Here is a 72089-nt window from a genome sequence, read left to right on the forward strand (position 1 = left end):
TGTGTTGTATATCTATACTTATTGCAAGCTGTTTTTTTTGTTTACAGCACTGACTTTATTTGCATTTTGTTTATAGTGATAAAGGTGTACGTTTAGTAAACTGAGATGTTTTCTCTCAGTTCACTTCTCGGCAATTCTCAGAGAAAAATTATCAACTCTGGCACCCAGTTTAGGTGGCCGAGAACTTCAATTCCCAAAGGGTGATCAGAGGAGAATTTTTTTCTCTGAAAACGGCCGTGATCCCTGTATAACTGGGTGGACTGCCTGTAATCTCACGAGATTTTGTGAGATTACAGTGCCGCCAAATTTTAAAAGTGAAACCAAAGTTAGAAAAGCACTCGTAATGACATGTTCTGACACATGGAAACTAACTGAATATCTATCTATCTACACACACACACACACATATACAGTGTACATACAGTGTATATACATATGTACATACAGTATATATATATATATATATATACACATACACCAGTACATACAGTGTATATATATATATATATATATATATATATATATATATACACACACACCAGTACATATATATATATATATATATATACCAGTACATACTGTATATATATATATATATATATATATATATAGTGTGTATATATATATATATATATATATATATATATATATACACCCATACATGCATACCATTTATACATATATTTTTTTTATTTTTTAATTTTGAACCCACTGGTGCTGATATATCAGAAGAAAGAAGTCTTCTTCCTCTGATCACACAGCTTCTCCCCCTGATTCTCCACCTCTGAGCTGGAGAATCTGGAATGGAGATATTTCAGAATAACGGCTGTGTGATCTTCAGATCTCACTTTTCTAAACTGGCCGTTTGTGACAGAAACGGTCATGTACTGTGATGAGAAGAGAAGAACATGTTCTCTGCTCCTCATCTCAGCAAACTAAACGGTAACTCATCAGAGATCAGTCGTGATCCTCAGGATCACGGCTTTTCTCTGTTTATTAAAAGTACACCAAAGAGAGCACACTTGTTGGAGTTGGAACACCATTCTTCAGGAGACCACTTGTAACAAAGTTAAAAGGAAGAAAAGGCAGGTTCTTCTATCTCGTGTAAAATATATAAAGGTCAATACAGCAATAGTTCTGGTCCCAAACTCTTCAGGCAGTTTTACATTGAAAGATTCACAAATGCATCTTTCACATGAAGTCATTCAGAATGGAGTCTTTAGAGACCATTATAAGGATAGTGTCAAGGGGGGATTTGTTATAATCGTCTGGAAGACTTTGGGGGAGGCAATTTTCAGCAGACAAAGGCTTCTTTCACACGGTCCGCCTCCGCAGGCGGATCCGTGTTGCTCAGCGGGGATCGATCCGCGATCCCCGCTGAGCCGAGCGGATGACAGCTCTGTCTCCGCTTGCAGAGCGGAGAGGGAGGTGTCTCAGCACCCGCTGCCCTCTATGGGGGATCGGAGGAGAGCGGACCGCTTGTCCGCTCTCATCAGATCCGCTCCGCTCCGATTACTGAACGGATGGAAAAATAGGGTTTCCATCCGTCCAGATTTCAGCACAGGATCGGATGCGGATGGCAGCGGGTGTCAGCGGAGGTGACCTCCGCTGACACCCGCTGCCCCATAGAGCTGCATGGAGGATCCGATCAGATCCGCCTAAAAAAACTGACAGGCGGATCTGATCGGACCGCCCGTGTGAAAGAGCCCAAAAAGTCCTGACATATCCAAAGTTATTTGAATGGCTTATAAATACTAAGAAAACTAAGTTGATCCCCTTCTAAAAAATCAAGCATCTCGCCATGGTGTTCGACACAAAAAGGGTAATAGTCACTCTGTGTTATTGGTTCTGTGATTTTCAGACTTAAATAAATACATTTGCTGTTTTAGGAGTAAACAACATCCGTTTTCTTGTGGGAAAATTTCTCAAAGAAATGCCAATGGAACAATGTTTGAACAAGACTAGTTCCGCAGTCTTCTAATACAATGGGGAAATACATGCTATCTTGTATATTTGGGCAATGTACAAATTTCTAACTATTGCCATTGTTTTAGAGGAGCTTTTTCAAACATTGGACCCAAAGCTGTGTCAATAAGGCTGGCCATACACTATACAATTTTCTTATTCAATTTCCTTTAGATTTACCTTAAACTATGTAGTGCAAGGGCCTGCCTGACTGCATACAAATTGAAAGTGTTTAGGTTTGACCCTATATTACATGGTTTTGGTAAATCCAAAGGAAAGTTGAACAAGAAAATTGTATAGTGTATGGCCAGCCTAAGTATTGACGATATGTTGACCTTTTAACATGTTTAAACCATGGCATGTATGATACTACAGTGACATTTACATAGTGTTTGGAGTTCAAAAATGCTTCTCTCATAGAAATCGATGTAGAAACAAAAAGTTTATAGGGATTCCCCTATGTGGGAAATGGCTACCCAAAGTTGCTAAAATAAAAGGTCATCAGCACAAGCTGAAAAGCAGATTCCACAAGACCAAGCAAGATTCTGCCAGAGGGGATAACTCTAGAAGTCGCACTACAAAAGAGAAATAGCCAGAACCCAGTCTTCTGCAATTACTTGAGATGCCTGGAGTCCTGCTTGCTATGAAAATCATGGAACAGCTTTAACGAAAGCTAACTGACTTTTTAGTGTATTCCTATAGCATACAAACTATTGTCAATATTCATTTGGTAGGAAGGTTAGATAGCATATACATGTGTGTTGTATGCATATTTGTTATACATTGTATGTTCTGTATTGTTTTCCTAAAACTGTAAGTGCCGGTTCACACTAGGTCGCTCCGACTTCGGGGGCGACCTGTGAAGTCCCGTACACTGCGACTTCGGCACGACTTGCACGGACTTCATATACAAGTCGCTCCGAGGTTGCTCCGAAGTAGTACAGGACCCTTTTTCTAAGTCAGAGCGACTTGTGTCGCTCCTATTAGAATGGGCCCTGTAGCACTGCATGGAACGCGACGGACCGCGACTTGTCAGGCTGACAATTCGCCTGACAAGTCGCGGTAGTGTGAATTTGAGGCTAAGTAGTTTGTATATGCAACATTCTTTAGTAAAAGCACAATAATATACTACAGGGGTTTTCGTTTCCTTGCTTTACTGCAAAGTAACCACAAATTTACAAGAAAAACATTCTTTCATCCACAAAGAGTGTTCTTCTTTAGGTGAAAGTGGAGTGGGTGTTGGATTCACACTTCCTGAAGTCCTGCCAATGTCTCTAGCTTCTGGGTCTTTTCTCCCTTTTGATGCCAGCTGTTCCCTGGGACAGGAGGCATTTTCAGGTAGCATTCCTGAACCAATGGGGCCACGGGTGTCTATCTCAAGTAGTCTGGATCTTGATGACAGTGACGAACAGTCTTCTTTAGTGGTTTTCAGAGGTACATCATTCCAAGGGCAGGCTTCTCTCTTACAGTGCCTTGAAAAAGTATTCATACACCTTGCAATTTTCCACATTTTGTCATGTACCAAACAAAAGCATAAATTTATTTTATTGGGATTTCATGTGATAGACCAGCACAGTAGAACATAATTGTGAAGTAGAAGGAAAAAGATAAATGGTTTTCAAAATTTTTGCACATTCTTCTTCTCAAAATAGCTCACTCACAGATTGAATGGAGAGCATCTGTGAACAGCAATTTTCAAGTCTTGCCACGGTGTCTCAATTGGATTTAGGTTTGGACTTTGACTGGGCCATTCTAACACATGAATATGCTTTAATCCAAACCATTCTCAATTCTTTTGCAGACTATAACAGATTTTATTCTAAGATCGCCCTGAATTTAGCTCCATCCATCTTCCTATCAACTCTGACCAGCGTCCCTGCCTCTGCTATAGAAAAGCATCCCCACAACATGATGCTGCCACCATCATGTTTCACAGAGGGAATGGTGTGTTCAAGGTGATGTGCAGTGTTACTTTCCTGCCACACATAGCATTTTGCTTTTAGGCTAAAAAGTTCAATTTTGGTCTCACCTGATCAGAGCACTTTCTTCCATATAAAAAAATATATAGATTCTGCACTAGGATATACAAGGGCTGCTGCCTACCTCAGATATCCCAATAGGATATAACAATATGGAAAGAAAGGGAAGGTATGGTGGCGCTGCCTAGAAATAAAGTGTCATATGTGCAAAGAAATTGATATGGTGGCATTACCTGTAAATATATATATAAGTGTCATGTGTGCTGAAATGTAAAACATACAAGGATAATGTGCAATGGTGCAAAATAGTACAATAAAATTCAAAATCCTCACTGATTATAAAATATACACTAAAATACCTAAATAATACAGTTAATTCAGTGCTAATAATATTAAAGTATACAACAAATCATAAAAATTTCAAAAAATTCAAGAAATATCCAAGAAAAATTCAAGAAATAAAAAAAAACAATTAAAAAAATTATAAAATATTATAAAAATATAATAAAAAAATACATAGTCCAATAGTCCCAATAAGCATGCAAAGTGCAAATAAAAAATGTGCAAAATATAACTTGATTGTGTAGAAATCATTCCGTGCAAGCAAGTGTAATCGTGCTCCCCCAATAGAACCGCACTCACCAAATAGAAGTACCCCTGTAGGGGTCACAGGTATGTAGCCAACAAATGGAATTGGATACGATTTTAAGCATCCCAAGCACAGTTTTCTATCTCAGCAGTCAAAGTTTGTATTTTGAATATGAGATGACAAAAAATTTTATCGGAACCGTCATCTGAGTCCTGATGGCTCAGATGCAATTTTCAGTCATCTCATATTCAAAATACAAACTTGACTGCTGAGATAGAAAACTGTGCTGGGAAAGCTTAAAATCTGATCAAATTCCATTTGTTGGCTACATACCTGTGACCCCTGCAGGGGTACTTCTATTTGGTGAGTGTGGTCCTATTGGGGGATTTATTTGTACTTTGCACGATTATTGGAACTATTGGACTATGTCTTTTTTTTTTTATAATACTATATTATTTTTTTTGGGATATTTCTTGAATTTTTTATTTGTTGTATACTTTATTATTATTATTAGCACTTTTTATTTAGGTATTTTATTGCATATTTTATAATCAGTGAGGATTTTGAATTTTATTGTACTAATTTGCACCATTGCACTTTATCCTTGTATGTTTCACATTTCAGCACACATGACACTAATATATATATATATATATATATATATATATATATATATAGTGGGTACGGAAAGTATTCAGACCCCCTTAAATTTTTCATTCTTTGTTATATTGCAGCCATTTGCTAAAATCATTTAAGTTCATTCTTCTTCCTCATGAATGTACACATAGCACCCCATACTGACAGAAAAACACAGAATTGTTGACATTGTTGCAGATTTATTAAAAAAGAAAAACTGAAATATCACATGGTCCTAAGTATTCAGACCCTTTGCTGTGACACATATATTTAACTCAGGTGCTTTCCATTTCTTCTGATCATCCTTGAGATGGTTCTACACCTTCATTTGAGTCCAGCTGTGTTTGATTATACTGATTGGACTTGATTAGGAAAGCCACACACCTGTCTATATACGACCTTCCAGATCACAATGCATGTCAGAGCAAATGAGAATCCTGAGGTCAAAAGGAACTGCCTGAAGAGCTCAGAGACAGAATTGTGGCAAGGCACAGATCTGGCCAAGGTTACAAAAAGATTTCTGCTGCACTTAAGGTTCCTAAGAGCACAGTGGCCTCCATAATCCTCAAATGGAAGACGTTTGGGACGACCAGAACCCTTCCTAGAGCTGGCCGTCCGGCCAAACTGAGCTATCGGGGGAGAAGAGCCTTGGTAAGAGAGGTAAAGAAGAACCCAAAGATCACTGTGGCTGAGCTCCAGAGATGCAGTCAGGAGATGGGAGAAGTTGTAGAAAGTCAACCATCACTGCAGCCCTCCACCAGTCGGGGCTTTATGGCAGAGTGGCCCGACGGAAGCCTCTCCTCAGTGTAAGACACATGAAAGAGAGAGAGAGAGGGCCAAGCGCTGATCTCAGTGTAGCAATACAGGTAGTTTATTGGACACACAAGAAGAATCTTACTCACAAAGGGTGCATAAAAGCAGGCATCTTAAAAGCAGTGGGGGGTCTCTGAAGTCACATCCAGGGTGGACTGTCCGGTCAGGCAGTAGCGCTGATGCTGTAGAGGAGAAGCGGCGATCTCCTGTTGCGAGGCAGGGGACGTGCTGATTCTCAGCGGTGGTGATGCAGCGTGGGTCCGCCGGTCGGATGGTCGTGACGTCACTTCCCGAGACACCAGGGAGATCGCAACGCGTCGCCGTTCTATCTCCCTGGTATCTCGGGAAGTGACATCACGACCATCCGACCGGCGGACCCACATTGCATCACCACCGCTGAGGATCAGCACGTCCCCTGCCTCGCAACAGGAGATCGCCGCTTGTCCTCTACAGCATCAGCGCTACTGCCTGACCGGACAGTCCACCCTGGATGTGACTTCAGAGACCCCCCACTGCTTTTAAGATGCCTGCTTTTATGCACCCTTTGTGAGTAAGATTCTTGTGTGTCCAATAAACTACCTGTATTGCTACACTTAGATCGGCGCTTGGCCCTCTCTCTCTCTCTTTGGATTTATACAGGGTTGCTTCACCCTCTACAAGCCGGCAGCCAGCAAAGTGTTCAAGCAATCTTACTGGACTTACACCATTTGCCCATATCATAGACTATTGCAGCAACCCGCACAGTCCGAATGCGCCAATCTCTCCCCCCCCCCCCCCCTCTAAGACACATGAAAGCCCGCATGGAGTTTGCTAAAAAAACACCTGAAGGACTCCAAGATGGTGAGAAATAAGATTCTCTGGTCTGATGAGACCAAAATAGAACTTTTTGGCCTTAATTCTAAGCGGTATGTGTGGAGAAAACCAGGCACTGCTCATCACCTGTCCAATACAGTCCCAACAGTGAAGCATGGTGGTGGCAGCATCATGCTGTGGGGGTGTTTTTCAGCTGCAGGGACAGGACAACTGGTTGCAATCGAGGGAAAGATGAATGTGGCCAAGTACAGGGATATCCTGGAAAAAAACCTTCTCCAGAGTGCTCTGGACCTCAGAGTGGGCCGAAGGTTTACCTTCCTACAAGACAAGACCCTAAGCACACAGCTAAAATAACGAAGGAGTGGCTTCACAACAACTCCGTGACTGTTCTTGAATGGCCCAGCCAGAGCCCTGACTTAAACCCAATTGAGCATCTCTGGAGAGACCTAAAAATGGCTGTCCACCAACGTTTACCATCCAACCTGACAGAACTGGAGAGGATCTGCAAGGAGGAATGGCAGAGGATCCCCAAATCCAGGTGTGAAGGACTTGTTGCATCTTTCCCAAAGACTCCTGGCTGTATTAGATCAAAAGGGGGCTTCTACTAAATACTGAGCAAAGGGTCTGATATTTCAGTTTTTCTTTTTTAATAAATCTGCAACAATGTCAACAATTCTGTGTTTTTCTGTCAGTATGGGGTGCTATGTGTACATTCATGAGGAAGAAGAATGAACTTAAATGATTTTAGCAAATGGCTGCAATATAACAAAGAGTGAAAAATTTAAGGGGGTCTGAATACTTTCCGTACCCACTGTGTGTGTATATAAAAAAATTTTTTTTATTTATTAGGCCTGCGGAATACAATCGCCGAAGTCTCCTCAGGGATATCCGGGATGTGATATATACATGGCGGTGTATGGAGGTCTCAGGGATATCCGGGATGTGATATATACATGGCGGTGTATGGGGGTCTCCTCAGGGATGTGATATATACATGGTGGTGTAACACCCTGAGGAGACCCCCATACACCACCATGTATATATCACATCCTGGATATCCCTGAGGAGACCCCCATACACCGCCATGTATATATCACATCCATGAGGAGACCGCCATGTATATATCACATCCTGGATATCAATGAGAAGACCCCCATACACTGCCATGTATATATCACATCCCGGATATCCCTGAGGAGACCTCCATACACCGCCATGTATTTATCACATCCCTGAGGAGACCTCCTATATGCTTGCAGTGCACGATGCAGGGCTTGCAGGCCATGACAGGGTCCAGGGAAGTGTCCTTTAAAATCAAATAAAAATAAAATTGATCCTTTAATTTGTGACTGCTTGATTGTAGGTTTGTTTTTTTTATAAAGTTTTGAAAACCATTACTGCCGGTTCACACTGATCCGACTTGTCAGGCGACTTGGTCGCCTGACAAGGAGCTTCCAATGCTGTGCAATGGAACCGTTCTAATCAGAGCGACTCAAGTCGCTCCGACTTAGAAAAAGGTTCCTGCACTATTTTTTTGCAAAGTCGGAGCAACTTGCATTGACTTCTATTATGAGAAGACATTGCAAGCCGCGCTGAAGTCGCGCTGCACGGGCGACTTCATTATTCGCCCGAAGTCGCAGCGACTTCGAGTCGGATTTGTGTGAACCGACTCTACGGCAGTAATCGTGATGCATCGTGGAATCGAATCGTAGCCCTAATAATTGTAATCGAATCGTGAGGTAAGTGAAGAGGCGCAGCCCTAGATTATTTATATATATATATATATATATACATATATAAATAAAATAAAATACACACACACTTTTTTTTTTTTTTAATAATAATGTCACACTAAACTTCCAAGGCACATTTGAATGGCTGCATTTTTCTCGTTAATTTTTTGGTGATGCTGCTGTGCAATACAGAAGCAGTTATAAAAAAATAAAACTAACATCTTAGAATTTAACATCTTCTGGAGGAGTCCATTTATGAACAATAGGATTTCAATATAAAAATAAATAATGTAATTGTCCCTACGCTGGTGGGTGTGGTAAAATAGGGATTGCTAATCAGCAACTACTAGGAGACTACTTCTTGGTGAAGGTGTGGATTCATTTATAAATTAAATGGTAAGTTCTCCTCCTATGATAATGATTTACCGATGGAACTGTGAGGAAAAAATAAGGAATTATATATAAAAAGATACACAGGATCTTGTACTACAGGCGATATTTTCATGGAAAGCTGGCAAACGAGGGCACGACAGAAAGGGGAGCACAGCACTTTCATCAGCCGGTTATATTTTTGCACTGATTGCACCTATAAAGAAACAATTACTGCACAGACGATTCACAGTACTTTATGGACTTTTGATTTTTTAATTTATATGTTAAGATTTTTATTTATGTTTTATGGTAAAAAAAAAAAAATACTGACAGCTCCTGATCTTCATAACCATTGAGTTATACTGCCCCCTACAGGAGTAAGACACTAGGCAGAAAAAAAAAATCTGGCTACGCCTATGGGCAGTCCCAGGGGGTATACTCCCTCTCCCTGCTATAGATACTCAGTTTTGTTACAAGCAGTGTCAGAAGAATTACAACTCCATAGAGGGGTGGGTGCTGTGTCCGTCAATGAACATCAGAGAAATGGATTTTACAGAAAGTCAAAAATCCCATTTTCTCTTTCGTTCATTGACGAACACAGCTCCTGATCTTCATAATCATTGGGACGTCCCAAAGCAGTGTTAAACATGAGGGGTGGGAACAGCAAAAAAAATTCCCAAGGCTAAAAACAGTAGCCAATCAGGCAACAGGCTCTTAACCAAAACAACTGGAGCCCACCTGGAAAAAACAATACACCCTCAAAGAAGATCAAGTCCTCTAAACAGCAGCCTGCAAAACCTTGCGGCCAAAAAAGCACCCACAGATATCAACACATCCACTTTATAGAACTTTGTGAAAGTGAGCACAGACGACCAGGTAGCCATCTTGCAAACCTGCGTCACTGATGATGGAAGGCCCAAATGGCACCGAGCGCCTAATTAGAGTGTGCCTTGATAGGGAAAGGAGGAATCTGACCCTTGATGGAATAGTCCTGAATCCCCATCTGTCTGACCCATTTGGAAATGGCCGCAGAGGAAGCAGACAACCCTTTCCGAGGCCCATCCGTGAGCAAAAATAGCCGAATTCCTAAAAGACCCTGTAGCTGCCACGTACACCCCCCTAATTGCCCGGACAACATCCAAGGCATGCAAGGCAATTTCCTTCGGATGATTCGGCCTTGGACACAGGAAATGTAACACGATGTCTTCATTAAAAATGAGAGACAACCTTTGGGAGGAACGAGGGACAGGAGCAAAGAACCATCATATCTCTGAATCACCAAGTAAGGCGGACAGGATAATGCCCCCAATTCAGACTGCGTGCATAGGTGATAGCCACCAAAAATGCCACCTTCTGAGAAAGTGTAAGCAGGGTAATCTCCTGAAGATTCTCAAAAAGGAGGTGGCACCTGGCCCTTGATAGTACTCAAGGCCAATTTCTGTTCAACCCTCTGTTGAAGGAAGGCCGAAATCTGAGCCACGAGAAGGAGCAAGGATGAACCCCAAGAGACTCACACTACGCAAATGTACACCTTCGTACGGTGGTGGATCTTCCTAGATTTTAACAGTGTTGGAATCGCTGACTCAGCTAAACCTCTATTCACCAGCGACTGTAAAGCATGTAGGTAGATTGGTCCGTGGGACAGCAGGTCCTCCCTGAGAGGAAGCTTCCAAGGAACGTCGGTGACCAGCCACACCAGATCGGCATACCAAGCCGTCCAATGTCCAGGCACAGTCCGATAGCTCAGAGTTCCAAGACATTGATCATCAGTCTGGACTCTTCCAGTGTCCAGATCCCCTGAGCAGAATTCTTGCCGAGGACGCCCCACTGGCTGGCATCAGAGGTGACCACTGTCTTATACAAAGGAATGAAGGATTTGCCAAGCCAAAGTGCCAGAGAATGAAGCCACCATATCAGGGACTCCTAAGGCCGAGTCCAGAGTCGGACCCAGATAGTCCAGCTTTGTGGACCAAAACAGAGCAGACTTCGGAAAATTCAAAAATTGAGTTCAGTCAAGACCTTTTAAGAAGTCTGGTCCACAGACCAGCATTTAAGCCGCAAAAAAGACAGCGAAAGACCACTGCCGAAACAGAGAGCCGAGCCACTAGGGGAGCCGCATCCAAAGAGGCATCGCAGATAAACTAAAGCCCCTAGACCACCTGATTCAACAGCTCAGCAAAGGCAGGGAGGGGGGGGGGGGTTGTTCTCCCTCTAGGTCACAGCATGAAAGCTTAGCCCACTCAGTCAGAGCTTGCGACACCAGGGCAATCCTGTCAGCCGGACCCTTAAAGGCCGGAGACTCTTCAACCAGAATCATGGTTGCCTTGCTCAATCTGGAAACCGGAGGGTCCACCACCGGTGGATCAGTCCACTTCTTAAGAAGGGACTCCTCAAAGGGGTAATGCACAGTATATCCCTTAGGGACCCCAAGGGGATGCTTTGGTCATCCCCACTTTTTTAGCGACAATTCAGCGTCCTCCATCTTCAAGGTCTCATGCAGATACAATCAGTGCTTCCACCAGCTTCTTTTCGTGCGCGGTTGCATATGTGGAGGAATCATGCTCACTATCTGAGGATTCTGGGCGCATGGTCGCAGACCCAGTAGGGTGACCCACGTCCGCGGCTGCTGAATCAGATTCAGGATCTGATGAAACAGATGAAGCAGGGGAAGGTGGGGGGTGATTTTTGCTAGCCCGTCGCCCAAAAACCACCTTCACCCACGACACAAAGGACTCCAGGACTGCCGTCAATGCATCGATAAATGGTTGGGATCCGGAGGGCCCCGCAACCTCAGAGAGGGGGGTCAGGTGGAGAGATGTGCTCCAAAGACTCCACCAGGGGGACCCCACAAAAAGTGTAACACACTGCATAGGGACAACCCCCACCGCTCTGGCAGCACCACCTGGTTGCCAGGCACAAGTACTAAGTGCTCCTCAGCAGAGAGGAAGAGAACCCCACCAGACTCACCACCCAGCAGAAACAGGCACCTGCAGCCACCAGGATAGTCTGCACTCCATATGCAGCCATCAGGAAGTGAAAAAAGATCCAGGAGTCAGCACCAGTGGATGAGGAGGGGCTCCCGTGGCCGAAATTGCCGCCCAGAGGGCTCCACTGTCATGGCCGCCACTATTTTCAATGGCAAACCTATGTTTCTATGCATGGCAGCCATTTTGCAGAAAGGGTACAGCAAAGTGGCAGCACCATGAGGCTTCGAGGAACCCAGGAGGACAGGACCCTGGACAGACCCCCCCCCCAGGACAGACCCCCCCCCCCCACCAGGTACACCCCCCCGCACAGTGGATCATCCGGTGGCCGGCGGCGCGCCCCCATCGCAAGCACGGCACCCTGCCCCCACCCCAGGAGGTGGACCAGACTACCAGCACAGCCCCAGCATAAGTGTGGGGGGGGGGGTAGGGGGATGCCTGACGGGAAGGAAGAGAACCCAGGGTTGTGACAGTCCCACAGAGTGGCCCATGTCCACCCCAAAACCCTCCGGGGGGGGGGGGGGGGAAGAGGAAGGACAGCTACTCTACCAGGAACCAGTCGGGCACCGCTCCATACAGAACGCCTCACCATCTAAATGGGGGGGCTGTCGGGCAGTAGGAAAGCTGCGACTATCGTATGCAAACTCGCAAGGCGGTTAATGCGCAGGCCAGCCCCTGTCCAGTGGGGCTATGTTGCAGCCGATTGATTTTAGATCTCACAGGTAAAAAACAGAAGACAGCTACTCACCATACCAGGAACCAGACTGGCACCCCTCCAGACAGGACCCCTCGCCATCGAAATGGGGGGTGCTGTTGGCCAGGAGGAACAAATGCGACTCGGGCCGAGACTCGGTCGTATGCGACCTCGCGAGGCATTTAACTCGCAGGCCAGCCCCCTGTCCAGTAGGGCTATGTTGCGGCTAACCTAGCGCTGGGCAGACTGGAGAGACCATTGGATCTAGATTCTCCAGCTCGTCGCCCAGTCTGGCAGTTGATTGTAGATCTCAAAGGAAGAAAAAAAAAAACACACACACACACACACACACACGCACGCACGCACGCACGCACTAAAAAGAACAAAAATTGCCAGGACCAGAGATCCCATCAAGGAACTAGGTCCTTACTCCTGTCTACACAGAAAAAAAACTGAGTACCTATAGCAGGGAGAGGGGGGTATACCCTCCTGGGACTGTCCATAGGCGTAGCCAGATTCTTTTTCGGCCTAGTGTTTAACTCCTGTAGGTGGCAGTATAACCCAATGGTTATGAAGAAGATCAGGAGCTGTGTCTGTCAATGAACAAAAGAGAAAAATGTTTTTTGCATAACAGTTTCTCAATGACATTGCACAATATTGGTTGTTCTATTGTTGCCAAATTGTTTGTGGCAAAAAACATATATTGAACACAGACAGCGCAGGGATCTTACCATTTAATATAAAAATATTTGCAAAATAACTTTCACTGAAAGTGTATCTGTAGTAATAGTCTACTCTTCTTTCAAGGTTTTCGGGTGGCTTATCAGCCCCACTCCAAATCCTCTGATTCACTCCAGTCTGCTGGAGTGGGAGGATGGAGTGATGGTGGCAGCTCACAAAGCGGTGGCCAGCCTGGTGGCAGATGGTAGATGGGACGTTCCGATGCAGAGGCACTGTGAAGAGAAAAAAAAAGTCAGTTGGGAGATCATCTCACAAGCACCTAAGTGAGATGCATCTGCCCACTTCATAGTTCATTCTGACAGATGTCTTTGGGTCGAGGTACATTGATTTCTCTGTTAGGCTCCGTTTCCACTACCGCGGCTACAAAGTCGTGCTACTTCTAGCGCGACTTCGTAGAGAAAGTTGTTTGCGGCTTTCAGTGTGACTTGTCCCTCATTTTAGAGGGAAGTCGCACTGAAGTCGGCCCAAAAGTAGTGCACAAACTACTTTTGAAGTCGCCGCAACTCAAGTCGCGGCAGTGAAAACGGGTCAGATTGAAACAAATGGCTTTTGACTTGCTGTGCGATTTGACGTGTCAAGTCGCACTAGTGGAAACCGAGCCTTACCAAAGAACAACACATGCTAAGCTGTTCATAATTATAATGTAACCTATGCAAAAAAAAAAAAACACACATAGGGTTACATACACCAGAAAATATTTTTCTACACATCAGCTGAGATTGAGAAAGACATACTTGAAGGTTGATTTACTATACCTGGAGAGTGCAAAATATGGTGCAGCTGTGTAGGGTAGCCAATCTTCTTCTAACTTCAGCTTGTTAAATTAGGTTGACAAAAAAAAAAAAAAAAACCTGCAAGCCAATTAGTTTCTATGCAGAGCTACACCAGATTTGACACTCTCCCGTTTTCGTAAATCAACCCCTTGGTGTCCTAAGTGCCAAATAATACAACAAGTTTCAAGCCAATGCAATTTTTTCATCATTCAGTTATATTAAAGGAGGTCTAAACGAAGTACATTTGCCATTAAAAGTGTGATTTAGTTAAACTTTAACACAGAACTTTTGGCACAGTTAGTATGCAAGTAATGTGTCTGCAGACAATCTCAGGAAATAAATGATATTTCTCCATATAAAAGTCAATGCATTAGAATATGTAGTGTTTATCTAATTTTACCGATTCCCTACTGAGCTCTTCAGCACAGCCACAGTATTCAATAAATCTACATGACACCTCGCTTCCCGACCCTGTGATTCTTAGGCAGGCACAGCCCTCTATTTACCGTGACTGATGAAAGCAGCGCTTTATCAAGAATGTGCGTTAACTGACTCTTGTGTTAATTGAAATGATGCAGCACAAACCTCTTCACCAAGGGGCAGTGTTAAACAACTACTTCTTGTTTAATCTGAATTTAAAGTAGACTTTTCATTCTTATTGTTAATAAAGCCCAAACCACCACTCTTCACTGCAACAAAAGACGATCTAATGAAAACAGCCTTTAATGTAGAATCCTCTGGCTAGCTGTGTTTGAGGAAATAGACTGGTCTCTCTGGGAAAAGGAGTCCATGAAAGAACTTAGCACAGCAGATAAATAAAATGACTCCCATGAGAGTAAGGGAAGAGTCTCTGACTCAAGTTTAATGGTCACCGCCATTTTTCCTTCACTGAGCGATCAAAATTAAACTTTTTGTTTTACCCAAGACTATCCATAGAACTACAATGGTGGTCTGAGTTGCATGCATCGTCTACTGCTCTTAGACACCATAATTTAGTGGTGCGTAAAAAAAAAAAAAAAAAAAAAAAAAAAAAAAAAAAGGAGAGAGTTAAGTTCTACTAACCACCCCTGTTTATTTGGATGGCAAATCGAATGATTAGAAGTATTGGCCTATCAGATTTTCTAAGCTCCTTGACTAATTATGCTTATTATTTATGAATTATGATTAAATGACCTTAGCATTTGAAATAGACAATGACAAGCAAATGTAACCACTTCTTGACCAGGCTATAGCCAAAAGACAGCTACAGTGCGGCCGTCCCAATTCTGGGAGGGCATCCATGGACATCTTCCCAGAACCACGCCTTCCCCGTGCACCCACTGCGGCACTCATCCGGCATGCTCTGTAAACACTGTCCTTCGGATAAAGCTGATACAGATTGGGATAAAGGGCCAATCACAGTAGCCCTTTACAATGTTTAGTTGTTTCCAATAATAGCTGATCACATGTAAACAAACTTGCCAGTTATCGGCATTCCTTTTCTCATGAGCGGTCATAGCGCAAGGAGGAGAGATGGTAACCGGCAAGCGTAACGGGACATTTACACTGATAATCAGGGCACTGATCATTTGTGTCCTGACTACAGGGCAGCCCCAATAGCGCCAATCAGTGCACATCAGCAAAGAAGAAAAATTACTTATTTGCAACATTTTATAACAGAAACTAATACATTTTTTTTTATTTCATAGTTTGTCTTTTTTTTTTATTTGTTTAGCAAAATATATAAAAATACATAAAAAAAAAAAAAAACAAAGAAAAAAAAAAAACAGCGGTGATTAAATACCACTAGAAGAAAGCCCTAGCTGTCTCAAAATATTGATAAAGATATGTCATAAGTGTATTGTTGCATGACCGTGCAATTGTCATTCAAAATACGACAGCACTGAAAGCTTGGTTTGGGCAGGAAGGGGGTAAAAGTGCTCAGTATTGAAGTGGTTAAAGTATCACCATTTAAACTGGTTATATATGGCTTAAAAGTAATTGAACATCATTTTAAATAGTCTGATGAATTAAAACAGATGTTTAAAAAGTAATGCATTGCAGTTCATTTTTACCAGTAGCAACCAACTGTAACTGAACTCTTTCTGGGTCGCCTTCACTAAGCAGCAATAGTTTACTGAAATTTGCACATGACCATTGCCGGTGCTTTACCGAGAAGTCCAAATACTGCTTGTGTACAGATGCTGAGTAAAGTGTGCATCCTTTCTCAGTGCTTCATTAGCACCCTCTGCTGGACTCACCTTTCACTGTGAGCGCTTTCTCTCTCTGCTCTCTCTTTAAGCCAAGCATCAACCCTGCAAGGAGGGATCTGTCTGTTCTTCTCCTCCTTCAGCTTTCTCTCTGCTATAAGGGGGATAGATTATTGAAAAAAATATCTAGTTTAAACTTAAAAAATACATATCCTAATTACCATTTGTGCATTACTGTTAGCAGTGAAAACATAAAAGCACAGGTGCAGCTTTAAAAAAAAAAACAAAAAAAAAAAAAAAAAAAAACTTGGGATCGTCATCAAAAAGTTATTTTAGTAATTCAATTCAAAAAGTGAAACTCTTGGTTCATATAGATGCATTACACACACAGTGATATATTTCAAGCATTTATTTATTTTAATTTAATCTTGTATGGCTTACAGCTCGTGAAAACCCAGAATTCAGTATCTCAGAAAATTAGATTACATAAGATCAATTAAAACACAAAAGACCACAATACACCCTCAAAGAGGACCAGGTCCTCTAAACAGCAGCCTGCAAAACCTTGCGGCCAAAAGAAGCATCCGCAGATGCCAACACATCCACTTTATAGAACTTTGTGAAAGTGTGCACTGACGACCAGGTGGCTGCCTTGCAAACCTGCGTCACTAGAATGACGGAAGGCCCAGGAGGCACTGAGCATCCGAGTAGAGTGCACCTTAACAGGGAAAGGAGGAACCTGACTCTTGATGGAATAGGCCTGAATCACTGTCTGTCAGATCCATCTGGAAATGGTCACAGGAGGAAGCAGACAACCCTTTCCAAGGCCCATTCGTAAGAACAAATAGTGAATCATATTTCCTAAGACTCTGTAGCTGCCAGGTACACCCTAATCGCCCGGACCACCTCCAAGGCATGCAAAACAATTTCCTTCAGTTGTTTTGGCCTGGGACACAGGGAAGGCAACAACATTTCTTTGTTCAAATGAAAATCAGAGACAACCTGAGGAAGGAACGACAGGGGCAAAGAACCCCCTTATCACTGTAAACCACCAAGTAAGGAGAACAACAGGATAACACCACCTTTTCCGACAACCTGCGCGCATAGGTGAAAGCCACCAAAAAGGCCACCTTCTGGAGGACAGAGCACCAAATTAAGGTCCCAAGACGGCAACAGAGACGGGGTCAAGTGCCAAACTCCCTTAAGAAAAGTACGCACCAAAAAGGAGAGTGTGGCCAAGGGCCCTTGAAAGAAGACTGACAAGGTCGACACTTGACTCTTGATAGTACTGAAGGCCAGTTTCTGGTCAACCACCTGTTGAAGGAAGGTCAAGATCCGAGCCAACGAAAAGAAAAGCGAGGATGAACCCCAATAGACTTCCACCATGCAATGTACATCTTTCACATTCAATGTTAGATCTTCCTAGAAGTAGATTTCCTAGCTTTTAAAAGCGTTGGAATCACAGACTCAGTCTAACCTCTATCCATCAGCACCTGGCGTTCAACAGCCAAGCCATCAAAGCCAGCGACTGTAAATCAGGATGGTAAAACTGGTCCTTGGGACAGCAGATCCTCCGAGAGGAAGCCTCCAAGGAACGTCGGCGACCAGCCGCACTAGATCGGCGTACCAAGCCTGGGGCCATTAAGATGGCCGGAATCCCTTCTGCCTCGATCCTGCATAGAAATCTTGGCAGAAGCTTGAGAGGGGGGGCGTGGAGTCGTAAATCAGATGATACTGACCCCCACAGGGCCACCAGCGCATTTGTGGCGTCCGCCAGAGGATCCCCTGACTGAGCCACAAACCTCTGCACCTTTCTTTTGAGCCGGGACACCAACAGATCCACCTCGGAGATGCCCCATCGGAGACACAACTGATGAAACACCTCTGGATGAAGGGACCACTACCCTTAGTCCAACGCTAGCCGGCTGAAGTAATCCGCCTGACAGTTTTCCACCCCGGGAATGCGTACGGTGGAGAGGGCTGGAACGAACCGTTCTGCCCACCTTAGAATCCGGCTACCTCCAGAGCTGCCAGGACACTTCTTGTGCCCTCCTGGTGATTGGCATAAGCCACGGCCGTGGCATTGTCCGATTAAACGCGCATTCGACATCGCTGAAGATGATCTGTCCAATGTTCCAGGCACAGTCTGATTGCTCAGAGTACCAAGACATTGATTGGTAGCCTGGACTCTTTCAGGGTCCAGACCCCCTGAGCAGAAATTCTGCTGAGGACGCCCCCCCGGCCAGACAGGCTGGCATCCGTGGTGACCACTGTCCAATACTAGGGAAGGACGAATTTGCCCAGCACCCGCATGCAAGTCTGGAGGGATTACCATCTGCTGGACAGCAGGAGACAAAATTACAGACTGCAGTTTCTGGAGTTTATCTAGAGGAAGGAACACTAAGAGGAACACTCGGCTAAGGCCGAGTCCAGAGGCATACCCAGATGGTACAGCTTTTTGGGACAGAACCAGAGCAAAACTTTTGAAAATTCATAATCCAGTCAAACACCCTCAAGCTCGTATGGTGATTTCCAGGTTTTCCACAAGAGCAGTAGGAGACTCCGCTCGCAGAGGGAGGTCATCCAAGTATCCCAGTACTGCTATCCCCCATTGGCGTAACAATGCTAGCACCAGGGCAACACTTTCTTAAAGCCCCAAGGAGCAGAAGTGAGACCAAAGGGTAACGCCCCAAACTGATAATGCTCCTCTCCCACAGCAAAGCGGAGGAGGCGCTGGAGACAGACACATCTTGGAATGTGAAGGTAAGCATCCTTGATGTCGATGGAGGCAAGAAAAACCCCTCTGACGCAGGGAAGCCACCACCGTGCAAATGGACTCCATTCCGAGCATCTGCACCAGCACAAAGCAGTTCAGCGTCTTAAGGTCCAGAATTGGACGCATCTTGCCTTCCTTCCTGGGGACTGTAAACAGGTTTGATTAAAACCCCTGAAAACATTCTGAAGTTGGAACCAGGAGCATCACCCTTTAAAGTAAACGGTCTTGCACTGCCCCAAAAAGAGCCTGTAAGTGGACCAGGGACAGTTGCACGTTGGAGAGAAGAACCTTACCGGAGGGTAAGAAGGAAACTCGATCTTGTAGCCGGACTGAATAACCTCGTGGACCCACCTGACTTGTACCAAGGGAGTCCACATGTCCGAGAACCAGCGAAGACGTCCCCCCCACCCCAGATACGGGTGATGGCGCACCTTCATTCTGAAGGAGCCTTGTCCGCAGGTCTGGAGAAGCCCGCTCTTGACTTGCCAGACCAAGTTGGCTTGGATCCTCCAGAAACGGCCCCGATCCTTTGTCAGTCAACGCGGGGGGACGAAAAAAAAAAAAAAAAAAAAAATTATGAGCCCAGAAGGAGGGCTCACATTTACAACGAGGGTCCTTGTCTTTAGTAGCCTGCGGAAGAAAGGTACTCTTCCCCCTGTGAGACCTTTAATGATGTCATCCAGGGTAGCACTAAACAGGCGATCTCCTTGAAAGGGAAGATCAGTTAAGGCCTTTTTAGAAGTCTGGTCCGCAGACCAGCATTTGAGCCAAAAGACACTAGGGACCACTACCGAAACAGAGCCGAACCACTAGGGGAACCACATCCAAAGAGACATCACAGGTAAACTGCAGTCCCTGGACCAGCTGGTCTGCCAGCTCAGCAAAATCAGGGCGATCTCCTTGAAAGGGAAGATCAGTTAAGGCCTTTTTAGAAGTCTGGTCCGCAGACCAGCATTTGAGCCAAAAGACACTAGGGACCACTACCGAAACAGAGCCGAACCACTAGGGGAACCACATCCAAAGAGACATCACAGGTAAACTGCAGTCCCTGGACCAGCTGGTCTGCCAGCTCAGCAAAATCAGGGGGAGCTGTTCTCCCTCCAGGTAATGGTGCAAAAGCCCAGCCCATATGGTCAGAGTCTGCGACACCAGGGCAATGGTGAATAACCAGCCTCAGTACCGAACCAGCTAGGAAGTACATATTGCGGGCCACAGCCTCTGCCTTCCTGTCAGCCGGGTCCTTAATGGCCTGGGACTCTTAAACCGGAATCATGGTTGCCTTGTTTATTCTGGAAACCATGGTTGCCTTGTTTAATCTGGAAACAAGAGGGTCCACCCCCGGTGGAACAGTCCACTCTTAAGAGACTTCTCATAGGGGGTATGGCCTAGCAAAAGCGCTCAGGGACCCCAAGGGGCTTATCCCCACTATTTAGTGACAATTCTGTCAAAATAGGAGGGGAAAGGGAACACCTTTGTCGCTCTGGATGGCTTGTGAATGCCAAAGGGAACCTGCGCCTCTGCCGCAGATGCGTCCTCCATCTTTAGGATCTCACGCACAGCTACAATCAGTGCCTTTTCCTACGCGGTTGCAGAAGTGGAGGAATCCTCCTCACCATCTGAGTATTCAGGGCGTGTGGTCGTAGACCCAGCAAGGTGACCCACGTCCACGGCGGCCGAATCAGATTCAGGATCTGATGAGACAGATGAGACAGGGGAAAGCAGGGAGCGCTATTTGCCAGCCCATCGTCCAAAAGTCACATCCTCCCATGACCCCAAGGACCCCAGTCAGTGCATCGATGGATGGATGGATGAGACCCGGAGGGACCCGCAGCCTCAGAGGGGAGATCAGGTGGGAAGATGTGCTCAAAAGACTCCATGAGTCACCAGGGGGATACCACAAAACAGTGTAAAACACTGCTAAGGGACAACCCCCACTGCTCTGGCAGCCCACCCGGTTGCCAGCCACAGAGCACCAATCAATCCTCAGTTGAGCGGGAGAGGACCCCACCAGACTCACCACCCCGCAGAAACCAGGCATTGCAGCAACCAGGAGAATCTGCACTCCACAAACTGCAATCAGGAAATGAAAAGATCCAGGAGTCAGCACCAGGGGATGAGGAGGGGCTCCCACCGCTGAAATCGCAGCCCAGAGGCATGGCCACCGCTATTTTCAATGGCAAACCACAGAAAAATGGCCGCCAGAGTACACAAACATGGCCGCTGTGCTTTAAGCACACAGGCTACAAGAAAATGGCACCCCACGCAGCACCACGAGGCTCCCAGGAGGGATCCCTGGGCATCCGAAAATGGCAGGCAGGAAGGGGGCCCTGGCAGGAGCCTCCACCAGGTACAGCCACCCCGATCGCCAATGGCGCAACCCCCCCCCCGTCCCCCCATCCCCAGCACAGCACCCTGCCCCCACCATAGGAGGTGGACCAGGCGCCACCTCACATCCCCCGCTTTAGTAGAGGGCGGCAAGATGGCCCACAGGGACCACCAGACCGATGAGGTGGTGCGTATGGGGAAGGAGGGGTTTGACCGTCGCATGGAGGGGCCCACATCCACCCCAAAACTCTACAGGGGGAGACAGTTACTTGCCATACCAGAAACCAGGCACCAGACAGAACCTCCTCTCCATCGGAATGGGAGGCTGTCGGCCAGGAGGAACGCTGTGACACAGGCCGAGACCTGGTCTTATATGACCTTGTGAGGCATTGAACTTGCAGGCCAGCCCCCGCCAAGTGGGGCTATATCGAGGCCGTCCGTCCTTCTCCCTCGGATGATCACAGAGGCTATGTGACCCTGCTATATAGGATCGCATGTCTCTGTATTCATCTCACAAGCCACACACCCCCATGGTTAGAATCACTCCCCTAGGCTTACATTTAACCCCTTGATCAACAATAGTATTAACCCCTTCCCAACCAATGGCCTTATTACAGTAACAGTGCATATTTTTAGCACTGATTACTGTAGTAATGTCACTGGTACCCCCCAAAAGTGTCAAAAATGTCAGTTCGGGGTCTGATCTGTCCGCTGCAATGTCACAGTCCCAAAAAAAAATAAAAAATATATAAATATAATCGCAGATCGCCGCCATTACTAGTAAAAAAATAAATAAATAAAAATGACATAAATCTTTCCCATAGTTAGTAGACGCAATAACTTTTGCGCAAACCAATCAAAATACCCTTATTGCGATTATATTTACCAAAAATATGTAGCAGAAAACAAATTGGCCTAAAATGTTAAATTTGATTTTTACATTTTTGAGAATGTTATATAGCAGAATGTGAAAAAAGGACGTCAATTTTATATGGGTACAGCGTCGCAATTGTCTGTTAAAGTAACGCAGTGCCAAATCGCAAAATAGGGCCTGGTCATTAAGCAGCAAAATCTTCTGGTCTTAAAGTGGTTAAACAGAGATCGTCTTTAAAAGTAAAGATGTAATATATGACCACTGTCTTGGTGACCACTAAGACTGGTAGAAATTTCCGCAATAGGAATGCAGATAATCATTGACTAGTTTTCATTGCTATCTATTTTTCATGCTACAAAAGAAAAAATGAACACAATTGTTGCGGTCTGTCCTCGTCTAAGGTTTATCCTCACTTTCAGATCCAATCATCACAGCCAATGGGACAGAAAGTAAACATTAAATTCTCCAGTAAGGACATGGATGGTAAAGGATATTCAACAAAGGTTCTATACCTTCCCCTGTGATATCTGCATTATGTTTTACAACCAAATGAACATACATATTATATGATTCATAGAAAACGTATTACCTTAAAGTGATTGTAAAGAGGAAATCTGAGCAAAGCAGTCATTTCTTTAGGGTTTACTTGCCTCTCTCCAAAGCACTGTCATTTCTCTCCGCTGTCTAGGTAACCCTTTCGCTGCCAGATCCGAACATCATACAGACCTGATAGCAGGAGGTTTCACACACACTCTGGTAGCTGCAGCCATCAGGATTGTGTGTAAAATGGACAGGCAGAGTCCTGACTGTCAGGTGGCTGCAGTGCCGACCAATTGCTTCCAGACACCCCCAGCAATGCCTCCACCCCCCCCATTTGTATTCCAAGTTCCGCTTGCCTATCTGCTGGCCCAGGACTGACATGACAGGTGCCAGCTTGAAGAGGGGAGGGAGAAGAGCGGACACATCTCTCCTCTCTTTTCTGTGACGCGGAAAGCAATGTATATGACATCACTTCCGGATCACCCTGTCACTTTCCACGGCTAGCATAGCCAAAAAACTGAATTTTTGTAAAATTCCTTTCTCTGAGTCCTCTGACAGTCGCCGCCGCCTCTAAGTCATCACTGTTGGGTATTGACTTCCTCTCCGCAGGAGAAGCTAGGCATAAAGACTTAGTCAAAAGAACAAAGGCATTTGCATATACACACCCATGGGGGCTGTCCCATCTGGTCAATACCCCCCTGCAGTGACCACTCCTAACTCAGTTTGGTAGCATAGCAGTAGGTAATAAGAACACAACCCCAAAAGAGGGGCAGGGGCGGCGACTGTCGGAGGACTCAGAGAAAGGAATTTTACAGGTAAGATTTTACAAAAATTCAGTTTTCTCTTACGTCCTCCGACAGTCGCCGCCGCCTCCAAGTCATCACTGTTGGGATGTCCCAAAGCAGTATAGACATGAGGGGTGGGAGACGCAACCGTAGAAAAGGCAACGCAGTACCCACATCAGAGAAAGGAACCTTACATGCACAGTAAGAGAACCTGCTGGGCAACAGAAAACAATGCTCAACAGGAGCAACAGCCCAGGAAAACAAACACCAACAGCCAGGGACCCACAAAAAAACAAGGGTCCTTCATGGCACTGCCGCACTGAGAACCTTACGGCCAAAGGAGGCATCAGTTGACGCCAGAACATCTACTTTGTAGAACTTGGAAAAAGTGTGCACCGACGACCAAGTCGCAGCCTTGCACACCTGGGCCACCGAGGCCCGATGCCAATAGGCCCAGGACGCAGTCACAGATCTGGTAGAGTATGCCTTAACAGGGAAGGGTGGAACCCGTTCCTTCAAAGCATAAGCATGTTCAATGGTCTGTCTGATCCATTTGGCAATAGTCGCTGCAGACGCAGCCATGCCCTTCCGAGGTCCCTCAGGAAGGACAAAGAGGGAATCCGTCTTCCGAAAGGATTCCGTAGACAGGTAAACCCTGATCGCCCTGACCACATCCAAGGAATGCAGAGCAACCTCCTTAGGATGCTTAGGCTTCGTACAAAGTGAAGGCAGGACTATGTCCTCATTAATGTGGAACTCAGAGATCACCTTAGGAAGGAAGGAGGGATGCGGACGCAAAACCACCTTATCCTTGTGAACCGCCAAGTACGGAGAACGGCAAGACAACGCCGCCAGTTCCGATACCCTGCGAGCCGAAGTGATCGCCACCAAAAAGGCAACCTTCTTAGACAGCAGAGGTAACGATATCTCCCGGATGTTTTCAAAGGGAGCAAGCTGCAACACGGACAGAACCAAGTTCAAGTCCCATGGCGGTAAGGGCTCCTTCCTGGGAGGAGCCAAATGTCGCACACCTTGAATAAAAGGTGGGAACCAGGGAATGAGACGCCACAGGGCGTTGGAAAAGAATAGCCAGTGCGGACACCTGGCCTTTTATCGTGGCCAGCGCCAGGCGCTGGTCCACCCCAGACTGGAGGAAGGCCAACACTCTCGACACCGAGTACAAGCGAAGGGAGAACCCCCTGGACTCACACCAAGCGAAATAGACCTTCCAGGTAAGGTAATAGATTTTACCAGTGGAGGTCTTCCTAGCCTTGACAAGGGTAGGGATGACCTCAGGGGAGAGACCCCTGTCCCTCAGGACCTGGGTCTCAACAGCCAGGCCGTTAAAGCCAGCGACTGTAAAGCAGGATGGGAGATTGGACCCTGAGACAGGAGATCTTCCCGCATTGGCAGCCGCCACGGAGGCGCCACTGCCAGGTGAACAACGTTGACATACCAGGACCGGCGTGGCCAGTCCGGCGCCACCAGAATCACTAGGTGTGGATCCGAGGCTAACCTGCGGAGGAACCTGGATAGCAACTGAATCGGAGGAAAGGCATACATCAGACGATACTGATGCCAAGGGGCCACCAACGCATCCGAGGAGTCCGCCAGAGGATCGCGCGTTCTTGCCACGAACCTTTCCACCTTTTGGTTTAACCGAGATGCGAACAGATCCACGTCCGGGGATCCCCACTTCGCACACAGCATTTGGAAGACCTCCGGGTGCAGGGACCATTCCCCCTGGTCCAGGGTCTGGCGGCTCAGATAGTCGGCCAGTTTTCCACACCCGGAATGTGAACTGCCGAAACATGAGTCTCGGCCCAAGACAGAATGTCGGTCACCTCCTGGGCCGCCTGGACACTCCTGGTGCCCCCTTGGTGGTTGATGTAAGCCACTGCGGTAGCATTGTTCGTCTGTACCCGAACAGGACGGCCCCGAAGTCGGTCCGACCACTGGAAGAGAGAGTTTTATCGCTCTCAATTCCAGCACATTTATCGGGAGTGAGGACTCCTCTTCCGACCAAGTGCCCTGGGCAGACAGGTTGCCCAGGACTCCACCCAGCCCGACAGGCTGGCATCCGTGGTAATCACCGTCCACAACAACGGACAGAAGGACTTGCCTGTCGACACCGTCGGGGACTGGAGCCACCACAGAAGAGCCAATCTGGTCTGACGACTCAACGAGACAACCAGATCCAGGGACTGAGGCAGTCTGTCCCACCTGGCCAGGACCTCCGCCTGGAGAGCCCGCGTGTGAAACTGAGCAAAGGGTATCGCCTCGAAGGCCGAAACCATCAACCCCAGGCCTCGCATACAGGTCCTGAGTGACGAGGACGGGTTGTCCCTGAGGGACCTGATCTCGTCCTGCAAGGTCCGGATCTTGTCCTCCGGCAAGAAAACCTTTGCCTGAGCAGAGTCCAGAATCATTCCCAGATAGGGAAGACGAACCGATGGAGACAACGTCGATTTCTGAACGTTGATGGTCCATCCGAACTCCTGTAGCGTCTGCACCGTGGTGGACAGATCGCGCACTAGGTCCTGACTGACACTCGATCTCAGAAGGAGATCGTCCAGGTACCCCAAGACCGCAATGCCCTGTGCCCTTAACAGGCCCAGAACCGGCGCCAACACTTTGGTAAAGACCCTTGGAGCCGAAGCGAGACCGAAAGGTAACGCCACAAACTGATAGTGGTCCTCTGCGACAGCAAACCGAAGGTACCGCTGATGACCCTCGAAAATGGGGACGTGCAGGTACGCATCTTTTAGATCTATCGAGGCCAGGAATTCCCCTGGACTCAGGGAGGCCACCACCGAGCAGAGAGACTCCATACAGAACTTGCGAGCGCGCACGAAGCGGTTCAGCGCTTTTAGGTCCAGAATAGGATGTACTTTGCCCTCCTTCCTGGGCACAGTGAACAGATTGGAATAAAATCCCCGAAACCTGTCCCGATGAGGCACCGGGACAATCACCCCCTGAGCAAGAAGGTCCTGCACCGCTTGGTGTAGGTCCTGCAGACGCCCAGGAGGCAAATGAAGATTTGAGGGAAAGAATCTGTCCGCCGGCCGGGAAAGGAATTCGATCTTGTACCCTGATCGAATGATTTCCTGAACCCACGTGTCCGAAATCCATAGCAGCAAAGGTTGGAGGAAACCGTGCAAACGTCCCCCCACCCCTGAAACGGGTGAGGGCGTCCCTTCAGGCAGAGGCGGACTGACCCGCCGAGCCGGCATTGCCTGACTTCTGCTTGCCCACCCAGGGCTTCTTCTGGCTGCCCTGGGCCTTGAAGGGTTTGCCCTTGGATTGGTTTCCGAAAGGCACGAAAGGACCCCTTAGTGGGTCTAGACGCAGAACCCGCTTGCCACGAAAGGACTTGTTCTTCGGGTTCTGGGGCAGCAAAGTGCTCTTACCCCCTGTGACGCCTTTCACCAGGGTATCCAACGCCTCGCCAAAAAGGCGAGAACCAGCATAGGGAAAATCAGCAACTGTTTTCCGCGAGGACTGGTCGGCCGACCAGCTCTTCAGCCATATCAGTCGCCGATTAAGTACCGAGACACTAGAGAGGCGTGCCACTAAAGGGGCCTCATTTAAGGCCGCATCACACAGATACATGATTCCTTGGTGGATTTGATCCACCATATCCAGGCGGGCAGGCAGAACAGCATCAGACACGAGGTTGCTCCTAAGCACCTTAGTCCAATCAGCCACCGCCTGAGCCACCAAAACGGACGCGAAAATGGGTCTGAGCAACGAGCCCGCCACTGTATAGGAATGGCGGGCTAGAGACTCCAACCGCCGGTCCGTGGGATCCCGAAAAACCGGGGTATCCTCAGAAGGAACCAAGGTAGCCTTGTTCAGCATGGCCACAGTGTGATCCACCTGTGGAGGCACACACCCTGACGCTAGGCAGAAAGAAACTGAGTTGGGAGTGGTCACTGCAGGGGGGTATTGACCAGATGGGACAGCCCCCATGGGTGTGTATATGCAAATGCCTTTGTTCTTTTGACTAAATCTTTATGCCTAGCTACTCCTGCTGAGCGGAAGTCAATACCCAACAGTGATGACTAAGAGGTGGCGACGAGTGTCGGAGGACGTAAGAGAAATGGAAGTATTTCAATGTTATTTGCATTGCAATACATTCAGTGGAGCCCAGAAGAGACTAGCAGGGTAGGAGTGTCCCTTCCCTCCAATCAGCTCTCAGAGCTCTTTTCAGTATATACCTGTAGCTCTCTGCCCGCTGCTTTGTGAGTCTGAAAAATCAAAGTAAGGATGTATAGAACAAATGGCTGCAAGTAAAAAGGTAAAACTTATACAGGACAAAAGACAAGGGTAAGAGAAAAGAAAGCGCCATCTAAATGCAGCATGTAATTGTAACCTTAATAAAAACTCACAAGATCAGTATAAATAGGAGCTCATCAGAGTTCAACACTGGAGGGAAAAGTCCCATCCTGTGGGATTCCCTGTGCCGATGTTGGAGCAGTCATTCCAGGCGACATTGGGCACAGAGGATCCCACAGGACGGGACTTTTCACTCCAGTGTTGAATTTTGATAATGAGCTTATACTTTTACTGATCGTGTAAGTTTCTATAAATGTTTTTTATTAAAGTTACAATTACAAATCCCTGCACTAATTATATGTGAAACAAACTAATTCAGTGCCAACATTAAAGATTACTTGCTGCACTTAGAATACACTTTCTTTTCTCTTCCCCTTGTCTATGTTCTACTAGAGCTGGCTTACTCTACAGAAGGCTGCTGCTAGTGCTTGCATACAGTTTAAGGACTTCCGATGTATACAAACTTTTCTGGGACTATATCTGATGTTCCAAGGACCTTTTCTGAACCCATACTACCTACTGTTTGACATCTTATATAGGAGGATTTGTTTCATCTCTGTATCACCTGAGACTAGTCACTGGGTATATGTAAGGATTTACAACCACTTTAAAATAGTTAGGTTATGTGATTTCTTACCTTCCACTTTAGTCTTTAGTGCAACCAAATCCTGTGCACTCATGTGTGAAAATCGGCAGGAAGGACCAAAGTCACACTGACCTACAGAAAAAAAAAATAATAAAAAAGAGCATTCACACTGCAAATCTAAAATAGGAGTTCTGAATGTCCAAGAACTCAATCCAGCAATCGTATGTAATCCTATTTATGAGTAGTAAAATAAGAAAAGGTTACAATGATCTCTTCTTAGAGAGAATCTATAAGCGCCCATTCACATTGGCGCGACACGACTTGCTGGGGCGACCTGTGAAGTCGCGGTGCACAGCGTGAACCGCGACCTCGGCGCGACTTGCATGGACTTCATATCATTGAAGTCAATGCAAGTCGCCTCCAGGTCGCCCCAAAGTAGTACAGGACCCTTTTTCTAAGTCGGAGCGACTTGTGTCGCTCCTATTAGAACGGGTCCTGTGCAAATCAATGGCAGGCGACCGACTGCGACTTGTCAGGCGACCAAGTCGCCTGACAAGTTACGCTAGTGTGAATGGGGTCTTATACGGTCTAGTTAGCAAGCACATTCAAGTGCCACAACATACCTTTACAGGGCCTAGCTGTCTCCTCCAATACAAAGAAGCTTCCAGAGGCTGCTATGGTAATTGTTTTTCTGAAAATGTGTTTCCAGAGGGCCAGGGAAGCACCCCCTTCTGACAGTGCCCGGGCCTAGCCTTTAGTCACTGTATAACACATGCAGCTTGGTTATTGCCAGTTTACATCTTCTTCAGAGCAAATCCGCAAAAAGCTTTATGGAAACACCAGATAAAATGACTGTTTCTGCCTGGGTTCCTATACCCCACCTACTTCTTACTGATGTTCACTGGGAGATAACATTAAACCTTGAAGAGTAACTCCACCTTTGTTGAGGGGTAAAAAAAAAAAAAAAAAGAAAAAGAAAATTCCCTCTGGGTGTTGTACATTGACAGTATGTTAACAAACTTTGTTGCAAAAATCCTACCTGCTCCTGCTCTGAAGAAAAACAGTTTTTTTTTGTTAATGTGCAAAGGGAACTTAAATGGGAATGACTTTCATTATAATTACCAGATTCACTTGCAATTTTCTAATGAGGAAAATTCAGGATCTGGATCCCTTTACAAGGGATTAACCCTTTTGAAGTATCTCACCAAAAAATACAATTTTTCTTTCAGAAGATGCCTACAATCTGACTTGTATCTTGGTGCAGACTTGTGAGAAAATCAGTAAGCCAAATCACACAAGCAGGACATTATATTTCTGGGGAATTTCTAGTACACCAACTGTGTTGCCATATTGGATTTTTCAGAAAATTACAGCACTGCAGATTAAAAAGGAAAGGTAGTTTGTAATAACATTCAATTACAATATGGCTTGTAATGCAATTGTATATGCTTAATTATTTGCGATTTTTTCCCATGAAGGTGAAGTTACCCTTTAAGCTAGTCTTACACGCATAGATTCATACATTGCTTGATTCCTCCATCCAAACTGTCTAGAATGAAAGGAGGAATCTCTAAGCATCTGCAGCTGTCTGAATACCCAAACTGTGATTGCATCTGATAAGACACAGTTAGGCTGGCCATACACTATACAATTTTCTTGTTCAACTTTCCTTTAGATTTACCAAAACCATGTAATACAAGGTCAAACCTAAACACTTTCAATTTGTATGCAGTCAGGCAGGCCCTTGCACTACATAGTTTAAGGTAAATCTAAAGGAAATTGAATAAGAAAATTGTATAGTGTATGGCCAGCCTTACTGTTCAGCCGAGAAGTTTCCACCTGGCTCAGTCAATTTTTAAATCAACTTTTGTCCAGCTGCATGGTGCCATCAGGGTAACCCAAATCTCCAATTTGAGCTAATCACTGTTAAAACTCAAGTTGTCTATAGCTAGGTTTATAATTTAAACTGCTGCAGCATCTTTAGAAAAAAAAATATTTGATTGAGATCTTTAGGTCCTCACTTTTTATATCAGGATTTACAAGTACCCACCCGTCTGAAGGAAACGTCTGCATAATTTCTTACATTCCTCTTCTGCAAGGATTTCAGCAGCATCTGTAAACAAAAACACAAACCAAACAGCAACGTGTCTTTAGCCAATAAAATCTGAAATATACAGGAGAAACTACAAAGTAGACAAAGCATGCAATAACGCATCTTGGAGACAATCTAAGATCTTATAATGTGCTAAGCTGCCATTTCACCTTACGTCGCTTTGCCTGTGAGGGGCTGACTGCCGCAGTAAATATACTGTGAGCAGTCGGCAAGTGGTTAAAACGTCAAAACGCTCAGATGTGAACAGGGGCCATTGAAATGAATAGGATTTGTCATGTTGGGCGTTTTTTGAGCTGATCCTAGAGCAGAAAAACTTCCCCAAAACGCCTACAAGTGAACTTAGCCTTATTGCTGTCATAAGGAATGTAAAAATCCTTGTGACAGTAATAGGCAGTGACAGGTACTCTTTGTGGAGAGATCTGGGGTCTATAAGCCCGGAACCCCCTCGTCTGCACCTAAAAGCTTGCAAAAAGCCAAGTTTGGCCGTTTTAAATACTGTAATTGTTTTAAAAATATCCACCACCTTTAGGGCACCAGCCACGGGAAGTGATGTCATGACATCGCTTCCAGGTTACTACATAGGACAACCGATCACAGCTGATCCCGGCTTTGTTCGGGTCCTCAGCCAAGCCAGCAGACATGCCGGCTGGTCGCTCAGGCCTCCCGCTGCTTGTAATGGGTGTAGAGCTCTCAACTCTGATCAGGTCATACTACAGATATGAGGGGTGCAAGGCTTTCACCTCTGATCTGGTCAAACTATGGATATGCGGAGCGCTCACCTCTGTACAGGTAATACTACAGATATGGGGGGTGCAAGGCTCTCACCTCTGATCAGGTCATACTACAGATATGAGAGGTGCAAGGCTTTCACCTCTGATCTGGTCAAACTATGGATATGCGGAGCGCTCACCTCTGTACAGGTAATACTACAGATATGAGGGGTGCATGGCTTTAACCTCTGATCAGGTCATACTACAGATATGAGGGGTGCCAAGTTCTCACCTCTGTATAGGTCATACTACAGCTATGAGGGGTGCCAAGCTCTCGCCTCTGATCAGGTAATACTACAAATATGAGGGGTGCAGGGCTCTCACCTCTGATCAGGTCATACTATGGATATGCAGAGCTCTCACCTTTGTACAGGTCATACTACAGATATGAGGGGTGCAAGGCTCTCACCTCTGAACAGGTCATACTACAGATATGCAGGGTGCAGGGCTCTCACCTCTGTACAGGTCGTACTACAGATATGCAGGGTGCAGGGCTCTCACCTCTGTACAGGTCATACTACAGATACAAGGGGTGCAGGGCTTTCACCTCTGAACAGATCATACTATAGATATGAGGGGTGCAGGGCTTTCACCTCTGAACAGATCACACTACAGATATGCAGGGTGCAGGGCTCTCACCTCTGTACAGGTCATACTACAGATATGAGGGGTGCAGGGCTTTCACCTCTGAACAGATCATACTATAGATATGAGGGGTGCAGGGCTTTCACCTCTGAACAGATCATACTACAGATAGGAGGGGTGCAAGGCTCTCACCTCTGAACAGATCATACTACAGACATGAGGGGTGCAGGGCTCTCACCTCTGAACAGATCATACTACAGATATGAGAGGTGCAGGGCTCTCACCTCTGAACAGATCATACTACAGATATGAGGGGTGCAGGGCTCTCACCTCTGAACAGATCATACTACAGATATGAGGGGTGCAGGGCTCTCACCTCTGAACAGATCATACTACAGATATGAGGGGTGCAGGGCTCTCACCTCTGAACAGATCATACTACAGATATGAGGGGTGCAGGGCTTTCACCTCTGTAGAGGTCATACTACAGATATGAGGGGTGCAGGGCTCTCACCTCTGTACAGGTCATACTACAGATATGAGGGGTGCAGGGCTCTCTCCTCTGTACAGGTCATACTACAGATATGAGGGGTGCAGGGCTCTCACCTCTGTACAGGTCATACTACAGATATGAGGGGTGCAGGGCTCTTACCTCTGTACAGGTCATACTACAGATATGAGGGGTGCAGGGCTCTCACCTCTGAACAGATCATACTACAGACATGAGGGGTGCAAGGCTCTCTCCTCTGTACAGGTCATACTACAGATATGAGGGGTGCAGGGCTCTCACCTCTGAATAGATCATACTACAGACATGAGGGGTGCAGGGCTCTCACCTCTGAACAGGTCATACTACAGATATGAGGGGTGTAGGGCTCTCATCTCTGAACAGGTCATACTACAGATATGAGGGGTGCAGGGCTCTCTCCTCTGTACAGGTCATACTACAGACATGAGGGGTGCAGGGCTCTCACCTCTGAACAGGTCATACTACAGATATGAGGGGTGTAGGGCTCTCACCTCTGAACAGATCATACTACAGATATGAGGGGTGCAGGGCTCTCTCCTCTGTACAGGTCATACTACAGATATGAGGGGTGCAGGGCTCTCACCTCTGAACAGGTCATACTACAGATATGAGGGGTGCAAGGCTCTCACCTCTGAACAGATCATACTACAGATATGAGGGGTGCAGGGCTCTCACCCCTGAACAGATCATACTACAGATATGAGGGGTGCAGGGCTCTCACCCCTGAACAGATCATACTACAGATATGAGGGGTGCAGGGCTCTCTCCTCTGTACAGGTCATACTACAGATATGAGGGGTGGAGGGCTCTCACCTCTGAACAGGTCATACTACAGATATGAGGGGTGCAGGGCTCTCACCTCTGAACAGGTCATACCACACTTTCTTACACTTCTGGTGCTGCACTCCATTGAGATGTTTCTTGCGGTTGTGCAGATTGTCCTGAAAAGAGCGGTCACAATAGTCGCAGAAATACCTCTTTCCCATGGCAGATGTGTGCAGCTCCCTAAGATGTTCACTTCCACAACACACAAACACAGTTCCTTCCCGCTCCTCCCACCGAGACGGGAAATACCTGCACGCATGCGCAGTACTCTATACCTCCGAAACTTGCGCGTCCCTCCGAGAAATAATTGATGTGATTGGCTAATGGGCGGAGAATCTTCCCGGAAAGAACGCTGGGTGTTAGTCACGTGATCACACGAAGGAGACGTCACTTCCTACTCAGAGGTCGCCGGTCATCATGTCTTTGCTGAATTCGGTGTACCGCTCTCTATTCCGCAGGACCTCCGCCTTCACACTCACCATCGTGGTTGGTGCGGTGCTGTTCGAGAGGGCCTTCGACCAAGGGGCTGATGCGCTGTTCGAGCACCTGAACCGAGGGGTGAGGACATATGAGGGAAGGGGAGGCCAAGGGCACTGGAGGGTCAGCGGTGGAGGTGCAGAGTACACGGGACATGGGACTCACTGGGCAGTGCTGGGGCTCTCATCCATAGGCTTCGGGGTGGGGGAAGAATGCTGACCATACACAGGGCTTATTTTCTAGTAGATTCCATTAAGATGAATGAACAGATCAGTGCAATCCGCAGCCATCTAGTCATGTATGTCTGGAAGATTCCATTCATCTGTTCAGCTGCTTTATGATTGCCAATATTATTAATAGAATTAAAGGAAAAACGTATTTTTCCCTTTAGCTTTGTAAAGATTGCAGAGGGATTACAACCCCTGACATTTTGTATTGCTGTCTGTGCCCCTATTAATGAGCTTCCCGCTCTCTATTTGTCCCTTTACTATTATCAATGAAAGTTTAGTGAAATCCCCACATTTTGGGTTGTCCCCAGAAAAGTAGTAAAGGGGAAATCTTCCAGTGGGGACACTAGTTCTGGTGAGCTGGGGGTCCCTAAGGGATTTCCTCTCCTTCCTGTTTGGCTATGGGACAGGAAGTGATTGCAAATCTCTGCAATGGGACACAGATGATGGGGGAAAAAAAAAAGTCTTAACCACTTGTCAACCGCCGCCCAACTATATGCGGCGGCGGTCAGCCCCTCCCAGGCAAAATGACTTCCCAGTATGTCACGAGCCTGGTAGCGAATAGAGGGCGAGCGCGCGCTGCCGGAGGCACGCTCCCGCCCCCGATCGTACCCGAAGAAGCCGATGCGAGTGACCAGCGGACTCGACGACGGTCACTCGAGATCGTCGGGTGGAGAGGGAGAAAGGCAGGCGGCTAATGTAAACAAAGCCGCCTGTCACTCTCCCCTGTGTAAAAGCACAGATCATACGGTCCTGCTATGTAGGATCGTTGATCTGTGCTGTTACACACACACAGCCACATCCAATCACAGTTAGAAGCACGCCCCTAGGGACACACCTAACCCCTCCCTCTCCAATAAAGTTAACCCCTCCCAGTGTCATTTTTACAGTAACAGTGCCTATGACAAAAATGTCAGTCAAGGGTCCGATCTGTCCGCCGCAATGTCGCAGTAGCGCAAAAAAAATCGCAGATCGCCGCCATTACTCGTTAAAAAAAAAAGACAAAAATCTTTCCCTTAGTTAGTAAACGCAATAACTTTTGCGCAAACCAATTAAAATACGCTTTTTGCGATATTTTTTTTTTTTTTTTTTACCAAACAAATTGGCCTAAAATGTTAAAAAATTTTGTTTCTTTACATTTTTTTGGGGGAATTTCATATAAAAAATGTGAAAAATGTTATTTTTGCAAAATTGTCGCTTTTTTTTGTTTATAGCGCATGATCAAAAAATCGCACAGGTGATCAAATGCCACCAAAAGAAAGCTGTTTGTGGGAAAAAAGGACGTCAAATTCATTTGGGTACAGCGTTGTACGTCCGCGCAATTGTCCGTTAAAGTCACGCAGTGCCGATTTGCAAAATAGGCCCTGGTCAGGAAGGGGGTAAAATCTTCCTGGGCTTAAGTGGTTAACAGGGGCTATAAACCTCTTGCGCTATTTAAAATATAAAAAAAAAATTGCCTATAGTTCTACTTTAAAGCATAACCTTAGTCAGAAAGTTAAAGGAGTAGTGAACCTTTATTTTTATTTTTTAAACCTGCAAGGTAAAGCCATAATGTGCTGGTATGCATCGTATACTAGCACATTATGTGAAACTTACCTTAGAACGAAGCCTCCCAGCGGTGCACTGTTGTCCCACTGACAAGGCTTCCATTTTCACAGGTCTTCCTTCTGTGCTTGTGGACTCGGGCTGTGTGAGTAGCTGGAGCCGCGGTGATGTTACTCCCACGCATGCGCATGGTAGCCGCCAGCACAGGGCTCTGAAGGAACGTCCCAGATTGCGGTTCCTTCATAGCGCATGGGCCGGTGATGTCCCCAAGGAATTCCATTAATTCGCAGGGATTTCCTCTCACTTCCTGTTTGGCTATGGGACAGGAAGTGGTGGAAAATCTGCCCAATGGAACACAGATTGCAAAAAAAAAAATCCAACATGGGTCATACCCCTTCCTTACTCCATCCAAAAAAAAAAAAAAAAGCTTTTCCTAAAGCTGTATTAAACATGAGGCTGAAGTTGGCTCCTAATTCGGCCAGCTTCTTATTCAAATGCAGAGGTCCGCCTCCTTTTCACACAACTTCTTATTCAGGTTGGATCTTTATTCACAAAAGTGATTATTTACTAAACAATTATCTGCAAAGTTTATAATAAAATCGTGAAGTTTGGAAGCAATTCTATCTCCCTAGCTGCCATGTATTTAATGGGGTAATTCTGAAAAAATACCCTTTTCTCTATGAAAACCATCTTGGCTCACCCAGATGTGCTTTGTTTTCATATAAATTGGCATCCCTCTATTAGTTCAATGTGGCCTGAGCCGAGTGATACCAATTGTAAAATATGGCACAGTGAAAGCCATGCATTTCAATGGGAAATTCTGAGTAAGAAGCCAAGCTATTCCTGTATGAAAACCATTTTTGGCTCACCCAAATTCCACTTGTTTTATGCTAATTGGGCATCCTATATACACTGCTCAAACAAATTAAAGGAACACTTTGAAAATACATCAAATATCAGTGGGGAAAAATATGCTGGATATCTATACTGATATGAACTGGGTAATGTGTTAGATACGAAAGGATGCCACGTCGTTTGATGGAAATGAAAATACAGAGGGCTGAATTCAAAGACATCCCAGAAATCAAAGTAAAAAAATGATGCAGCAGGCTAGTCAATTTTTCTGAAATTTCATTGCAGCAACTCAAAATGGTACTCAGTAGTTTGTATGGCCCCCACATGCTTGTATGCATGCCTGACAACGTCAGGGCATGCTCCTAATGAGACGACAGATGATGTACTGGTGTATTTCCTCCCAGATCTGGACCAGGGCTACACTGAGCTACTGAACAGACTGAGGTGCAACCTGGCAGCGTCTGATGGGCCGAAACATAATGTACTAGAGGTGTTCTATTGGATTTAGGTCAAGCGAGTGTGGGGGCCATTCAGTGGTTTCAATTCCTTCATCCTCCAGGAACTGGCTGCATACTCTTGCCACATGGCATTGTCCTGCAACAAAAGGAACCCAGGACCCACTGCACCAACGTAGGGTCTGACAATGGGTCTAAGGATTTCATCCCAATACCTAATGGCAGTCAGGGTGCCAGTGTCTAGCCCAGGGCTTGACAAATTTGCTTAGCATCTAGGAGCCAGTTTTTTAAATTCTCTGCCCAGCACCCAGAACTGCATGTCCGTGGTGTCAGGCAATAAGAATTGCTTACGCTTGGTGCCAAGTGATGATAAAAAAAAGTGGCACTGAGGAGGCTGCAATGATGAGGTGGCGCTGATGGGGACTGGTTAGACAGCACTCAGTGGCTGTAAGGAAAGTGCTACTGATCAAGCCCAGCTGTCAACCTGGGAAGATGTCGGAGGTGGGCAGGCAGTGAGAGCAAGCCACGCTCTTCACAGCACCGTCCACCAGAGGACGCCAATTTAGTGTATCCCGCTCCGACAAGCCGCGTCCTCAATTATCAGCCATCACGACGCTAGTCCGCCCACCCGCGGATTGGGCCACATGGGAGGATCCCAATTACTGCTGCAGTGTAACCCAGGTGCCATTGCAACCTGGTATCTGGGTTTTGTCGAGCCCTGTTCTAGCCTGTAGAGGTGTGTGTCCCTCCATGGATATGCCTCCCCAGACCATCACTGACCCTCCACCTAACCAGTCATGCTGAATGATACAGGCAGCATAACGTTCTCCGTAGCTTCTCCAGCCCCTTTCACGTCTGTCACATGTGCTTAGGGTGAACCTGCTCTCATCTGTGAAAAGCACAGGGCGCATATGGCTGACCTGCCAATTCTGGTGTTTAATGGTAAATGCCAATCGAGCTCCACCATGTGGGGCAGTGAGCACAGGGCCCACTAGAGGACATTGGGTCCTCACACCACCCTCGTGAAGTCTGTTTCTGATTGTTTGGTCTAAAACATTCCCACTAAAGGCCTGCTGGAGGTCATTTTGTAGGGCTCTGGCAGTGCTCATCCTGTTCCGGATTGCAAAAAGGAGCAGATACTGGTCCTGCTGATGGGTTAAGGACCTTCTATGGCCCTTTCCAGTTCTCCTTGAGCAGGGATCTCCAAACTATGGCCCTCTAGTTGTTACGGAACTACATGTCCCATGAGGCATTGTAAAACACTTTCACAGACATGACTAGGCCTGATGGGAATTGTAGTTCCTGAACAACTGGAGGGCCATAGTTTGGAGACCCCTGTCTTAGAGTAACTGCCTGTCTTCTGGAATCTCCTCCATGCTCTTAAAACTGTGCTGGGAGATACAGCAAGCCTTCTGCCAATGGCACAAATTGATGTGCCACCCTGGAGTAGTTGGACTACCTGTTCAACCTCTATAGGGTCCAGGATTTGTCTCATGTTACCAGTAGTGACACTGACCGTAGTTAAATGCAGAACTAGTGAAAAACAGTCAGAAAAGATGAGTAGGGAAATATGTCAGTGGCCTCCACCTGAAGAAAAAAACATTCCTGTTTTGGAGGTTGTCTCATTGTTGCCCATCTAGTGCACCTGTTAATTTCACAAACACCAAAGCAGCTGAAGCCAACAGCCCCATCTGCTACTTAACTGACCAGATCAATATTCCATGAGTTTTATTGGCTTGATGCTACACTCTGATTAAAAAGTGTCCCTTTATTTATTTTTTTGAGGAAGTGTAGAAATGTTAATTTGGCCTGAGCCAAGTGATAGAAATCCATAACATTTGGCACCCTGACAGCCATTCATTTCAATGGGAAATTTCAAAAAAGAAGCCAAGCTTTTCCTATATGAAAACTATTTTGGCTCACCCAAATTCCACTTGTATTATACTAACTGGGCATCCCTTTATTAAAGTTCAATTTTGGCTTAAGCCAAGTGATATAAATCATAAAAAATGGTACCATGACAGCTATGCATTTTAATGGGAAACTTTAAATAAGAAGCCAAGCTATTGCTATTTGAAAACCATATTGACTCACCCAGATTCCACTTGTTTTTTACCAATTGGGCATCTATATAGAAAAGTTCAATTTGACCTTAGCCAAGTGATCTAAATCATTAAATATGGCACCAAGCTTGACACCCATACATTTTGAAAAGGAAGCCAAACTATTCCTATATGGAATTTAGGTGAGCCAAGATGGTTTTTCATTTGTTTTATACTCATTAGACATGCTTCTATATAGAAAAGTTCACTTTGCCCTGAGCCATGTGATATAAAACTTGGCACCTTGTCTTCCATACATTTCGATGGGAAATTCCGAATAAGAAGCCAAGCTATCCCTATATGAAAACCATCTTGGCTCACCTAAATTCCACTTGTTTTATACTAATTGGGCATCTCTCTATCAAAGTTCAATTTGGTCTTAGCCTAGTGATATAAATCATGAAATATGGCACCATGTCAGCCATACATTTCAATAGGAAATTTTGAATAAGAAGCTAATCTATTCCTACATGTCATATTTCATCATTTATATCACTTGGCTCAGGCCAAATTGAACATTTTTATATAGAAGGATGCCCAATTAGTATTAAAAAAAGTGGAATTTGGGTGAGCAAAGATGGTTTTCATCTAGGAATTGCTTGATTTCTTATTCAGAATTTACCTTTGTAATGCATGGCTGTCAAGGTACCAAATTTGGTGCCATATTTCCTGATTTATATTATTTGACTTAGGCCAAATTGAACTTTTCTATATAGGATGCCCAATTAGTATAAAACAAGTGGAATTTGGATGAGCAAAGATGGTTTTCATAGAGGCAGGGCCAGATTAACGTAGGGGCTATTGGAGCTGCAGCTCCAGGCCCCTACCTTTATATAGGCCCCGGGTTGGCCATATTCACTGTTACCGCTCTTCTGTCACTTGTAAACACAGAAGTCTGGCTTCTATGCTCGCTTCCCCAGGCAGCTCCCTCAGAACCTCCCCACACAGCACGAAGGCCAGACAAGGAGGGACAGTTGCCGATGCATGGATGTGTTTATGGGCTTTAGAGACAGCATCCCCCTTCCTCCTCTGGGTGCATGCCAAGGCACGGCCCTTAAGGCCCTTCAAAATCCTCAGCACCAAGCCCATGATGCTCTTAATCCGGCCCTGCATAGAGGAACAGCTTGGCTTCTTATTCAGAATTTCCCATTGAAATGCATGGTTTTCACTGTGCCATATTTTCCAATTGGTATTACTTGGCTTAGGCCACATTGAATTTAAACTAATAGAGAGAGGTATGCCCAATTATATGAAAACCCAAAATGCCCTACCTTTTACAGACCTGATGTCTTCTGGTCAGTGAAGCCAGACAGGATAGATCTAGTATAAATAACTCTACTATATTGTCATGTTTTCTGATATCCTCTGCACAGTGTGGCTTACTATAGTTTGTAAACTATATATATTTTTATTTTTTGCAGAAATTGTGGAAGCACATAAAGCACCAATATGAACAGAAAGATGAATAGGAAGTGGATTGAAGTGACCAGTGGGGTCTCCAATACTTCCTGACCAGATCTTGCACCCTGGACTGGACAGTGGCCAAAAATAACATACTTTTGAAAATGTAGAGACAGTACTGTCACACCTGCTTATTTGATACCTAATTGGTGTACACTTGAGTTGTAAAGCTGCAATGAAAATCTTACTGCTGCTGCTGTGGATTGAGATGATAGAAATACAGTAACCTCTGTCACATGTCTCAACTGGTCATCAAATATTGGATGTAGCCTGCATTTGAACATATGTTGTAATAAACTATTCTACATGTAGTATTTAGCGTTTTTTCCCACATGCTTGACGCTCTAGAAAGTAATGAGAGTTGGATCATTCTTCATAATATTTGCGCACGTGCACACAGATTGTGAGAATCCAGAGACTGGAGTTTTATAACTGAGTGCAAATGTGCGCAGATGGTCTAGGTTCAGGCTAAATCCATTCCATCGTTTACAGATTTGCTCCACTTAAATTGTATCTTTTTGTAAAACTGTGCTTTTATATCTACTAGCAATTTTCTAGTGCCAGGACCAGCCTGATTAATAGAGCGGGGGGGGGGGGGGGGGTCGATCGGTGGCTAAAAAGGAAAGGTGAGTCTAGTTGGAGAGTGGTCAGTTAGGTAAATCTGTTGCTTTGTACTGCATTTTGGGGTATGTTACACACACTTTGTAATAGCTGGGAATGTGTGTAAAGCTGACTGTCAGGTGGAAGTGATCCGGTGGCTGTACAGCCACCCAATTGCTTCCATGGACCCCTGGTAGTGTGCATACCCCCACCCCATGTGCTTCTAGGGCCATGCTGTCCCCCTGCAGGTGCAGGATCCCCATGGCAGGTGTTAACATCTGCTGACTGATCTCTAGCTAAAATGAACATGGAAGCAATGTGCATTGTCACTTCTTCCCCAGCTTTTTTGGCTGGGGAAGAAGTTAATGGAGTGCGATCTGCACTGCATTAGCTTTAATGTAAGGCAGCGAAGACCTCTAGGGCTAACAAAGAGAACTTGTCAAAACAAAATGCTACCAATAAGGGGAATTTAGCTACCCTATGTAACAAATTGTAAAACATTGAAATTACACATAAGCATTTAAACCACAACCCATCCCAAAAAAGCTAAGCTTTTCCCCACATTCACACTTCAGGGGTGCCTATGAAAACATAAATTGCACTACACATTTTGCATATTATTGCCCACAATGGAGTGACAATAAGAAATGGTGGGTCATTATTTATGGTTAATGCTAAACTGATGACTTGTAGAGGGTTTTGAAGTGCAGCCTATGGAAAATTTGGGGACTGTGGTTGGCTTCATAGGCTATGCGCAAATTTTAAGGCTTGACATGTTGGGTAACTATTTCCCAAATCTATTTAACCAAAAATCAGGTAATTTTATTGTTTGTATGCCCTAAATCCACTTAGTGTATTTTTTTTTACTTAACTATTGCCCTTGATAAACTGTCCTGCTAACAGGTTGTCACATAAATCACTTTGTTCTCGGTTTCATAAAATGTTTGTGGGTAGTTGGAATTTTAAAAACCCCCATAGACCTATGTAGTAGGGGTAGTTCCAAATGCTTAGCCCAACTGGCTCAGTCACAAAGTAAGACTTCAGACAGAGAGGCTAAGTTTTAAAGCAATGGCAGTGGCTCTGAGCTTGGAATGCACTTTGCAGCTAACTTTTACCAGACCAAAGGTTTGAACTGTGCCCTGTGCAGAACCCAGTGCCAAAGATTATTTACAGGGTAATCCCCCACAAAATCCAGTTCAGCAGGGTCTGGACACAACACTCCAACGGTCGGGCTGACAACATCCATACTGCATAGCAGCCAATGGCGGAACTACCAGGGTCGCAGCTGTCGCACTTGCGTCTGGGCCCTGGCGTTATGCCACTGTGGAGGGGGCCCAAGACCCAGCATCTCCCCCTGCACCCCAGACTATGCAGTAGATGGGGGCGGTTGGCAGCTCTGTGGTGCCCGCGGGCTCTCCCTCCACTTAGCAATTCACTTCCCTGTGTAGAGGGGAGGGTCCACTGAGCCGGGCAGGCATCGGCCTCTCCACTGTATAGAGGGATGTGAATTGCTAAGTGGAGGGAGATCCTGCGGGCACCACAAAGCTGCCCATCGCCCCTCCCCTCCATAGTGATCTGACAGCCAGGGGTGCAGGGGAAGATGATGTGGGCATGACAGAGCTGCTGATAAATGTGCAGGTAAGTGGCCATGAGGTGATCTGTCTGTACTAGAAGTACAGTGTGTATATACTGTAAATCTGTGTACATGTGTTGGGGGAGGTCATATAGTACAAGACTACCCCAGCTCGGTGCCAATGCATAATTTATGCTGCTGGGTGCCACTTGCTGCACACCATCATTGATACAATCTGGGTGCCACAGCACACAGAGCATGTATGAACTGAATGCTACTATCTTCAAAAATCATATGTGCTGAAAAAAGATTATGGAGCTCATACTAGCTGGGTGTGATGGGGGTTGGAGGTGCACATCAAGTGGGTACAGAGCAGAGATGTGTAAGGTCCCTTTCACACTGGCAGACCGATTGGGTCCACCTGTCCATTTTTTAGATGGACCCGATCGGTCCATCTACTGCTCTCTATAGAGCGGCAGGTGTTAACAGACGTGTTTCCTGACACCCGCTGCTGTCCGCTAAAAACAGACGGATAGGGATCCATTCCCCTTCCATCCAGCGGATCAGATTAGTGGACAAGCAGATGGAGACCATCGGGCTGTGTCCACTCTGCATTAGAGGAGCAGCCATGGACCTGTCATCTGTTTGATCAGTGGAGAGATCAATCTCCCTGCTGAGCAAGTGGATTCAGGTGACAGGCCTGCCCAGTGTGAAAGGGCTCTGGATTAGTGGCAAGGGCTCCAAGACAAGGTCAGGGGGGGGCCTTCACGGTTTCTTGCACTGGGGCCCTGAAGGTTCTAGTATTTACACCTCTGATAGCTGCAACTGGAGAGATCAGCTCTAGAAGCTGTGTAGAGGAGATCATGCTACCGGTCAGTTTTTATTGATGTCTATTACCCCTGTTACAGAGATTCACCCTCACTATTTGTCCTGCATATCATGGAAGTAAACGAAAATCCCAAATTTTGGGTTGTCCCCAGAAAAGTAAGAGGGTAAATTGTCCAATGGGAAGACTAGTTCTGGTGACCAGCCCCCCCCAAAAAGGGATTCTCTTAATTTGTAGGGATTTCCTCTCACTTCTTTATTGGCAATGGGACAGGAAGTGAGGGGAAATCTTAATGGGGCACAGATGGTGAAAAAAAATAAAAAATCTGTCAGGGTTTATAACCCTCTTGCTTTATCTATCTTCAAGGTTTTAGAGGGCCCCCCTCCCAACAAACATTTGAGTAGCTATAAGACACATGCAGGAACCTTTTTATAAATTTCTGGTTTCACAGTAAGCAGATGAAATTGTATAAATACTGCTTTACTTTAAGTTTGACTGTTTAGGAAAATATTAGCATTACAGTGTACAAAGCACAGCATGTTTATTAACAAATATAAAATATATTTGCTATACTAGTCCAGCACTAGTGAAATGCTAGGATGGTATCATTCCTTTATTCCTCTTGCGGTCTGCCATTGCTCGTCGATTATGATTTGCCCTGGCTCCCTTGTTTGCTTCTTTTTTCCTCCTCTCCTGTGTTGTTTCCCTGTTCTGTCCCTGACCACGGGATGTTCCCACAACAGATGTTGTGTTATCATGTCGGAAACTGGAAAAAAAAAAAAGACATTTTGTATTGTAATAATAAACAGTCATTGCATTTTACCCCATCAACATAGCAGAAAAGTGCCGCTTGCCATAATTCTTGCAATATTCAAACTCTGAAGCTTAACACTACTACAATACATCAGGCAAATGGCAAACTTTTTATGAAGGATTATAAAAACCTTTAGACGTAGCTCCATGTTCCCACTGATCAAGGTTTTCCACATCAATTATGTTGATTTTCTCTTAATAAACAGAAAGCTGGACAGTGGCATATTCTACACACAATGTGGTCAGGGCATTCTCTAAACAAAGGGCCAATTTACTGTCCAAGCTTTGGGGGGGGGGGGGGGGGGGCAGGCTGTGATCAGTGGGAATAGAAACGCTTTGGCATAAGTGGAAGTAAACTGTGCCTCCTAATTGGTTTTAGTGGGAGGAATAGTGCCCCATCATTGATGGCTGTGGTAGGAATAGTGCCCCATTAAGCTATACGTACACCATCCTACCCTGACTGCGGTTTCCCCGAGGGCGGGGGTCAAAACGTTCCTATCCTGAACGAGATTCAGGGAGGGAGATTTACCTTCCCTAAATGCAGCAGATCCTAAACTCTGCTAAAAGCTTGTGTACATGAGCACACAGGCTTTTATGGCGTTGAATTTAGGAGCTTTGGCAAAAAGTGCCAAAAACTTCTAAACAAGTTTAAGAGCTGCCAGTTCACATGAAGCCTTATTGTGCAGTGCCTCATCATTGGTATCAGTGGGAAGAATAGGGCCCCATCATTGTTCATTTGGAGGAAAAAGGCCCCATCAGTGTCAGTTGGAGGAATAGGGCCCCATCATTGTTCATTGGGAGGAATAGGGCCCCGTCCTTATCAGTGTCATTGGGAGGAATAGGGCCCCGTCCTTATCAGTGTCATTGGGAGGAATAGGGCCCCGTCATTATCGGTGTCAGTGGGAGGAATAAGGCCCCGTCATTGTTCATTGGAAGGAGTAGGGCCCCGTCATTATCGGTGTCAGTGGGAGGAATAGGGCCCCATTGTTATCGGTGTCAGTGTTGGAGGAATAGTACCTCAAGGGCTGGATAAAGACAAGGAAAGGGCCACAGTAGTTTGGAGCCCAATACTCTAGATGGAGGCTGAAAGCAGAGACCAGGTTCAAGAGAATACATTAGTGCCAGACCTAACTGAAGATTTTTCTTGTTTTGATTTGTAGTTGATGAATTTATGACCTATTCTCTTTACTAAATCAGAAAGTATCAACACTTCTGGACAAAAGAACAAAGTAATTATACAGTGGGTACGGAAAGTATTCAGACCCCCTTAAATTTTTCACTCTTTGTTATATTGCAGCCATTTGCTAAAATCATTTAAGTCCATTCTTCTTCCTCATGAATGTACACATAGCACCCCATACTGACAGAAAAACACAGAATTGTTGACATTGTTGCAGATTTATTAAAAAAGAAAAACTGAAATATCACATGGTCCTAAGTATTCAGACCCTTTGCTCAGTATTTAGTAGAAGCCCCCTTTTGATCTAATACAGCCAGGAGTCTTTTTGGGAAAGATGCAACAAGTCTTTCACACCTGGATTTGGGGATCCTCTGCCATTCCTCCTTGCAGATCCTCTCCAGTTCCGTCAGGTTGGATGGTAAACGTTGGTGGACAGCCATTTTTAGGTCTCTCCAGAGATGCTCAATTGGGTTTAAGTCAGGGCTCTGGCTTGGCCACTTAAGAACAGTCACGGAGTTGTTGTGAAGCCACTCCTTCGTTATTTTAGCTGTGTGCTTAGGGTCATTGTCTTGTTGGAAGGTAAACCTTCGGCCCAGTCTGAGGTCCAGAGCACTCTGGAGAAGGTTTTTGTCCAGGATATCCCTGTACTTGGCCGCATTCATCTTTCCCCCGATTGCAACCAGTCGTCCTGTCCCTGCAGCTGAAAAACACCCCCACAGCATGATGCTGCCACCACCATGCTTCACTGTTGGGACTGTATTGGACAGGTGATGAGCAGTGCCTGGTTTTCTCCACACATACCGCTTAGAATTAAGGCCAAAAAGTTCTATTTTGGTCTCATCAGACCAGAGAATCTTATTTCTCACCATCTTGGAGTCCTTCAGGTGTTTTTTAGCAAACTCCATGCGGGCTTTCATGTGTCTTACACTGAGGAGAGGCTTCCGTCGGGCCACTCTGCCATAAAGCCCCGACTGGTGGAGGGTTGCAGTGATGGTTGACTTTCTACAACTTTCTCCCATCTCCTGACTGCATCTCTGGAGCTCAGCCACAGTGATCTTTGGGTTCTTCTTTACCTCTCTCACCAAGGCTCTTCTCCCCCGATAGCTCAGTTTGGCCGGACAGCCAGCTCTAGGAAGGGTTCTGGTCATCCCAAACGTCTTCCATTTGAGGATTATGGAGGCCACTGTGCTCTTAGGAACCTTAAGTGCAGCAGAAATCTTTTTGTAACCTTTGCCAGATCTGTGCCTTGCCACAATTCTGTCTCTGAGCTCTTCAGGCAGTTCCTTTGACCTCATGATTCTCATTTGCTCTGACATGCATTGTGATCTGGAAGGTCTTATATAGACAGGTGTGTGGCTTTCCTAATCAAGTCCAATCAGTATAATCAAACACAGCTGGACTCAAATGAAGGTGTAGAACCATCTCAAGGATGATCAGAAGAAATGGAAAGCACCTGAGTTAAATATATGAGTGTCACAGCAAAGGGTCTGAATACTTAGGACCATGTGATATTTCAGTTTTTCTTTTTTAATAAATCTGCAACAATGTCAACAATTCTGTGTTTTTCCGTCAATATGGGGAGCTGTGTGTACATTCACGAGGAAGAAGAATGAACTTAAATGATTTTAGCAAATGGCTGCAATATAACAAAGAGTGAAAAATTTAAGGGGGTCTGAATACTTTCCGTACCCACTGTATGTATTAAGGGGAAGAAAATTCATATGCATGTTAACCCTTTCATAGGGCAGCATACTGTACTTTATTGTAATTCCCATTCAGGGTGATGAATGTGGTTGCAGAACACTCAAAGGGTCGTGTACTATATCTTTCTATCATCCACTACCATTTACATACAAGTAATAAAGGTGTTACAGGGAAAATGCATGTGAGTTCAGTCCCTAAAAGGTACAAAGAAAATGTTTGGCTCAAAGTGGTAAACACAAAGTAAGAACTTTTTAGAAGTATAGCGAGGAATTGGGCTGTCTATCCTGTTTTTGAATAAAGTACAATCAAATTTATTGCTTATAGGCATTATGCTATAAATGTCCCTCTGTGGTTAAAAAAAACAGCTGTCCCATGTGCAGGTCAAATAAGATGATTGTGCAACCACAGTTAGTCAAATTTTCCTCTCTTTCTTTTCCAGCCCAATATCCTAAAGTAGCCCAAACCTGTTAAATGTTGTATGTGGACAACTTAACTTTGTCAGTCTGCAAGTGTTGAAGACCATGGTTGGATGACGAAACCCTATTAAAGCATTACTAAATCCAAGAACAAAACTGCAAAATATTGCAGCTTAGTCCTTAGATGTGGTGGCTGCTTTAGTTTTTTAGCAAATACATAAAAATACCTATTGATCTTGTAGGGAATGCAGTGTCTGTCACTTTCTGTGAGCTGCACAGAATATCTACCTTCCTAGCTATCTGCTGCAAACTACCAATTGCTCTGCGGTGGTTGTGGTTCAATCTTGATCCGTATGAAAAACTGACAGACAGATCCAGACTGCCCATGTGAAAGGGCCCTACTTCAAGGAAGCCATTGTTACACTGTACTGTTGGCCAACTAGCCTGAACGAGCTGTAGGCAGTTTGAAATAATATCTATAATATTCAGCTGTATCTCTATTATAATAGGGTAATGCTTACCCTTTCCTTGCATAATAATTTGCTCTTCTGGCCTCTGCTCGTTCCCTCAGCACTGCTGGATCCTGAATAAAGTGATCAGGCTGTAAAGACAGATGTGGCTGGTCAGTTACATAAACAAATAAAGTGAAGAACACAAGTGTTACACATATTCTGTAGACTTCATTCACAGACATGCTGCAAATATATGCACTTATATGGGTTTATGAGACATTTCTAAATGCAAGTCATGATTTTTGAATGGAATAATGCACATAGTTCATTAAAGTGAAACTAAACCCTTGCAATCTACTCTTTGTAATCCATATGCAACTAGCCTTAGTATATAGATAGGAAAGTATATTGTTTTAGAGGAGAAGTTCACCTTGTGTAACATGTGACATGTTACAAATGCACCAGGCCCAGAACCCCCCCCCCCCATTCCCCTGTTGTGACAGCAATCGGAGGATCTTTTTCCCCTGTTTGCTGTCAAAATTTAAAAACAAAAAAAAAAACCTTTGCCTGGTACTCCGCCTAACTGCATCACTCATTCACGTTGTTCCGTGAATGGGAAAACTACAACTACCGGCAGCCTTTGCACAGTCAGCTTGTAGTTCTCGAGCTACCTGTCAGTGTGAAACTACCTGCACATATGAGGCACAAGCAGATCGCTTACATTGACAGTCTATAGGACTCCTACATGGCACCCATGGGTGCGATCTGCAAATCGTGGGTGCCATGCTTTCTGGGCTCCAACAAGGGCCCACAAATGGACCACCTACTGGACCCCGCAAAAAAACAAGGGGGGGGGGGGTCGCCCTCCATAGAGGGCATAATAGGAAATAGCTCCCATAAAAAGGGACCACCCGCCGGGACATGCAGGCAGGGTACCCTGATGGTCCTGCAGCGCTAAAAGGGGCCGGTGCCCCCACACAATAATGGCGGCAAGGCTGTCATTCACAAAAGAAGCGCTCCCACAGTGCCATCCCTTCAAAAGGAGGCGCCAAGCTGACCAAATGGCCTAGCAGGCTGCAAGCCGCTGCCTAAATTTTTTTGGAGGCCCAGCTACAAGTGCACAGATCCTCAGCCCGGCAGATGCCCAAAGGAAGAGCATGGCCGAAAGACCCACAGTGACCACTGAAATTTTAGAGGGGCTGGGGGAAAGGAGGGGAACCTGGGGGTCCCACCATCCCAGGGAGGAGCCCACGTCCACCCCAAAACCCTCCAGGGGTAGAAGGGGGACAGCTACTTACCACATCAGGAACAGGATGGGCACAGCTCCAGACAGGACACCACTTCATTGCAATGTGGGTGCTGTCGGGCCAGGAGGAAACACTGTGACTCAGGCCAAAGCCAGTTCATATGCGCCTTTATGATACGTTTAACTTGAAGGCCAGCCCCCATCCAGTGGGGCTATGTCGCGGCCGACCTAGCGTGGAGCTGTGGTTTGCACGCCCTCACTGACTGGACTGGAGGGACCCTAAGGATCTAGGTTTTTCAGTTTGTCGCCCAGTCCAGCACTTCATTGTAGATCACACAGGAACCAAATAATAAAAAGGAGGAAAAAATTAAATTGAAAAAGAAAAAAATTGCCAGGACCAGAGATCCCAGCACGGAACTAGGTCCTAACTTCCGACTAGGCAGAAAAAACTGAGTGCCTATAGCAGAGAGTGGGTGTATACCCCCTGGGACTGACTGCCCATAGGCGTATTCAAGCTTTTTTGCTGCCTAGTGTCATACTTCTGTAGGGGGCAGTATAACCCAATGGTTAAGATGAATCAGGAGCTGTGTCCGTCAATGAACGAAATAAATATATATATTTTTTTTCAAAATTGTTGGTCTTTTTTTGTTTTTTTTTTTTTATAAACTCAGTGATAAAAATACCACCAAAAGAAAGCTCTATTTCTGGGGAAAAATTATACATTTTTATTTGGGTACAACATTGTATGACCACACAACTATCAGTTAAAGTAACACAGTGCCGAAACACAAAAAATGGCTTGGTCATGAGGGGGGTGTAAATCTTCCAGAGGTCAAGTGGTAAAGTGAACTTATCCTTTAACTTTTTTTTTTTTTTAACATTTCTTCAGTTGCCTCCTTGTTACTGGTCTAGGCCAAAATGAGGTCATACATCCTAGAAGTCATGGGCATTTTTTCCCTTTCATCTAGGAGGGGCTTTCTCAACCAAGCACACCCTGTTGCCTGCATTCCTTACCCAAGGACAGATGGATTCCAGGAAGTAAATACTACATGAACCATCTTCCCCTACTCAAGATGGCCAGATAGTGTTAGGGAGGAGTTTTTCAAATAGATTTCTCAACAAAATAAAGCAAGGAGACGTGGCTATATGGGTGAGTTTATTATGAAAAATAAAAATGAAAATAGTTAAATTTGGTTTACCCTTTTGCTGCCAGAGCCGTTTTTTTTTGTGCACATTTAAAAAAAAAAAAAAAACAAATCATTCTAGGCCTAAAGATTACATAAAACCCCAAAAAGGTTATATATTTTCTAAAAACAGACACCCTAGAGCAGTGATGGTGAACCTTGGCACCCCAGATGTTTTGGAACTACATTTCCCATGATGCTCATGCACTCTGCAGTGTAGTGGAGCATCATGGGAAATGTAGTTCCAAAACATCTGGGGTGGCAAGGTTCGCCATCACTGCCCTAGAGAATAAAATAGTGGCAATTCCAATTTTTTATGGTACACAATTTAATCGCAGCAGTTTAGGACTCACAACATTTCAGTAAAAATACACAAACTAATTTTAGGGCAAACAAACACAATAAATGACCCATTTTTTGATTAAATATAGAAGATGGTGTTTCACCAAGCAAATAGATACTCAATGTATCATACCTTAAATTCACCCATGAAACATTGAAAAACTTCAGTACCCTACATTTTCAATAAGTGAAATTTACCCCTACAGTTTATCAGTTTAGAGCTAATTGTACACAATGGGCCTGGAATTTTTGATCTCACTACTGGCACACACAGCGATATGCAACATGTGTGAGGTCGTCGTTTGTAGACGCCCCCAATGCATGCTTTTACATTCGTACATGCGTGTAAGATATGTGGAAGTGGGGCTCAAAACTGTTTTTTTTTGGGGGGGGGGGATTTTTAAGTGCTAGTGTAACTTTTTTTTTTTTAGAAAACTTTTCCATCACATAGGGGGGGAAAAGTGTGTAACGACCCCAAAGCCACTGCCCTAGTATCTATGGTGGGGGGGGTACTAAAAATATTAAGGGGCATTAAGTTGAGCTGCTTTTGGAAAAAATACAATTCTGTATGTCCAGACTGGACATTCTGACGTGTCTAAAAGTATGTAAACTCATGTATATTTCAACACAGGGAAAACTGATCTGGGAAGCGCAAGTTTGTTTATACATCCCATTTCAATTTATTCTGCATTAATATAAAACTAACAAGAGGCTCATGTGAATGCAGGCCATAGACTGTGTGAATTTCTTTCCTGCAACCAAATTTGCTCAATTTCCCCATCAACACAGACCGAGTTGACAGGGGAATCCTTCCTGCCGAGCAATTGTCTTCTCCCGGCGGAAGACAGGGATTATCAAGAGCAGCTATAGCAGCCACTTGTGATAATCGCACATGAATCCGGCAGGTTGGTTGTACCCAAATTGATCGATCAACTTGGTACATTCAGCCTGCCCATTAACGGTATGAATCTCAGCCGGTTCCTGCTAAACCGACCAATATTCAAACCGTCTATGGCTGGCCTTAAAAAAAAAAAAAAAACATGCTCCTGTGCCTTCACCCACTTCCAGCCCAAGGCCGTGATCAGATATCATCTTTTTCAGCCTGCACTGTAAGAAAAATCATAGCGGCAGTTCAGCCGCTTAATCGTTCTTACAGGCGGCAGGAGGGGACAGGCGGCATAAGTTCACCATATAGAATGGTGATAAAACTGTTTTTTTTCTAATAAAGACACGTTTAAAAATTTCTGCGCAAATACCGTGTAACATAAAAAGTTCCAACAACCGCTATTTTCTTGCCTAGAGTCTCTGCTAAAAAACATATATAATGTTTGGGGGTTCAGAGTAATTTTTTTCAGAAAAAAAATGGATTTTTGTACTTACCATAAAATCCTTTTCTCTGAAGTTCATCGACAAACGCAGTTCCATATGTTCTTTAAACCATTGGGTTATGCTCCTCCCATCAGCAATAGGACACTAGGCAGGAAAAAGCTTTACCACGCCTATGTGGGCTGTCCCTGCAGACATTAACCCACACACTCTTCTACAGCCTCTAGTTTTGTTGCAAGCAGTGTTTAGAAGACAAAAAAAAACATTTACTCAGAACAAGAGGGGCGGGTGCTGCTTCGGTCGATGAACTTCAGAGAAAAGGATTTCACAGTAAATAAAAAAATACAGTTTTCTCTATCGTTCATCGACAGACGCAGCTCCATATCTTCTTTAGACCATTGGGATGTCCCAAAGCAGTATAATCATGAGGGGTGGGAAGACAAAGCAAAGAAGAACATAACTTCCCAAAGGCTAAACGTAGCCAACCAGGTAATATGGAGCTCAATAAGGAACAGCTGGAGCTTACCTAGAAAAAAAACATACACCCACTAAGAGAACAAAAAAGATTCTCTTTAAACAGCAGCCTGCAAAACATTGCGACCATAGGTGGCATCCGAAGATGCCAACACATCAACTTTGTAAAATTTTGTGAACGTATGAACAGACAACCAAGTTGCCGCCTTGCAAATTGCATCACTGACGCCTGATGGTGAAAAGCCCAAGAGACACTGAGAGCTCTAGTAGAATGGGCCTTCACAAGTAAAGGAGGAACCTGACCCTTCAATTAATAAGCCTGAACTACCGTCTGCCTGATCCAACCATCTGAAAATGGTCGCAGCAGACGCAGCCAATTCTTTACGAGGTCCCTCAGTAAGGACAAAAAGAGCATCTGATTTTCTAAAAGACTCAGTGGCCCCTAGGTAAACCCTGATCGCCCGAACCACATCCAAAGAATGCAAGGCAATTTCCTTGGGATGCTTGGGCTTCCCCCCGCGCAGCAATGCCAACACTGGAGCCAGTACTTTGGTAAACACCCTGGGGGCGGAGGGGAGACCAAAGGGTAACGCCACAAACGGATTATGCTCTTTTGCTATGGCAAAGCAAAGAAACCGGTGGTGGCCAGCGTAGAAAGCAGTGTGTAGATATGGGTCCTTGATATCTATGGGAGGCCAAAAAGTCTCCCTGGTGTAGTGACGCCGCTAACGTTCGAATGGATTCAAAACCGCTGTACCCGCACAAAGCGGTTCAGAGCCTTGAGGTCCAGAATTGGACGCACTTTGCCTTCTTTTCTGGGCACAGTAAACAGGTTTGAATAAAACCCTTGAAAGCATTCCTGAGAGGGAACTGGTACAATCGCCCCTTGCGACAACAGATCTTGTACCGCCTCTAGTAGATTCCTTAACCGGTCTGGAGATAGGCGCAGATTGGATGGGGAAATCTGTCCAGCGGATGAGACCAGAATTCGATCTTGTACCCTGATCGGATCAGTTTGTGAACCCATTTGCCCTGAATCAAAGGAAGTCCAAGGTTCTGGAAGGAAGCGAATACATCCCCCCCACCCCAGAAGTGGGTGAGGGCACCTCTTCATAAAGGCGAGGATTTGTCTGCAGATCCGGACTGGCCGGTCTTTGATTTACCCGACCATGGCTTTTTGGAACTCCCAAAAGACCTGAACGGCTTTCCTTTTTCTTGCGACCCAGAGGTACGAAAAAGCCGCTTATGAGCAGTAAAGGAAGGGCCCAGTCTATGACGCGGCACCTTGCCCTTAGAGGACTGAGGAAGAAGAGTACTCTTACCACCCGTAAGGCCTTTGATCAACCACATTTAGAGAGGATCCAAACAACCTCCACCCCATAAAGGGAAGATCCGTCAAAGCGTTCTTGGAAGCCTGGTCCGCAGCTTTTTAACCACACCATGCTTCTAATCGCAATCCCCACTACAGACACTCTGGCCACTAGGGGAGCCGCATCCAGAAACACATCACACATGAACACCAGGGCTTGAGCCATCTGGTCCATTAGTTCCAGTACCGCTGGGGGGAGCTGCTCAGCTTTCAAGTTACCTTTTAGTAACTTCACCCATTCAGTAACCGTCTGTGACAACATAACATTCACAAATATTGGTTTCAATATGGAACCCGCTAGCACGTGTAGATGGCAGGACAGGGACTCCACTCGTCTATCCACAGGGTCCAAAAAGGCTGTGGGATTCTTCCACCGGAACTACAGTAGACTTATTCAGCCTGGAAACCGGGTGATCCACCTTTGGTGGCACGGTCCACCTAGTGGAAATTGCATCTGCAAAAGGATAACTGCGTTTAAATCCCTTAGGCACCACTAGCATGTGGTTGATGCGCTGCCATTGTTCATTGACAATATTGTCAAAAAGCTCCGGGCAAGGAAACACCTTGCCCGATTTTCAGGAGCCGAAAGACACCTGTGAACCCGACACTGTAGATTCATCTGCCAATTTTAAAGTTTCCCACACTGAAGCTATAAGTGCTTCCACCAATGCGCGTTCCCACGCGGCGGCTGATGAGGAGAGGTCCTCTTCACCATCAGAATGCAAAGACACCGACCCCTCAGGGTGGGGTGCGTCTGCGGCGGCCATATCTGCCTCAGAATCTGAGGAAACTACTGAGAGAGGTGAAGGCAGAGGACATTTGCGGCTAGCAACACTTTTACACACAAAATCTACATTTGACACCAGGCTTTCCAAGACTGCTGTAAGCACAGACAGGGGCTGCGACCCAGAAGGGTCCACACCTAGTGGGTCTGTAGGTAAAATAGTATCCTGGGACTCCATTTTACACTAAGATTAAAAAAATGCAGTGTTACTTTAAAAAGTCGCCATATCGCGATCCCACCGCTAGCTTTGCGGTATACCTAGTCCCAATCTAATACAGTCCGATAGCAGAGTGGATAAGGAAACCTACAGGGGACCCCAGAAAATGTTAGCAAACCGCTCAGGAGACTGTCAGCACGTTCTGTGAAACAAAGTAAAACGTTCTGACACAGGAAATAGAAAGCACAGCCTGGATCACTAGATCTTGTGTGTGATGCCGTTTGCCTGTCCAGTGATCGTGGACTACAAGAAAATGGCCGCCCCATGCATTCCTATGGGAAACGAAAAATGGTTGCCCATGCATTATAATAAAAAAATGGAAAGCATGACTCTACAGCAAAATGGCGGCCCCAACAGCGCGCCATGCGGTCTCCCGGGCCCCCAGAGGGGGTCCCAGACAAGAGGCATCGGAGGTTCCCTAGGAAGGGACCACACCAGGACAAAGCCACCCCCACAGAAAAACACTGCCGTGGCCACAATATTTCCACCACCTGGAGGTAGGCCCTGCTATGGGTAAGGGAAAAGACTTGGAGGGGATAGGCCTAATATCCCAGAGGCCAGGGGAACCGAGGGAGCCCCAAGGGTCCGACTATTCCAGGAAGAGGGCCCACATCCACCCTGAGACCGCCAGAGGATTTGGGGGACAGTATTACTCACCATACCACAGTACCAGGTGGGCGCCACTCCCAACAGTCCACCTCCCACCCGGGGTGGGGGTACTGCCAGCCAGGGGGTATGCTGCGACTTAGGGCGTTGTTCCAGGTCGATTGCGTCCCAGCGAGACTTGTCCACTCGCAGGCTCGTCCCCATCCAGCGGCGTTCTGTCGTGGCGAGGCCTAGTTCTGCACTATAACCTGCTCACGCTTGCTGGCCAGGCTGGGAAACCTTAAGGATCTAGAATATCCAGTCCGAAACCACAGCTGGCTGTTGCTTGAAGTTCTCCAGGAACTCTAACTAGTGAAAATTAAAAAAATAAATAAATAAAAGAAAAAAAAAAAAAAAAAAAAATATCACAAAATAAAAAATTTCCCTATTAATAGCTAAGGCTGAAGTCCCAGCAGGGAACTAGGTCCTATTCCCAAACTAAGCAGAAACAAACTAGAGGCTGCAGCAGAGTGTGTAGGGTTATACCTGCAGGGACAGCACCCATAGGCTTGGTAAAGCTTTTTCCTGCCTAGTGTCCTATTCCTGATGGGAAGAGCATAACCCAATGGTCTAAAGAAGATATGGAGCTGCGTCTGTCAAACAATGGAGAAAATTATGATGTTTACATGTAGGAGAGGAGTGCCAGAATAGGCTAGGTATGGAAGTGGTTAAGGCACCAGATATAGCACAGTGCTTTTGCCATGTCATTTGCTCTTTCCATGTTGTACAATACCTGGTTGATCATGCCTGTTCCCGTCTTCCCCTGTGTGTACTGACCACACTTTTCATGGCTGCTGATTCCTGATAGCGTTGTCAGATTAAGTGCCTCCATCATCCTACAGCGTCTCTGCATCTCCCCCTCCCTCTCATTTCCATAGTCTATGTGTAAACTGTGAAGCCGATCTCCTCCTGCCTTGTAAACTGTGAAGCCGATCTCCTCCTGCCTTGATTAAGTATTCTGCAGCAGCTGCTCCTTCCTTTTGGGTAAAGAGGTTGTAAAGTAACATCTGTTCTATATATTTATCCTTCCTATTTCAGGAACATATAAAACGTACAGTATGTGCGTTTTTTAAATGATAAAGCTAAATACTTTCTTTGCCCAGCTCTGCTGTGTGGTCATGTGTCCTCCCTCTGCTAGCTTGCATACGTCAGAGGGGAATCTCAGCCCCTCCCACTGTACTCCTTAGATCGAGGAGGAGAGCAGAGGGAGGACATGTGATCACACAGCAGAGCTAGGCAAAGAAGGTATTTAGCTTTAGAGTTTAGAAAGAAAAAAAAACACACACACACACACACACACACACACACACACACACACACACACACACACACACACACACACACTGTATGTTCCCAAAACAGAGGATAAAATAATAAAATAGATGTGACTTTACAACCACTTTAAAAGCGGAGTTCCGGCCTCGGGGGTCAATTTGAGCTAAAAATACCCCCGGGACAGTCAGGACTAGTAAATTCCATAATGGATAGCCTCTGAACTGTCCCGGGTCGCACTTACCTGTAAGAAGAAATACTTACCTTGAAAATTTCTTATCCAGCGCTGCCATCTCAGGTGTGGGCAGCTGAAGCAGCAGCGTCCCTCTTCGTTTCCTCTTCCGTGGCGTCGGAGTCCCACAATGCACTGCGCCGGCCCTGCTAGTCACTTCCGGTGCAGGCACGGCATCCCTGCACAGCTTCTGGGAATCTGTTTAGCAGTGAATGCCGCGCCTGCACTGAAGTGATGGTGCGGGTCGCAGAGGGAGGAAGTGGAAGGAAGGTGAGTATATTTTCTTCTATAATAAGGTAAGTGACCAAAAAAAAAAAAAAAAAAAAAAAAAAAAAAAAAATCGGCACTATCCATTTCTTTCAGGTTGCCCTCAGCAAGCGGATGGCCCAAAATCGATTTTTTCGATTTTGAGGCCGGAACTCCGCTTTAAGGCTGCTACGCATAGGCCAAATATCAGTCGGTTCAACAACATTTGGCCAGTGTGTACAGCAGCCTGTCCAGCAGTAGCCGGCCTAACGAGCATGCTGGAAAACCAGCATTCAATTAGCGCTGGCTGTCAGTGCCGATCAGTGTGTTCTGGCAGGGGAGCAGTCCCTCTTTCAGAACACAATAGCTTAGTGAGGGAGACGGACACACTAGAAATCGCTTGGTACAGCGAACTCTGTTTTTTTCCCATTTAGCCCACTGGGTTTAACAAAAAAAAAAAAAAAATGTCCTGCGTGTGCCTAGCTTAAGAAGCACATATATGTTTGTGTATCATTTGTAAATGCAACCTTCCCTTTTTCTATAAATACCTTTGGACCAGTTTCCTCTTCAGCCTCGTCCTCATCTATCTCCTCTACATTATCGTCTTGTTTTCTGGATCTTAACACTTGAGGAATTGTGAAGGGCCTTGAATATAGGAAAGTAAACAACACATGATACACAATGAATACACTGTTTCAGAAGATATTAGAAGGATGAGAAGAAAGAGCAATTAAACCAAACTTTTTTTTTTTTGCCAAAAAGCTGATAAAAAAATAAAAAATAAACTCAAGCATCGGCTTTATGTTAGACAAATGAGAGTTCTGCTGCAGATAAACCTTCAAGATTATATTTACCTGCGACTGATCAGCTCATCATCAGAATCTGCATCATTTGCTCCAACCTGGCTCCCATCATATGTATCATCATACTCATCATCGTAATCTGCATCCACTGTATGTTCTTCAGAGACCATGCTATACTGGCTGTAGCGCTCTTTCTGTGCCAGTATCGTACTTTTATCTGCCAGCACTTGTGCCGAAGTTTCAGGTTTCCTAGAAAGAGAAAAAAGGTTTAAAGTTTAGGTGTAGCTAAAATTAAAAATGGAAACATAACTTACAGTAGGATGTGTCCCTTGTGCAGATTCCTCTTCTTTAAGCTGTAATCTTCCACTGTCCATGCCCCAACCCCCGCTGCCATAATTCTCCAGTGCGGCAGGGGTTAATAATACTAAGGGGCTGTTAAAGGCTCTCATCGAGAGAGCCTGTCCTTTCCCCTAGCTGCGCCATTCACAGAAGCCATATTACAGTTCATATAAATGAAACCTGATCTAAGAATGGAGGATTTGATGATTAATAGCTCTGCCCCCCCCCCTCCATTGTTAGACTGTGAAGATTACAGCAAGGGTGGGTTCAGGGGCAGAGGAAGATTAAAAATAAAGAAGGGGCATCAGCACAGGGGACACATCCTATTGACTAAGTTAAATCTCTTGTGCTGATTCTTCTTTTATATATTTTAGCAGGCTTTAAGATATTGCAGCAATAAAAAGTCCTGTTATATACAGTGGGTATAGAAAAGAACCCCACCCCCCCCCCCTTAACCACTTAAGCCCCAGAAGATTTTACCCCCTTCCTGATCAGGCCCTATTTTGCGATTCGGCACTGCGTGACTTTAACGGACAATTGGTCGTGCAACAATGTACCCAAATTAAATTGACGTCCTTTTTTCCCCACAAACTGAGCTTTCTTTTGGTGCTATTTGATCACCTGTGCGATTTTTACTTTTTGCGCTATCAACAAAAAAAGAGCGTAAATTTTGAAAAATAACAATATTCTCCACATTTTTTTATATGAAATTCCCCAAAAAAAAAGTAAAAATCTAAATTTTTTAACATTTTTGGCCAATTTGTTTTCTGCTACATATGTTTGGTAAAAAAAAAAAAAAAAAAAAAAAAATCGCAATAAGCATATTTTGATTGGTTTGCGCAAAAGTTATTGCGTCTACTAAAGGAAAAGATTTCTGTCATTTTTGGTGTTTTTTTTTTAACGAGTAATGGCGGCAATCTGCGATTTTTTTTGCGGGACTGCGACATTGCGGCGGACAGATTGGACCCTTGACTGACATTTTTGGGGGTACCAGTGACATTACTACAGTATTCAGTGCTATACATATGCACTGTTACTGTAAAAATGACACTGGCAAGGAAGGAGTTAACTTTATTGGTGATGCAGGGGTTAAGTGTGTCCCTAGGGGTGTGCTTCTAACTGTAAAGGGGTGTGGCTAGTGATGTAACCACAGAGACATACGATCCTACATAGCAGGATCGTATGATCTCTGCAGTTAGATCAGGGAGAATGACAGGCGGCTTTGTGTACATCAGCCGCCTGCCTTTCTCCCTCTCCACGGGGAAATCGCGAGTGACCGGCGGACATGTTAGGGAACGAGCTGGGGCTGGAGCAAGCGCTCGTCCCCTAGAGGCTCACAGGCTAGCGACGTAGTACTACGTCACTTTGCCTGTACGGGGCTGACCGCCGCAGTAAATAGTCGTGCGGCGGTCGGCAAGCGGTTAAAAATATTCACATTTTGTTGCTTTGCAGCCTGAAATAAAAGACAGACACCATTTTTATTTTATCTAGCTGTATTTACTCAATGCAACGTATAACATCCAAGTAAAAGCTAAAACACCAACACGCCAGAAAAAAAAAAAGTAAAAAACAGAATCACTGAGTTGGAAAAAGGATCATCCCCTTGTGTCAGTATTTTGTTGACCCACCTTTTGCTTTAATTACAGCCTTTAGTCTGTTGGGATAGATCTCTACTAACGTTGCACATCTAGACTTGCCCACTCTTACTCAACTCAGTTAAATTTGATGGGGACCATTTGTGGACTGCAGCCTTCAAGTCATTCCACAGATTTCCAATGGGGTTTAAGTGCGGGCTCTGACTAGGCCATGAAAGGACATTCCCCTTTTTCTTCTTCAACACTTGTGTGGTTCGGGTCATTGTCATTTTGGAAGGTAAATCTTCTTCCCTTTGACGACTTTCTAGCAAAGGGCAGAAGAATTTCTTTAAGAATGTGACGGTATTTTGCCCCATCCATTTTTCCTTCTGTCCTGACAAGTGCTCCGGTCCCTACTGCAGAGAAACACCCCCATAGCAGGATATTATCACCTCCATGCTCTACTCTAGGAATGGAGTTATTTGGATGGTAAGCTGTATTGGATTTCCACCAGACATATCGTTTGGTGTTGAGACCAAATAATTCCATTTTAGTCTCATCTGACCAGAACACCTTTTTCCATGTGACATCAGAATCTTTAAGGTGCATTTTGGCAAAGCTCAGTCGTGACTGCATATGGCCTTTCTTGGAGGAGTGGCTTTTTTCTTACAACAAGCCACATTTGTGGAAAATTTGTGATATTGTTGTCACATGCACACAATGTTGTCACATACACACAATGACCACCTTTTGTCATAAATTTCTGTAACTGCTTAAGAGTTGCCGTAGGCCTCTAGTAGCCTCTCAGACCAGTCCTGGCTCTTTCATCCAGGTTGTAGCGATGTCTGATCCAGGGAGAGTCTGTTGTACCAAATACCTTCCCCCTTAACCACTTGCCGACCGCCGCACGACTATCTACGGCGGCGGTCAGCCCCTCACAGGCAAAGTGACGTAGGTCTACGTCGCTCGCCTGTGAGGGTTTAGGGAGCGAGCGCGCGCCGCCGGAGGCGCGCTCCCGCTCCCGCGTGGTCACGGACCCCCCCGCGCGTGTGACCGGCGGACCCGATCGCCGCCGGCCACTCTGCGATCGGCGGGGGAGAGGGAGAAAGTCAGGCAGCTTGTGTAAAAAAGCTGCCTGTCATTCTCCTCTCTGTAGGAGAGCTGATCACATGGATCTACTATGTAGATCCATTGATCACTCTGCATACAGTTGAAGCCACAGCCAATCACAGTTAGAATCACGCCCCTAGGGACACACACAGCCCCTCCCTCAAATAAAGTTAACCCCTTCACTACCAGTGTATTTTTACAGTAACAGTGCATATGTATAGCACTGATTACTGTAGAAATGTCACTGGTAACCCCAAAAGTGTCAAAAATGTCAGTCAAGGGTCCGATCTGTCCGCCGCAATGTCGCAGTACCGCAAAAAAAAATCGCAGATCGCCGCCATTACGCGTTAAAAAAAAAAACAACAAAAATGACAAAAATCTTTCCCTTTGTTAGTAAACGCAATAACTTTTGCGCAAACCAATCAAAATACGCTTTTTGCGATTTTTTTTACCAAACATAGGTAGCATAAAACAAATTGGCCGAAAATATTAAAAAATTTTGATTTTTACATTTTTTTTTGGGGGAATTTCATATAAAAAAAAGGGAAAAATATTGCTATTTTTGCAAAATTGACGCTCTTTTTTTGTTTATAGCGCGTGATCAAAAAATCGCACAGGTGATCAAATACCGCCAAAAGAAAGCTCTGTTTGTGGGAAAAAAAGGACGCCAAATTCGTTTAGGTACAGCGTCGCACGACCGCGCAATTGTCCGTTAAAGTCACGCAGTGCCGAATCGCAAAATAGCCTCTGGTCGTTTAGCAGCCAAATCCTCCGGGGCTTAAGTGGTTAATAATAGACTCCACTCTGCTTCTAGGCATTGATGAAGCCTTTGACACTTTTTTGTATCCATCTCCTGACTTGTGCATGTCCACAACTTTAAGGGTCCTTTCACACAGGGCGGACCGTATTTTATTTCGCTCAGGCACTTTTTTTTTTTTTACACGGACGACACTCTGGAGTGTCCGTTCCGTAGGTCCGTTTATCATCCCATCCGTTTGTGGATGATAAACGGAGATAACGTATGCCAATGGGATTGCGGATGTCAGCGGATGACACCGGTGACATCCGTTTTTGCGTCCGTTCCATTTTTTAAAAACGGAAGAAAAATAGGGTTCTCTTCCATTCCAAAAAACGGAACTGATCAGAAAAGGACGCAAATTGGATGTCAGCGGATGGTCATCCGCTGACATCCGCAATCCCATTGACATGCATTATGTCCGTTTTTCATCCGCAATCGGATGGGATGAAAAACGGACATACGAACCCCCGTGTGAAAGGACGCTAACCCGGAAACCACCCATGCTCCAGGAAAGCACTTTTCTTGCTGAGCTAATCAAAATGACCACATCTGATCACAGTTGAAAGTCAAATGGTTTCGGGTGCCATTGAGAAGGTGATTAGCTACACCTGATTGAGTTTTTTTTTCTCTGACTTGTTGGCGTTATCGCTTTCACTTGGATGTTAAAAAGTTGCACTGGGTAAATACAGCCGGATAAAACAAAATGTGATTATTTTAAAGGGGGGGGGGGGGGGGTTGGGAGAGAATTCTTTTCTATACCCACTGTAGTACAAAGCACACTACCGTTGACAACTCCCTTCTGGAAATGCTATTTGACCTGGATGTGTCTGTCTTCAATTCTTTTTAAATAAAAAAACATAGAAGAGCATACATCAATAAGTATATTATCTTAAGATACAAACTTGATCTCAGACAAAATTAGCTATCATTTCATACAAAATGGTGCGTATATGAGAGGTGTGTCCATAAAGTAATATTTTAAAAATTATTTTATTGAAAAACTTTACAATTAAACATTGTCTCCTTAAAAGTATGTACATTGTGAGTGTACACAATGCTCCCAGTGATTTTTCCATAGCATCCCTGGAAGTCTTCAAGTGGGATGGCGTTAAAAGCCTGAGTAGTTTGACTTTTGATTTGCTTATTCAAGCTTTCTTGGGGTGAGGTAATGTGGGTGTGTGCAAATCGGAACTTTGTTTCGGGATTGTACTCAAACACCTAGGATTCATTTCCCGTGATCTCACGACTCAAAAAATCATGCTCTCTTTCCAAACGGGCCAACAGGTTTTGGCAAACGAGTTGACGGCGTTCCTTCAGATGAGGTGACAAGTTCTTTGGAACAAGTTTACATACACTTTTCTCATGTTAAAATCCATGTCACGATTTCATGAACAATTGATTTGGTAATTCTTGATTTCTCTGCAATCATTCCGATAGTGAGCTGCCGGTTACGGTTGAGAACAGACCTCAATGCATCTACATTCTGTTTCGTTTTTGACGAAGAGGAGCACCCTGATCGTTGTTCATCTTCAAACACCTTCTCGTCCTTCCTTGAATGCTTTGTGCGATCAGTACACTTGTGGAGATGACAGGGCAGCTTCTCCATAAGCTTTCTTCACCATTTCCGTAATTTCTGATGCACTTTTACTCAATTTCACACAAAATTGAATCGTGTAACCGCTGTTCCAAACTTGCTTGAATTTTTCTTAATACGAGGCACTTGAACAAGGTGTCACAAAAAGGAATCTCTCGACTACAGGGCTGCAATGCAACTGATCAGTGTTCTAACATCTACCTGGCACCTCACACCCCAAGTGACCTTGGCCAGCTTCTCCCTTCTCAAGCATGGGAACATTTTTTATTTTTTTTGCTAATATTATAGAACAAAAACTGTACCTATAAATAGTTGTAGCTGTGAAACGTTCTGTGTAAAAGGGGAGTATCACTATATAGGGAGCTTAAAGTTTGCCTTCCTGATACTCAAGCAGCTGTATACTACAGCTACTTTGGTCCAATGTGAAGGAAAACACAGAAAGAAGACACAGGACTCTGCTTTACTATATACTGTACATAAATCCTATTCTACATACTAATTGAGATAAAAGAAAAAAAAACATTTGAATATAAAGCACACACTCTATATTTTATATTCATAGGAGAATGGAGTATTTATGTCTAGGAGTAAAATTTATTGAGGCTGCGACGGTATATCATGCTCTTCAAATTTTGGGGAATACTGCATTAAAGACTCCGTTTTAAAAAAATATTTTATTCTAACGAAAACTAATAATTCATAGATGCATGTGGTGGGAGTGTTAAGCTGGCCCCCTGTTATAAACTGATTATACAATCCCTTTTAACAAATCTGCAGTGCATGTGCCCACTTAAACTTGTTTTACGCTTCGGTTTTATTTTTGCAATAAAATGCCCAGGAAAACAGACCTCTGGAATGTCAACATGGCAGGACTAAAGAACATTCTAGACCTAGATACCATTAATTAAACTGATCCTTACTTTCTCCCTTTCCAAATTCTTGATGTGTCCACAATGTCTCTGCTGAAGACATCAAATTCATCATCTGCAAAAACATTTGATCTTGAAGAGACAAGAGGGCATGGATCCACTTTCTGCTGCCTAGAAGGCACAAAAGAAAAAATGTCACAGCAGTGTGAAATACATACTGTACACCAACAAATCACCACCCATTAGTAGTAGTAGTTGAGTGTTACAAGCTTTTTTTTCTGGACTAAACACAAAGAAACACTGCTAATACTGCATATATACTACACTAACTTAATATTTAAAATGGCACCAAGTCAGCTCTGTGTGTCCAGAATACGGTAGGTGTCTGTGTTGTGTGTGTGTGTGTATTGAAGGCTTTCTTTTTTACCTTTAAAAGGTGGATGTTAACCTGGTTCATGAAATTTGACCTAGGCACATATCTGCAGCGTTTTCTTATCTCTCTCCAAAGCCCTAAGACCCATAGCTTTCTCCTGCTCGTTCTTCTGTTATCGGCATGATAACTTCTGGCAAGTTCTCCTTCAACTGAGATATAACGAGGCTGAATTTTGTGTCGGGTGGGTGCTATAAATAGATTAGCAGAGAACTGGTCTATTTACAGCACATTCCTTCCTTCCTTCCTCTGCCTATGTGGAATGGGGGTATGTGTCTTTCCGCCACACAGTGTATACCAACACAACACTCCCAGTGCTGAACAGGAAGTGAAAATTTCTAACACAATGTGCACATTCTAAAGAATATATAAAGCTAAAAACAGCATATATTTATGTAAAACTTATCTAGGGAGATCGGTTTAATCTCTGTGTATTATCTGCGGCTGTTCACTTCACTGGGTATATGTGAGGGTTTACATCTAGCCCACATGACTATAGAGTCACACATGGGGGTGGATATGCAGTGGTAAAATGACATTTCCCTCCTCCATGTCCTCCTATTGCTAAAAGCTGTGGGGGTGGGATATAGTATGCTGACTGATTCCATTCACAAAGAAACTCACAAAAAAGCTTGGTTTTAATATAAATCAGTAATAAATATATCAGCTATAATTGTTAATACCTGTTCAAATGCCATCTGAACAAAATGAAAGCTAGTGTTAATCAACTTTGTCTCCACCTACACCATATTCATTTACAAAAAAAAAAATACACATTTTATCTTCAAAAAATATTTATTGGAAGCTGATAAATTGCCATTTAAGTGTTCTTGTCTATGGCAAGTACAATTACTATTCTCTCACATATATATTATTCTTATTATAGTGAAAGCCTTTGGGAAGATTTGGCACCCTAACTCCTCCCACAGTTTTTACACTACATAGACAAGTAATATATCGAAACGAGCGGATCATTCCCGATCACATTGCTTTTACTTTTTGGAAGGTTTCGCCAAATGGTTTGCAAAATATCATAGTTTTTGTGTTAAAATTTGGCAAAATTGGCCCCATAGGAATGAATGGCAGAATATTCAAAACTAGAGTGGGGCCTGAAAATAGTTAGAGGGTGAGCGAAGAAATCTTGCCACAATTTCTAAACTGCTGCCACTCCCTCATTTTTAAGGCCACCTACACAAATGTTACATCAAAACGTACGCCTATCCCTGATTCCACTTCACATGTCCACATCTAAGCCATAGCCCTAATAGCTTTTACATTATGACCGTTTGTTTCCAACTCACGCCGTCCATTGACATTCATTTAAAACTGCACTCAAACCATCTCAAATTTCAAGGCTGTTTTCTAACCTGTGACTGTGCCTTCAGTTTTAATGTTTCATAAACATACTATACAACAAAATGTCAGCCGGGGTCTTGTGATTCCTACGATATAAGTCTCTAAGCAGTGAGATTTAGAGCTTTTACACAAGGATTTTACGGTAAAACAAAAATGCAGTTTTCTCTTTCGTTCATTGACGGACACAGCTCCATATCTTTTTGACCCTTGGGACGTCCCAAAGCAGTGTCAACATGTGGGGTGGGAACAACACAGCAATAAACATACTTCCCAAAGGCTAAACATAGCCAACCAGGAACCAACTGGAGCTCACCTGACGAAAAAAAAAAAAAATACACCCTCAAAGGGGACTAATCCTCTCCAACAGTGGCCTGCAACAACTTGCGGCCAAAGGTAGCATCCACAGATGCCAACACATCCACCTTATAAAATTTACTGAAAGTGTGCACGGACGACCAGGTGGCCCCCTTGCAAACCTGCACCACTGATGCCTGAAAGCCCAAGAGGCACTAAGCGCCCTTGTAGAATGCACCTTAACAGGGAAAGGAGGATCCTGACCCTTAATGGAATAGGCTTGCACCATCGTCTGCCTGATCCATCTGGAAATGGTCGCAGATGTGGCCGGCCTCTTACGGGCAAATGGGGGAAGGGAATGTAGTTAAAAAATACATAGAACAGACGGCATATATATATAGCATATGGTAGAAACAGGTAAAATGTGGATGAATCCATACCACAGTAGTATTTTAAGAAAAGCCGAAGGCCTAGCAACCCTATCACTAAGGGAATAAAATAAGGAAGGGGAACAAGTGGGACTTTGTATGAAGTGCATATTGGTTGGGGTGTATAACATGGAAACACTTACACCCCAACCAATATGCACTTCATACAAAGTCCCACTTGTTCCCCTTCCTTATTTTATTCCCTTAGTGATAGGGTTGCTAGGCCTTCGGCTTTTCTTAAAATACTACTGTGGTATGGATTCATCCACATTTTACCTGTTTCTACCATATGCTATATATATATATATATATATATATATATATATATATATATATATATATATGCCGTCTGTCCTAGGCACCCAGCCTTGTCTAGGTGATGCCTCATATAAAGTCCCAAACCTCCTCTTTTTTGTTGCAGCCTCTTACGGGGTCCATCTGTAAGGACAAACGGGGAATCCAATTTTCGGAACGCCATGTACACCCTGATTACCCGAACCACATCCCAAGAATGTAAGGCAATCTCTTTAGGGGGCTTAGGGCACAAGGAAGGCAAAACAATGTCTTCATTTAAATGGAAACCAGAGACAACCTTAGGAAGGAACAAACTGGCAGGGATGAAGCACCACTTTGTCTCGGTGAACCACCAGGGAAGGTAAACTACAAGACAACTCCCACCCTGCGTGCAGAAGTAATAGCCACCACAAAGGCTACCTTCTGTGACAAAGTAATATTTTAAAAAGGCGGTTTCTGAAGAACCGACAGCACAAATTGAGGTCCCACGGAGGCAACAGAGACGTCATCAGGGGAGCCAGGTGGCGGACCCCCTGAACAAAGGTGTGAACCAAGGAATTCGTGGCCAACAGACATTGAAAGAGAAAATCGCCAGAGCCGAAATCTGGCCTTTGATGGTACCCAAGGCAGTGTTAATTTCGTCGACTAAAACCGACTAAAATGTTTTCGTCGACTAACACAATTCAGATGACTAAAATACGACTAAAACTAAAATGGCATTTTAGTCAAAAGACTATAACTAAAACTAAATCGAAATTTGCTGCCAAAAATTAACACTGGTGCATGCTCAAAGCATAAATAATAACATATTAGATTTTTCACTCCAGGACCAGCAGTAGTATATAATGAGTTTGGAAATTGTAGAGAAATGCTTAAATAATGCATTACAAATTACAATTGAACTACACCCATTTGATTATAGATGACTAAAATGAGTTTTAGTCGACTAAAATGTAGGGCGTTTTAGTCGACTAAAATATACTGGAGTTTTAGTCGACTAAATACGACTAAAACTAAAACACTTGCAGAAGACTAAAATAGGACTAAAACTAAAATGCCATTTTAGTCCTAAGACTAAGACTAAAACTAAATTGAAATTTGCTGCCAAAATTAACACTGACCCAAGGCCAAACGCTGATCTACACCTCTATTGGAGAAACTCCAAGACACGAGACACTGAAAAAAAAAAAATGGGATGGGGAGGGGGAGGGGACCCCCCCCCCCCTGAGACTCCCACCAAGCAATGTACGCCCCCCAGACTCGATGATAAATCTTATTTGAAGTAGATTTTCTAGCTTTTAACAGCGTTGCAATCTCTGATTCAGACACCCCTCTATCCTTCAGCACCTAGCTTTCAAAATAGCCAAGCCATTAAAGCCAGTGACTGTAAGCAGGATGAAAGGTCAGCCCTTGAACTAAAAGATCTTCTCTGAGAGGGCATTTCCAAGGGACATCGGTGACCAGCCGTACTAGCTCTGCGTACCAAGACCGGCGAGGCCAGTCTGGGGCCACTAGGATGACCGAAATCCCTTCTGCCTCGATTCTTCGGTGTCGTCTCGGCAGAAGTGTTATTGGAGGAAATGCATATATCAGACAATACTGGCCACGAGGGGCCACCAGAGCGTCTGTGGCGTCGGCCAGAGGATCCAGAGACCCTGCTAAGAACCTCTGCACCTTCCTGTTGGGACGAGAGGCCAACAGGTCCACATCGGGAGTCTTTCACCGGAGACACAGTTGATGAAACACCTCCGGGCGAAGAGACCATTCTCCATGATCCAACGCATGCCAAAGGAGGTAGTCCGCCTGCCAATTTTCCACCCCTGAAATATGCACAGCAGAGAGGGCTGGAAGAAAGCGTTCTGCCCACCTTAGAATACCAGCTACTTTTCCCTCGCCAATGACACCTATCACTGGACACCCAGACTTTGCTCCAGGACTTGCCAACAAGACAATTCGCCTTTACGCGGACAGTAAAATTGTCAGGGCCTCGGACTTTCTTGGTCAATCAGGTTGGGTAAGGCCTTCGGAGCTATATGGCTCATTTAACTTTTCCGCTTTGGGACGCTGGAAATCATTACAGATCTCATGATTTATTAGAGCTCTCCCTGATCACTCTAAATTCCAAAGACAGCAGACATCCTTCGGAGACCTTTGTGTGGGACAGGGGCCGACCCAAAAGTCCCTCTCGGTTTTGTACTCTATCCTAATAACTACTGTCACTCGCAGAGATCCAACCTTCCTTCATAAATGGGAAAGGGACCTAAACACTTTATTCACCTATAATGGCACACTCCTCCATATCTTTTGGGAATGTCCCAAGATGCGCCGATTTTGGCAACAGGTCCTACAAATTGTGCTCAGACTTACAGATTACTCGCTATTTGATGACCCAGCTGCTGTTCTTCCTAACTTGACACCCATGCCAAGCAAGAAATACTGTAAGTCTTTACTGAAACAACTCCTGAATGCGGCTGGAGCTTTCATCCCCTGCATGTGGAAATAGCAAACACCCCCCTTTGTTTCTCAGTGGTTTGCCAGGGTGAAAGATATACAACAAATGGAACATCTTACTGCGATTCTGAGAGACAGGACGGAGGAGCTTGGAACACGTTGGGCTCATGGGCATCGGTTTAATTTCTCGGATGATTATGTCATACTCTTAATTTAAGAGTCGGTCACACAAGATAATATTACATGACCTCCACTGCGTTTCCCCCCCCCCCCCCCCCCAATTTTTTTTTTTTCTCCAACTATGCTCACTTTCTCTCTCCCCCTCCTATCTCTCCCCCCTCTTTCCTTTCTTAGGACATGCCAGTGCCCTCCTTCTAATTATTATTTTCATTTTCTCACTAGGTGTGCTCAATGTGTTTAGTAAGTGAGTCGGTTTGTTAGTCTTAAATTTATTACAATGAGGGGGCTAGTGGGTCCCACTTAGGCCAAGAGATAGATGCTGGTGGGGTTCTCTTCCCCTTCTCACTTTGGTTATTCATATCAGACCTCTTCTTGCACTGTCCCTTTTATACGACAGTACTGGTTGTAATCGGTGATGTTGTGCTAGCAAAGAGACAGCTAGTATATTGTACAACTGGGGGACCACACCCTAATGTTCGTAATTTGTTTGATTTGTATACTTTATACTTGGGTTTCCTGACACCAGAACGTGATTATTATGGTGTATTGTTCTTCTCGTTGTTTATTTTTTTTTTTATACATACCTCTAAATAATTTTTTTTTTTTTTAAAAAGCCGGCTACTTCCCAGGCCACTAGGACACCTTAGGTGCCCCCTTGATGATTGACATATGCCACAGCCGTGGCATTGTCCAAATGAATCCTTACCGGGTGCCCCTGCAGACGATCCGTCCATTGGGACAGGCAAAACCTGATTGCCCGAGTTTCCAGGATATTGATTGGCAGACTGGACTCCTCCAAAGTCTAAACCCCCTGAGCACAATCCGTGCCCAAAACGCCTCCCCATCTGGACAGGCTGGCACCATCCAGTACAGGGGGGAGAAAGGATTTTCCCTGTCAAAGCGCTGGAGAACAGAGCCACCAGATCAGGGACCCCCTCGTACCCCAGCAACAGGATAAGATTGTCTAGAAACTATGGATTCTTGTTCCATTTGGCAAGAATCTCTCTTTACAGAGGTCTGGTATGGAACTCAGCAAACTGAACCACTTCGAAGGTGGGAGACCATCAGGCCTAGCACTTGCATGCGAGTCCTGAGAGATGACCTCCGGTTGGACTACAGGAGCCAAATCGCATCCTGCAACTTCAAGAGTTTCACCTCCAGAAGAAACACGCGGGCTGAGGCCAAGTCCAGGGTCATGCCCAGGTAGCCCAGTTTGGTGGATGGGACCAGAGCAGATTTTTGGAAATTCAGTTTCCATCCGAACGCTTGTAAGGTTCGCACAAAAATGTCCAGATTGACTTTTAAAGGCATGCAGAGATTCTGCTCGCAAGAGGAGGTCGTCCAGGTACCCCGGTACCGCAATCCCCTAATCCCCTTCTGCCGTAGCAATGCTAACATAGAGGCCAAAACTTTCGTAAACACCCGAGGAGCTGAGGCGAGACCAAAGGGTAATGTCACGAACTGATAGTTCATAGCATAGCAAAGCGAAGGAAACGCTGATGCCCTACATATATTGGGATATGAAGGTAAGCGTCCTTGATATCGATGGAGGCCAGAATATTCTCTTGTGAGAGCAGATCTTGTACCGCCCTGAGAAGACCTCGCAGGCGATCTGGGGACAAAAGCAGGTTGGGAGGGAAAAACCCTGCCAGAGGCAAGGGCCGAAAATCGATCTTGTAACTGGACCGAATTAACTGGTGGACCCATTTGTCTTGAATCCATGAGGTCCACGGATCCTGAAAGAAACAAAGACTTCCCCCCACCCCAGATACGGGTGAAGACGCCCCTTCAGGCAGAAGTGGGCTTGTCTGCAGGTCTGGAGGAACCCGCTCTCGGCTTACCAGGCAAGGGCTTTTTGAAGCCTCCTGCGGGGTTTCGGGTGGATTTCGATCCGAGGGATGAAAGGGCCGCGTTTGCGACGAGACTCTTTACTCTTAGTAGTCTGCGGAAGCAGAGTACTCTTATCTCCTGTAAGACCCTTAATGATCTCCTCCATGGAAGCTCCGAACAGATGATCTCCTACAAGGGAGGAATACCTTTGGAGGAAGCCTGGTCCACAAACCATTATTTCAGCCATATCATGTGGCCAAGGTCACAGCCGTCACGGACACCCTGCAGGCTAAGGGGGGTCGCATCCAGAGAGGCATTACAGATATACTGTAACCCCTGGACCAACTGGTCCGCCAGGTCAGGAGGAGGCTGCCCCCCTTCCAAATCC

General features: G+C 45.1%; 2 protein-coding genes across 3 annotated transcripts in view; both read right to left on the reverse strand.

Annotated features, from left to right (window-relative positions):
* Positions 1-13317: 13317 nt before the first annotated feature.
* Positions 13318-33514, reverse strand: ZMAT5 (zinc finger matrin-type 5). Its single transcript, XM_082243582.1, has 5 exons — positions 33362-33514; positions 30556-30618; positions 28557-28637; positions 16333-16435; positions 13318-13531 (listed from the first exon to the last, which is right to left on the reverse strand). The coding sequence occupies exons 1-5, from the start codon at positions 33486-33488 to the stop codon at positions 13402-13404; spliced, it is 504 nt and encodes a 167-aa protein (XP_082099708.1). The 5' UTR covers positions 33489-33514; the 3' UTR covers positions 13318-13401.
* A 10398-nt stretch (positions 33515-43912) lies between these two features.
* The window catches only part of ASCC2 (activating signal cointegrator 1 complex subunit 2), an 80995-nt gene continuing 52818 nt past the window's right edge, over positions 43913-72089 (reverse strand). For both annotated transcript variants that reach the window (XM_082256837.1, XM_082256838.1), the window contains exons 14-18: positions 64490-64609; positions 58205-58402; positions 57899-57995; positions 48083-48162; positions 43913-44214 (exon numbers count right to left, since the gene is read on the reverse strand). In XM_082256837.1, coding sequence (XP_082112963.1) covers positions 44043-44214; positions 48083-48162; positions 57899-57995; positions 58205-58402; positions 64490-64609 — 667 coding nt within the window. In that variant the 3' untranslated portion in view covers positions 43913-44042. The remainder of the gene's footprint in view (positions 44215-48082; positions 48163-57898; positions 57996-58204; positions 58403-64489; positions 64610-72089) is intronic.

This window comes from Pelophylax lessonae (assembly GCF_965119305.1).
Source record: "Pelophylax lessonae genome assembly, chromosome: 1".
NCBI classification, from domain to species: domain Eukaryota; kingdom Metazoa; phylum Chordata; class Amphibia; order Anura; family Ranidae; genus Pelophylax; species Pelophylax lessonae.

What these genes read in the sequence shown, in the direction of transcription:
- ZMAT5 (XM_082243582.1), bottom strand. Translation starts at nt 33,488, where the DNA reads ATGGGAAAGAGGTATTTCTGCGACTATTGTGACCGCTCTTTTCAGGAC. An exon ending in CAGACGTTTCCTTCAGACGG is followed by an intron (nt 28,638 to 30,555) that starts GTGGGTACTTGT and finishes TTTTTTCTGTAG; the next exon opens with GTCAGTGTGACTTTGGTCCT. An exon ending in ACTAAAGACTAAAGTGGAAG is followed by an intron (nt 16,436 to 28,556) that starts GTAAGAAATCAC and finishes TCCCCCTTATAG; the next exon opens with CAGAGAGAAAGCTGAAGGAG.